We start from the raw sequence: 72,089 nt of genomic DNA, 5'->3' as shown, positions 1-72,089 counted from the left end.
CTATCAGGACAGGGGCAGAAACTTCTTCTAGAGTGTTTGAGCCAGAGAGAACTACTCTAGACTCTTCATATCAATACACGATCCAGCTACACGCCCTTAGAAACCAAAAGGGGACATTCATTCTAATATGGGCAAAAATGGCCACTTAGCAAAGGCTTCCAAACACCCAGGCATGATTAGAGGGAAAGGTGAGGAGGAGAACACTGACTTCCATAAGGAAAAAAAGATTTGACTTCCAACTGATTTATTTGGTTCAATCCAATCGCTCTTTACTATAAACAATTAGCTGGATTCAAAACAAGTCATGGTTCAAATTAAGTTTTATAGTTTTCAATTACTTTGTAGTTAAACGTACCACACACAAACACACAAACACACACACACACACACATATGCACAAGAACATTCTCCATATTTCATGTAAACCTCACTTAACTTTCAGGCTTAGTTTAGGTTTTACAGAATAAGACTTAAAAATTGCCTCTAATTTCACTGAATCCTTCTCCTAAGCAAAGTAATAAAACAAGGTTATCTTCATATAGGGAAAGAATCAGTCTTGATATTCCAAAAGTAGTTATCAGTCTTGAATTTGAGTGTTTCAGGGATTTTGTTGAGTTTTATTCCAGTATAAGTCACTAGATAAAGGAAAAATCAGAAAACCACCTAAGCATTTAAATAATGAAGCTATTGGACTGCATGGATGGATGGATGAACAGACAGATGGAGAGAATTCTAGTCCATTCTCCACCTCATCCACACCAAACTGACTTCCAAACTTAGAAAACCTGAATGTGCTTTTAACACATTTAAAGCTACAAGCTCATGATTTACCTTGTTAAGGATTTCCTTCTTTTATAATCCATGCAAAACAAGGCAAATGAGCACCAGCAGGCTCTTTATTTCCTAATAGATAATTCAATTCTGGGTGGAATTCCTGTGGTCCTCAAAGAGGAACCACATCAAAACCGCTAAAAGATGACAGACCACCACACAACATGAAGGGGACCAGAGGTTCACTGGGACAGTGACCTTCAATTGAACTCACAATAAAGGAAGTTTAAAAACTAAAAAAGAAGAGTTTACTCAATTTCATCATGGCTTAAAGGGAAAAGGGAATATGTTTTAATCAGTAAAGTTAAAAATACAGGTCATATCATTAACTAAAAGATGTGAAATATTAGAACTAGCAACAATTTTTGGCTTTCTTAAAGCCTTGCGGGAAAGGCCTACTAGATTTATTCCTATTTGCAGACACACACACACACACACACACACACACACACATGCGGTCTGTAATGATCCTCTTCTTCTCTTTGGGGAAAATAAAGTAAATATTTTTCTTAAAAAGACACTATTACCTATAAAGTAAGAAACACCAAAGGAATATAAGTGGAATGGAATTTTCATTGCTTTGTATGTCATCAGAATTAATTTTTAAATTAAGTCTCTAAAAACAACACAGGGGAAATTTTAATACTCAGATTTTTCAATCTGTTTCTCCTCTTCTACATTCAGAAGATGCAATGGTTAACTGCACAAGAGAAAAAAATTCTGCCACTTGTGGGAGAGTAGAAAGTGAAATTGGAGTTATCTTCATCTTTTAAAAAAAGGAAGGAGAAGGGGAGAAGAAAGTTTCACTGTGTAGGTATAGACCCAGCTGCACCTGGTCCTCTCACAAGCAGAATTCCTTTCTCTTTACAGAATAAAACTGTTTGCCTCTTTTGATAAGTTTCAAATAATTCAATATGATCAGTACTTTAGTTGACAGAAAACCCTTACTCACGTTAGCAATGCTCTTGCTGTAGCCAAACACAGGAAATATTTGGAAAGGCAGTTTTAGAATAATAAAATGTAGGTGAAGCTTTCCATCTCTTTAGGGATTAGATGGTACATGGTAATATAGAGAGTTAAATAAATGATAAAGTTAAATAAAATTGGTACTGGGGTGTTTGGCTTTGGAGGCAACAACTTAGAGAGAGAGAGAAGGACAGAGAAACCCAAACAGACAGAACAGGAGACCCCGACACTTCTTCCTTCCTCCAATGAACACTTCTGTTTTCAGGCTTTGTCAATTTCCATACGAAGCACTGAAAGGACTTTTGAAAGCATCATTTCTAGCACAAAGCAATATTTTCATTAAAATCACTTAAATTACTCTGACTTACATTAGTAACACTGGGTAAAAAATCTTCCTTGATCTGATATCTTAGATTTGCTTCCAAAAAAAAAAAAAAAATTGGACAGGAAGAAAAGGAGAAGTGCATAGATGAAGCAGAATGGCTGTGAGTTGATCATTACTGGGAATGAGTTTGGGTTCATGGGGGTGCATTATACTATTCTCTCTACTTTGGGGTATGTTTGAAATTTTCCGCAATAAAAAAAAATTAATCCCCCTCCTGTTAACGTTTTACAATGCATTCAACACCGTCTTCTACAATTGATGCTATTATATCACACAATCTAACTAGCAATTCACTTTAGCTTTTTCACAAAGAAGCCAGTTAACTCAAGGCAACAAATGATGAGATTTATAATGAGCTACTGGTCAGTCATATGTATGTGTTGTTTCTTTATCATTTGAAACCAGAAAATGTTTTGTTTTCCTTTTTTTCACCTGTCATTCTCTAAATTTTGACCTAAAACATAACTGCCAAAGGATATCCACCTCTTACACAATGACTTTTATGAAGATCTAATATTTATAACAATCATCAAGTCAATGGAATATTTGAGTACATTATTTTCCTGGTCTGCTTCCAAAATTTTTCCCTTTATTTCTATTCCACATATCATTCTCTTTTTTTTCCTACAATTTTTTTTTTAAAGCCAGCTTCACAGTTATTTGTTAATTCTTTTTTTTAAGATTATTTGTTAATCCTTTTCAAAACACACAAATTTAGAGTCAGGAGAGACCTCATAAAGCAATTAATTCCTTTGATTTAGATTAGGGACTTTTTTACGTAAAGCTAATGAGTTTGGAAGAAAACTTTTTCTAACTATTTTCTTAACACTCTGGGATTAAGGGTATCTTTTTTTAATCCACACCCAAGGATTCTCTGTGTGTGTGGCAAGCTCAATGTGTCCCTAATTTGCATACACCCTGTATTTTACAGCAATTCATTATTAGCCTACACTTTCCAAGTTAAAAACTTTCCAATACAGATAGGATTCCTGGGGCTATATTTTTTTAAAAGGAGGAGAGAAGATGAAGGATTCTACTTAGGAAGGAAAATACATTTCCTGTCCTTCCATTTCCTTCCTATCTCCCCAAGAAAAACCCAAATCAAGTTGTTTCTAACTTACAGTCAGGTGAGAATTAAACTGAATCAGAACTAAGCTTGAGCATTTTCAGTTGGGTAGCTTATTGTGTCTTTTCATTATGGAATAAGCAAAAACCTCAAACTAGTGATGCCTATACTCTGGTTTCTTCAAAGTAAACAAAGGAAATATTCCCATTAGACCAGGATGAGACCTAGTGTTCCCAGGAAGAGCTCATCATCTCTCCCTACCAGTTCCATGGGTGTTGATGACCCTGCAGAAATTGGATATGGCGGAAGGAACAGCCAATTACCTTCTGGGTTACCGCTTTATTTCCACCAACCAACAACAGCTATAAAAAAAGCAAGCATTTGTTGAGCACTTACTACGTGCCAGACACCACACCGAATAACTTACATATATCATTTTACTATTCTTACCAATCAAAAGCAGGCAGTATTGTCTCCATTTTATATACAGGCTCAGAAACATTAAGTAACTACCCCTTACTCTCACAGCTAAAAAGTGGTAGATCTGAGATTTAGTACATACAGTTGGTCTCACTCCAAATGATAAGATAAAACAATTCAGGGTATAGATACCCCCTGCTTGGGCAGAGGCTCCTAAAAAGCCACAGATTAGATTCACCTCTGATCCATCCTGGATCTGAGGAGCCTGCTGCTCCTTCAGCTGCTCATGTGGCTTAAGAAGCCAGCAGCATCAGGTTCCCATTCTGTCCCCAACAGCAGGTATGAAATCCTCACACCAGTGAACCTAGACTGCTGAGAAGATAATCTGTGGTACAACGGATGCAATTTAAGTTTTCAGAAAAATAATTCAAGATTTTCAGGGTCAGGAAGAACTGATTTTAATTAATCGTGCTTGCAGTTTTCAACCCAAGATTAGCTTCCACACTGTTTTCAACTCCCAGGCCCTCATACCCCTGAGGCGCCTAGTCACATTTGGTTGGGGACCACACCTCAACTGGAGCATGGTCAGTTAGCCCCAGGACCCAGCACGAGCCCAACACTGGCTTCTCTGGGGCAGCATCCCCAGCCACACAAAGGGAGCCTTCACTCCCTCCTGCTCCTCCCACCCACACCCAGCAGGGAAATGAGGCACTTGGGCTCCCTGCAAAGAAGACCCAGAAGAGGCTAGCAGGTGCCACACTTGAGACAATGAGCTTTACATTTCCAGAGCGAGCTCCGTTGGAGTCAAAACAATTCTGCAACCCAAAGGCAAGTGGTGACCCACTGAGGATAAATCTGGACAGGAGCCATCAAAGAGGACATAGGTAACTGGCAGATGGTAGATGCGAGGCTACCAAAGGGCAAGAAGCAGTGCCCTCTCCCCATCCTAATATCAAGTGGCCAGAAAGGGGCAGCCTCTCTGGGAGGCGTAGGTGTCAGATCACTCGATGTCCCCCTCCATCGTCTCCCTCCAGGAAGTAAACAGGGACTGAGAAGCCACTACCTGCTCCCCCCTCCCCCATCAGCTTTCCTCTCTCTGATTCTGTCTACCAACCCACTTGAAAAAGATAAAACTTTATTTAATTCAGCTAGGAACAACTGGTTGCTATTTGTTTAATAACCATTATATTCAACTGGACAATTCAGTTGTTTTCAGGCGGGGTTAGACACCTATCTGTCTGTATGACTTTGCTTTTATATCTTTATTTTCTACAGGGTTTAGGCTTGGGGTTTTTAATGTATCCTCTTATTTGGGGTACTCCATGACTCAGATGGAAGGCTAGAATTTCTAAAGATGAACACCCAACACAAGAGGCCCATCCTTTGGCTTTGGCATCCTCAGAGACAAAGAGAGAGCCTTCTGGGGCTTCTGTAAGAATGTGAGGAAAGTTACAAACAACAGCAAATGTCTAGGATGTGAAGGGTTTCATGTGGATTCTGCAAACCATGTTAGTTGTAGGGCTTTGGTCTACTACTGGAAAGGGAGTTCAGGTACAAAGTTCTGACTAACAAAAAATATTACAAGAAAGAATGAAGTACATGATGCTGTGTGTTCCATGTGGTCCTCCAACACACATTCTCTGTGGCTGGAACCAAAATGTCTATACCCAATTTCTTCTCTGGAAATTACAGAGATTTTCTGGTCTTTGCATTCCATTTACACACACACCTCCTCTGAATTCTCCATAGCTTCACAAACCCCTGAAAACTACCATCTCCTTGCATTCAAAGAAAATGGTGCCGTGGCTTCTCATGCCCCCTCACCTCACCCGTGTCACTGTGTGAGACCATCACTAAGTTGCACTGACCCACACAGAACCCTGACTCCTTACCTTTCCCCCTCAAACATATGGTCTGATACCAGTTTGGGGATGGGAACTCCTTGTCCCAGGAGAACCTGATTTTATATCTACTCCTGTGCCTCCTCACTGATGTATCAGTGCATTTTGCCAACAAGAGATGCCGTTCTTAAAATATATATCTTCTATTAGGGTTGAGAATGTGCTGGTGGAATTAGCCTTCACAAAACTAGAAAGAGATGAAATCACTGACGAGAGCAAAGCGAGAAGGACCCTCCCTAGTTGTTAAATCAAGCCCCCTGTGTGGAGACGTAATCAGGAAAACTCAGCAAGCACCTGCCATGTCCTTGGCCTGGGCTGTCCCTCTCTCCACGCCATGGTCTGACCATCTTCTCTCCAATTTCTGAACTCATTGCTGGGGTCTTCTGCTCTGGGAAATTCCTCCAGGCTGGTCGGGGACTTTCCTATGTGTGCGCACAGCCTGTGTACTTTTTCAGATGAGCACATACCACATTCTATTGACATGTTCAAGAACACTCAAAGCAGAGACTGCCTTCTCTTTGCCAATATTCCCAATGCCTACCAAGGTGCCTGGCACCCAGCAGGTGCTCAATAAACACTTATTGAATAAAAGATGGAATCATCACCTATAGTGACCCAAGGTCCTCAACATCTTACTTTTCTCTTGCCCTCCTCTTTCTCTGGTCTTCTTTATACATTAACTAAAGTTCTCAATCCTGGCTGCACTTAACAGTTACCCAGGAAGTTTTCAAAAAATACCTTTGTCTGGCCTGATGCCCAGAAATTCTGACTCAGTGGACCTGCAGTGGGAGCTGGACACAGGTGTTTCCAAAAAGGGATTCCATCACAAAGTCTGATTCCAGCTACCCTGGAATTCTCTTCTGTCCTTCTTAGGTATACCCTCAAAAATCCCTTTTTTTTTTTTTTTTTTGTCTTTTAGGGCCATACCTGTGGCACATGGATGGAGGTTCCCAGGCAAGGGGTTGAATTGGAGCTGTAGTAACCAGCCTACATCACAGACACAGCAATGCCAGATCCAAGCCACATCTGCAACCTACACCACAGCTCATAGCAACACCAGATCCTTAACCCACTAAGCAAGGCCAGGGATCGAACCTTCATCCTCATGGATGCTAGTCAGATTCGTTTCCCCTGAGCCACTACGGGAACTCTCCCCCTCAAAATCCTTTGTTTGCCTTTTAACTTATTTTCATGTTCAGTGACTCCCACAGACATTACTTGTCCTTCTGCATCAACTACTCAGGAAACATAAAGGGATAAACATTGTGTGGGTCTTTTCCCCAGTGGATTCCCATGCCTTCTTTATGCTCGTCTCTTGAACAGAATGAAGCAGCAGCAAGACCTGAGACTCCCCAGGTTCACTCAGAGTCAGGGAGATCTATAGAAAGCTGTCTTACCCAGCAGAATGAGCATGACACCAGCTAGCTGGGCCCTCCTGTACTTGGCCACGCCAGGCTCATGACCCATCCGGATGCAGGGGAGAACTGTCAGCAGCAGGAGAATGGCTGGCAGACCCAGGACAGAGGCAGCAATCATCAGGGCTCGGCAAGCCTGAACATAGCCTGGAAAGAAGAGAGCAGACAGGATGGGTTAGACCAGGGGTCCACTTGGCTCCTGAACCCTGCTTCACGGGAATTCAGCACCATCCACCTTCCTCTCCCTCCTGTCCTCCTGCAGGACTTATAATATGTAAATGTTCTCCAAGATCCCTTCACATGTTCAACTTTTAAAGTGACTCAGTGACGAAAAGGGGGGGGGCAGAAAGACTGAATGGGGATCCCTGGCTCACACCACTTGTCTGAGTTTCTGAGATGAAGAGGCCAAGAGTCCAATTATACAATCACATCACCTTGTGAAAGATTCAGATTAAAATTCAAATCTTCCAAGAAATCTTCTATGATGGTCTGTATTGATTCCAGCCTACTATTGATACGATCTACCTGTGTGACCTGGGGCAAATTACTGAACTGCTTTGTCTTGATACTTTCCTCATCTACTCAGTAAAAATCATAATAGTACCTACATCTTTCCAACAGAATGCAGCTAAGATTAAATCACTTAATTCATGCTGTGCTCAGAACAGTGCCTAGCACATATTAAGTACTCCAAAAAAGGTTAGCTATTATTACTGGTATTACTGGTATTATTTTCAAGGCAGTACTTTTATGTTCAGGTGTACTAGGTAGTTTTTGTCTCTTAACCGTGTGTTTTAATGCACATTGTGTATAGTGTGTGACCCTAACTAGACTAAGCTAAGCCTCAGGCTTCCTCTCTTGATAGCTCCCCAAAGGCTGCTTTGCTCATGAATCTTGCCCCCTATAGATGGTCAGGCTCCATCTCCTGGCTCCATGACAGTGCCCTGGGCATACTTCCACAATGTTCCATTATCCTTAAAAGAATCTCCCCAGCCCCAGGGATTCTCGGAGGAAGGACACCTGCCTTGGTCTTCACGGAGTTAACAGAGTTCCCACAACAGATGATGTAAACATATAATTATGAATGAAGGAATTAACAGGGAATTAAAATTACTAATGAAGAAATTAACAAGGAATTTAAAAAAAAGGAGAAGAGGAGTTGTATGTATTACTCTCCCTCTTTGCTCAGAGGAAAGTAGAGCTGGCGGCCTGGGGGAGGCGTAGTTAATGGCAAAGCCAAAGATGAGCCCCAGTTTCTGCCTCATGTGCCAGGACCCTCACACCCAACTGCAAGATTGTCTCTTAGCAAGATGTGTTTTGCCTGAATTCAGGCTCTACAGGAACACTCTCTCAACCATTGCCCAACTCTGAATTGTCAATAAAGTATCTGTTGGCTCGAAAACCCCCTGAAAGGAGCCACAGGATGTCTGATGCAAGACCTCTGGCCACCGCCCTATGCCCCTGTGGCTGGTCACAGAGCCACAGCTGGAACAAAGGAGTTAGCTAGTGACCCAGATTCTGAAACTCATGGTGCAAACTGTCTACACGATAGGTTCCAAGGCCACATCTGGGAATTTAAAGATGGTGATTGAGATTTGTCTGTCCCACCTAGAGTGTGAGGGAGGAGGGGACCGAAGGAAAGATTAAGCCTTCCCTAAAATGTACAACATCTGTGGGATGGCCTATGTTCTCTGTAAACAAACCAACCACTTGTCACTGAAGGCTAAGGAAACTAAATTTCAGGGTAAGGAAGCAGAGAGTAATTTTATGCTTCAGTCAGATTCCTATAAATACCATGCCCAGCTTTTAACAATTATAGCTACTATTGACTGGTCATCTACTACACCTAAGGAGGCTTACATTTCTCATCTCCTTTAATCCCCAAAACAGCTCTGAAAGACAGATGGTTGGTTTGATTTTAACTTTTAAAAGACAACTGGGGTTCATAGAGATTAGTAACTTATCCCAAATTACCCAGATGGTGAGCACTGGATTCCAGAGTGTGATCTGGGTCTACTAACAGCAGCTTTAGCTGAAGGTGAATCCAGGTCTGGGTTCCCCGACCTCTGTCATTCGGAAAGTCCAAAATAGAAGGCAGGACTGGCATGCATTGTCCTGCTGGGTGTCAAGGACAATGTGGGCAGAAGATCCAAAGAGGGTAGGATGTTACCTATATCTTTGAGGAACTTAAAATGCTGTAGGAGAACCTGACTCACAAAGAACAAAACAGTCGAAATGTGCTAATGGGGATGAATCAAATGCCAGGGCAGCAAGGACTTGGAAGGGGTGATAGATTCTGACTACAAGGACCTGGAAATAGGAAGCACTTGAGGGGAAGCTTAAAGAGAGGCGGAATTTCAGAGAGTGAAAAGGCTCACCCAAGAGGAGGCACAATGCCAAAAGTTCCCAGACTGGCAGCCTGGGGGCCTGAGGGTGGGGCGCAGAGCAGTTACTCCATTGTTGAGGAAATTGATGTAGGTTTTCAAAGGTGCACCATCCTCAAAGGCTAGGGACAGAAGGCAGTTTCACTTAGGCCAGTCCGAAATATACCAAAATTCTGAGCAGAAAACCAGAAGGGGCTCCCATGACCTTGCCAATCATCCAACCGGCTCGAGGTTTAAATCTGAGTTGAAATTTGCCCAGAATTTTTCAACGGGGCAGCAAGAGAGGATGCGGCTCCCGGCTGGCTTAACTCTTTCCTCTCCTCCCCACTCGGAGACACAGCAGGAGGGGAGGGGGCGACTCGCGGCGGGCAGGGCGCCTTGTCCCCGGGTGCCTGGGCCTTCCCAGAGGCGCCTACTCTTCCCTATCCGACCCCAGGGTGCGGAGACGTGGAGAGGAGTCACCGCAGCCCCCTCCCACCCCCACCCCAAAAAGTTGCGGTGGGGTCGGGGGAGCGGGTAAGGGATGGCAGAAATGAGGCTCTGGGGGCTGCTGAAACCAACCTGATGCAGCTGGGAGGACCCTAACTTGGCCAGGACTACTTGGCCTTCCCATAAGAACGGGGAAACTCAGCCTGAGCCTGTCCTGATTGCTGGAATGCTTTTGTCTCTCTCTTTCCTTCTCTTCCGTGCAGGTGGATTCTAACCAGAAAGGAGGGGGCCTTCGGGAGGAGGGCAGGGGCTGAAGTACTTCTAATCCACAGATGATGGGAAGTGGAAGTGGAGCGACTGTAATCAACAAGCACGGAGTTCCAATTGTCTATGTCTCAGTTCATTGCCTTCTCAGATGACTGGGCTGGTGGTCACCACTGCCATCCCAATTTCCAAATCAGAAAACTGAGGCTGAGAGATTAAGTTCAGGGCTGCCTAATTCCTCCACTCAAAGCGGGACTTAAAGTGTCAAAATGTGCCCAGAAGTCTTCAAGCCCCCCAATGGTCCTGTGAACCCACCTAACCAGCCCCCCTCACCCCCCGTCTGACCAGAATGTAAGGGTTTAGTGGCAGCAGCTTGCAAGGTAGGGTCCTTACCCGGCAGGATGAGGATGTCCACCAGGGGCTTGCAGTGGTACAGCCCAGTGGCCATGACACAGTCGGCCCACAGTCCCTTGGAGCCCAGCTCGTCCAGCTTGCGGCAGGTGGGAATAGTGTAGCCGCAGGTCACCACCCAGTCATTGGTGGACGTGGTAACGATGATGCCGATCCAGCCGACGAAGCTAGTGACGAAGCCCACTACCTGCAGGCATGTGGCCACCATCGTGGCCACCGTGGAGTCCTCACCGCGCCTCGCCCTTCACTAGCTGTGGCTGTGCCTGCTCCTGGGCTGAACGGCGCCTGCCCTGGTCCTCCCTCTCGCGCGCTCACGAGCAGCTGGCCGGCGATGGCAAGATGCTACGGCGCGATGCGGGACGCTGGAGGTAGCGGGAGGCCAGGAGAGGCTGCGAGAGCCCAGCTGCGACGGCGCGACGGGCGCACAACGGGGACAGAGATGGGCGCACGGCGGGGACAGCAAAGCGGCTGGGCAGCACGCCCCCGCCCCCCTCTTTAAACCCCACAGACCCGGCCGGCGAACGCCAATCCGCGACGTCCCGGGGTCCAGCCGGCCAATGGCCGGATGGGGTCCAGAGTGGGGTGTGGAAGGGAGCCGGGTTAGGGAGCAGAGCTATCCCCGCTGCCTCGCCAGCCAGCGTCGCACAGTTAGTGTTGGAAAGTAAAATGATTCAGTTCAGGTCCAAGTAATGGAGAGTTACAAGACAGCCCACGTCGGGCTCCAGTTCTATTTTGCTGCGAATTATTTTTCTTCTTGATGCGCCTCTCTCATCTCTGTCCCACTTAGACAGAGTCGCTCCACTTAGCTCCATCCCTCCTCAACCTATCTCTAGTCCTTCTTCCCAGCTGAGAGCTGGAAGCTTGGTACTCCCAAGGCACCCAGTACAGTTCCTCCTTGGCCCAGGACTGTAATTGATGAGCTGAGAATTGCCCTAAGGAATAGACGCAAAACATTCAGCATACAGTAACTGGTAGAAAGAAAACGATCCCTTTCCCATGGTCCAAAATCATCAGAGGTGGCCATGGCCATAGTAATGGTGACAGCAATAATAGCAACTCACTTTTATGTAGCTGGGTCATGTACTCTGTGCATGCATTTATATGTATGTATTACCTTATTTAATTCTCTTAACAGCCCTTTGCGGCCGAAGAATTGTTTACACATGGTACTCACGAAGAAACAGCATGAGAGAGTTTAAGTTGCCGAAGTTCACTTAGCAAGGAAGGGGTAGACTCCATGGGCACATCTCAGCTCTCCTCCCTAACCATTCTTGGGAACCGGTCCTGATTATCACTTTCTGAAAATTCCTAAAAGGCTCAAGTGTCCCATTTTTTACATTAAAGCTAGGCTGACAGCTCCTGCTCACTGTAAATAAGTTAGTATCTGTACTCCAGTGAGAACAGTAGACGCCTAGAGTGAGGGCTCTGAAAATGTAAGCTGTCATCATCATCATTGTTGTCGTCATCATCACCATCATCATCAACAACAATATCAAGCCCCCTTCTCTCCATGTATTCAAATTAGACCTATTATATGTACTTTTCTATCACAGAGAGAAGTCCTCCCTGGACTATATTTATCTTAAATAGTTTAACTCCCTTTGATGCATTTGGCTTATTACAGCCTTCTACCAACCATTATATTTTAAGATGAGAAGGATTTCAGCAAGCACAAAACTTCTTGATTAGTACTCTAAAATATGGATCTTAGATCATAGGTACTAAACTTTCCCATACCTATGCTGTGTGTCAGGGCAAATCACTAGGCCTTCTAGAAAAGACTGGGCTTCAAGAGAACCCAAAGAAATCGAGAGCACAGACAGAAAAGGCTCTGTAATAGATGACAGAGAGTCAAGTATAAGACCTGCAGTAATCACTCAGGAGAGCACAGTGGTTAAGAATGCAGGCCAGGCTGCCTGACCTCAAATCTTGTCTCTCCCATGTACTAGCTGTGGGTTCAAGTTACTTCACCTCTCTGGGCCTCAGCTTTCTCATTTGTAAAACTAGGGTTAAAATGGTGCTTAACTCATAAGTTTCTTGTTGATTATGTGAGTTAATATATATACAGAGCCTTAAACAATATCTGGTACAAAGTAAGGCCTCAGGAAATCTGAGCTGCTATTATATGTGGTATATATATAAAATGATTATATATTATATATTCAAAGTGCAGAGCACATGCCCAGCACAGATGAGCACTCATAAATGTTAGCTACTGTTAGTATTATTCACAGGCAATACGGATCAATTGGAAATATGAGTTGCCTTTGATAAAGACTGAAATCAAAATGATTAGGTTATTATTACCATTGTCTATTAATGGGAGAAAAAATCCTGAGATAAATGTCTAAATGGTCACAACACAAATGTACAAAAGGCCACTGAAGGGAAGCCAGCAGATTGTAAACTGAATGAATTAGCCATAAATAAAAAGGTAGCATGTTCTTTGGAAAGTCAGTTGGGCAGCCATGGAAGTGGGAGAGAGAACTGGGAGCCAAGAGGCAGAGAGAGGCTGTGAGACCCCTCTACTACACATAGGAGATGGAAATGGTATGGTAGCCACAGAATCAGAGGGTGTGGCCCCTTTGGCAAGCTCTCTATGAAGTGGGAGAATCCCTCAAGCTGTTAGCCAAGGACCTTTCCTAAAATCAGCCACACTCTTTGGTTGTGACTCTACTCCTCAAGCCCTTCTTGTGATTAGAACCTGACCTCCCATGTAGCCTAACTTAATAAGCTGACATTCCAGGTCTACACAGCTCTGGGTACCCTTTGAATTGTGAGAAGCAGTCTCCCAGAATCCAGTCACCCCAGATAAGTGAACAATAAGTGAACAATGCATCCCCAAACTTCCCAGAGGCTTTTCCAGTCAATTTTCTCTCAGAAAAACATGTCATACCCTTTCTTCACATTGCTATAGTATATAACATAAGGTATACTGGAAATCTGATTCAAGGCCTTCTAAGTCCAATATTATTTTCATTTTTACATTACAAAAACTATGAGAAGAGTCTTTCCTGTGGCTTGAGTATAATTTCCTCAACTTTATTCTTATTCAAAGATATTTAAAGGAGAGGATTAGAGAGATGATCAGTGCCCTAAACCCCAGAAGTGTAATGAACAAAGGAAATAGCCTGGTTAACTGTTCTACCATTTATACCTAAAAGTAGTTAATCAAACTAAGTGTAATTCAATTAGAGCACAAATGCTCATGATACTGGCAAATACCATGAGCATTTGCTTTTTCTGACAGGTGTCAAAAGCCCACTTTGAAAGCAAAGCTTGGGCCAAAGGAGTGGACTCGCAGTGCCAACTAGTGGTTGTCATTTATCACTGCATAGCTGATAAAAATATTTTCTGTGTAAAGGGGCCTATGACTTGTAGGAAAACAATTAGCTGCAAATTCCAAATGTGTGCTCATTACATCTAAAGAGAATGCACATTTATTTGTGAAAGCTTTCCTCATATATTAATATGCATCTCTTTAGGAAACCAAGCATGAAAACAGGACATACGTGAAATTACTTTTTAAAAGGAGAAATTTCTCTAGTAGATTTTGCTATTTGGTAGTGCAAAAATTTCACATACACAGATATTTTTAGAAATATTATAGTACAAATTCATAGTGTAAACTAATATATAAAACATAAGCTTTTAAAAAATGAAATGCCATTTACAACAGCTAAGATATGGAAACAACCTAAGTACCTATCAACAGATGAATGGATAAATATGTGGTATAAATGCTACAATGAACATTGGGGTATGTGGATCTTTTTTGAATTATGGTTTTCTCTGAGTAGATGCCCAGAAGTGGCACTGCTGGATCATATGGTAGTTCTCTTTTTAATTTTTTGAGCAACACTATTTACAAAAGACATGTTAGCAGCCTAAATGTCCATAAACAGAGGAATGGATAAAGAAGATGTAGTAAATAAATATAACGGAATATTACTCAACTATAAAAAAGAATGAAATAATGCCATTTGCAGCAACATGGATGGACCTAGAGATTATCACACTAAGTGAACTAAGTCGGACAAAGACAAATCATATATCACTTTTATGTGGAATCTTAAAAAAGGTACTAATGAAATTATTTGCAGAACAGAAACAGACTCATAGACTTTGAAAACAAACTTATAGTTAACCAAAGGGGACAGGTTGGGGGGGATGGACTGGGGGGCTTGGACTGGTGTATGTACACTGTGGTATATGGAATGATTGGCCAATGGGCACCTGCTGTATAGCACAGAGAACTCTACCCAATATTCTGTGGTGAACTACATGGGAAAAGAATCTAGAAAAAAATGTATAAGTATAACTGAATCACTTTGTTGTACAGCAAAAAATTATCACAATATTGTAAATCAATTATACTCCAATAAAACTTTGAATAAAATGAAATAAAGAGAATGACCTATATAATGTTTACCCCAAAAAATGTGTTATATATGCAATGGAATACTATTTAGCCATAAAAAAGATAAAATCTGATGATTTGTGACAACGTGAAAGGACTTTGAGGGTATCAGGTTTGGTGAAATTTCACACAGAGAAAGACTATATGATTTTACTCATATGTGGAATAAAACAAATGAACAAAGTAAAGGAACAAATGAACAAATAAACAAATGAACACTGAACTAAACAAAAACAAACATGTAGATATACAGAACAGGATAGTGATTATCAGAGGGGAAGGGGAACAGAGAGGGCAAAGTGGGAATGGGGGTCAACTATATGGTGATGGATAGAAACTAAATTTCTGGTGGGGAGCACACCGTAGGGTATACCGAAGTAGAAATATAATATCATATACATGAAACTTATATAATATTATAAAGCAATGGAAAATAAAATAAATATGACAAAAATAAATTTTAAAAAAATTTAAAATAAATCTTTGCCATAACTGCACTCAGGACCCAAAAGAAAAAGAAGAGGAAGAAGAAGAAGGAAGAAAGGGAGCACGAGAGGGGAGGAGGAGGAGGGAGAGGTGGAGGGGAGGGGAAGAGAGGAAGGGAAAGGAGGGGGAGGAGGAGAAGAAAAAGAAGGGCTTTGTAAGTTTGGGGGCTTTGTCTATTTGGTTAATCACAGAAATTTGAGTCTGGCACAGTGCCTGGCAAACACAATTGTACTCAATACATATCCATTGAATGGTACTGAGTTGCAAGCCTCCAAGTTTAACTAGAATGGTGTCCTACACAGTTTGGGCTACTATGGTAGAGTACCATAGACAACTGAAACTTATTTGCTCAGTTCTGGAGGCTGGAAATCTAAGATCAGGTCACCAGCTAGCAGAATCTGTGTCATGAGAGTCTTACTGCTCCACAGACAGCAGTCTTCTCACTGTGTCATCTCACGGTAGAGAGGACACTGGGGTTAGTTCTCTGGAGTTTCTTTTTACAAAGGCGTTAATCCCATTCATGAGGGTTCCACCTTTATGACTTAAGCACCATCCAAAACCCCCATCTTCAAACACCATCACATTGGAGATTAGGTTTTAACATGTGAATATTAAATAATAATAATAATAATTAAATAATAATAATATTAAATCATAAATTATCAATATTGTACTATTTCAATTTAAAAATGGCTAGAAGAGAAGCCTATGTCTCAACCATATAAATAAATATCCTATTTTATGAAATTATCCTGAATGGGAACATTCTTCAACACCAAGATCCAGGGGAGACATTTGAGCAAAGCAGTTAATGGCACTGAGTTGGAATCTTGGCTCCATCACTTACTAGTTGTACGGCCTTGGGAAATCTATTTAACCTTTCTATTAAATAACTCTGCTTATAACTAATACCCTATTTCCTGGCAGTAAAATGGCATTAAGTTAGTAATTATGGGAGTTCCCGTCATGGCGCAGTGGTTAACGAATCCGACTAAGAACCATGAGGTTGTGGGTTCGGTCCCTGCCCTTGCTCAGTGGGTTAATGATCCGGCGTTGCCCTGAGCTGTGGTGTAGGTTGCAGACGCGGCTCGGATCCCGCGTTGCTGCGGCTCTGGCATAGGCCAGCGGCTACAGCTCCGATTCGACCCCTAGCCTGGGAACCTCCACATGCGGCAGGAGCGGCCCAAGAAATATCAAAAAGACAAAAAAAAAATAGTAATTATGGAGTTCCCCTTGTGGCGCAGAGGAAACGAATCTAACTAGGAACCTCCAACTAGGAACCATGAGGTTATGAGTTCGATCCCTGGCCTGGCTCAGTGAGTTAAGGATCCTGCGTGGTGTAGGTTGCAGATGTGGCTCAGATCTGGCATTGCTGTGCCTGTGGCGTATGCCGGCAGCTGTAGTTCCGATTCAACCCCTAGCCTTGGAACGTCTGTATGCCAGGAGTGCAGCCCTAAAAAGCAAAAAAAAAAAAAAGGAATTATTTAATGTAAAATGCTTGGAGCAGTGCCTAAAACATAGTAAGTACTTGATAAATATTAGCTTTTATACCAAAAATAGTCAATCAATTGATTGTAAAACTGTTTGAAATCAACATAATCTTAATAGCAGTGAAATTTCATAGTTTGATAGCTGATGAACAAGAATTTGGGGGAAAAAAAGCAAATGGCATCTCTAACTACAGGATAGGGCCTTTTTAAGAGCCAACATTATTTCTATCCACTCCTCTCTTTTTGCCATTAAGATTTAACAACTAGATACAATTCCTTTTTAACCCACTGATAATACTTTTGCAGAAATTAGCTTGGCCACTGGAGGGCTCTCATGTCCTCTCATCAATGCTTTTTAAATCTGTTCAATAAAAATTACACAAAGAATGAATATCCCAGAATACCACAAACACAACCGATAAACCATCTTTCAAAAGTAATTCAGCAATATATAGCAAATAGAATAAAATATGTATGTTCATTTTTATTTTAATATTTTTTATTTTTTCCATTATAGTTTGTTTACAGTGTTCTGTCAATTTTTACTGTACAGCAAAATGACCTAGTTACACATACAAACATACATTCTTTTCTCACATTATCCTCCATCATAAGTGATTAGATAGGATGTTGCCATCGTGGTGCAGCAGAAACAAATCAAACTAAGAACCATGAGTTGTGAGTTTAATCCCTGGGCTGGATCAGCGGGTTAAGGATCCAGCATTGCCATGAGCTGTGGTGTAGGTTGCAGATGTGGCTCAGATCTGGCATTGCTGTGGCTGTGGAGTAGGCTGGCAGCAGTAGCTCCGATTTGACCCCTAGCCTGGGAACCTCCATATGCCATGGGTGTGGCCCTAAAAGGAAAAAAAAAAAAAGTGATTATAGTTCCCTGTGCTATACAGCAGGATCTCATTGCTTATCCACTCCAGATACAATAGTTTGCATCTATTAACCCCAAATTCCCAATCCATCCCACTCCCTCCCCCTTGGCAACCACAAGTCTGTTCTCCAAGACCATGAGTTTCTGTTCTGTGGAAAGGGTCATTTGTGCCACATATTAGATTCCAGATATAAGTGATATCATATGTTAGTTTTCTTTCTTTTTCTAACTTACTTCACTTAGTATGAGAGTCTCTAATTCCATCCATGTTGCTGCAAATGGCATTATCTTATTCTTTTATGGCTGAGTAATATTCCATTGTAGATGTGTACTACACCTTCTTAATCCATTCAAAATGGATTGACATTTGGGTTGTTTCCACGTCTTGGCTTATTGTGAATAGTGCTGCAATTAACATATGGGTGCATGTATCATTTTCAAGGAAAGATTTGTCTGGATATATGCCCAAGAGTGGGATTGCTGGGTCATACAGTGGTTCTATATTTAGTTTCCTGCAGTACCTCCATACTGTTTTCCATAGTGGTTGTCTCAATTTGCTTTCCCACCAATGGTACAGAAGGGTACCCTTTTCTCCTCACCCTCGCCAGCATTTGTTATTTGTGGACTTGTTAATGATGGCCATTCTGGCAGATGTGAGGTGGTACCTCACTGTAGCTTTTATTTGCATTTCTCTAATAATCAGTGATGTTGAGCATCTTTTTCATGTGCTTGTTGGCCATCTGTATATCTTCTTTGGAGAAATGTCTATTCAGGTCTTTTGCCCATTTTTCAATTGGATTGTTGGTTTTTCTGCTGTTGAGTTGTTTAAGTTTTTTGTATATTTTAGAAATTAAGCCTTGTCATTTGCATCATTTGAAACTATTTCTCCCATTCCATAGGCTGTCCTTTTGGTTTTTTTAATGGTTTCCTTTGCTGTGCAAAACCTCGTCAGTTTGATTAGGTCCTATTGGTTTATTTTTGCTTTTATTTCTGTTGCTTTGGGAGACTGACCTGAGAAAACGTTTGTACGGTTGATGTCAGAGAATGTTTTGGCTATGTTCTCTTGCAAGAGTTTGATGGCGTCTTTTCTTACATTTAAGTCTTTGAGCCATTTTGAGTTTATTTTTGTGCATGGTATGAAAGCATGTTCCAGTTTCATTGATTTACATGCAGCTGTCCAGCTTTCCCGGCACCACTTGGTGAAGACTGTCAAATATGTATATTCTTTGATCCAGCTTCTAAAAATTCATTATGAAAGTGTTCAATTAACTTTTGCAATTTACATTTCAATTAAATGTTCAACTAAGAAGTAAATGCTATGTCATAAAACATTCATTTCAAAATGCAAATTGCTAAATTTCATTTCAAAATGTCTCACAATTGGAGACTGGTTTTCAAATATATAAAAATACATTCGGAAGATATATCCCGAAATGTTATCAAACAGTTCCTTGGAGTGGTGAGACTGAGGGGCTTTTCTCTCTTTTGTTCTTCAGACATTTTCCAATGTTCTGTACTGAACATGTGTTGATTTTATAATACGAAAAAAAACATTTATTTTTTAACTGGAAACATTTTCAGTATTTTAACATATTAATTATCACAAGGGTCTATAAAGCCTACTCATGTTCATACTCACTATGTAACCATTCTGATGATGATGATTATTACCACCGCACTGGCAGGACTCCTTAGTCTCAGAATATACTCTTTACTTTTAGGATCTAGAATCACACAGGCCCTTTATGACACAGCCCTCTCAACAACCCCACCCCTCCACTGAGCAGCCCCCTGCCACATGCAATGTCCACACCAATTATAATGAACTCCTGCACAATTCCTCAAAGAGAATCGTCACACTTTCTCATCCCCTACACTTTACACATGCCCTTCATTCTGCAAGAAGTGACCTCTCCACTCAGCTTCCTTCCAGTCATGGCAAATTAGCCCAAGAGCCCCCTGTGACAGGGCTTTCCTACCTCTTCCTATGGAGTTCTGAGGGCTCCCACAGCACCTGGTGCATGCGTTTATCAAAACATAAATTACCCATGTTACGCTGTTTTAGTTTCTAATTTAACCCCGTGAATTATTTTCTCAGAAAATATAATATTTCATTCATTACTAGCTTCCAAACTATCCTCATGCAGATCCTTCTGCCTAGAATGCTTTCCCACACAGCCACACTCCCTCTCTCCTCAGCTCACATCCTTTAAAGTTCTGTCCAGGTGCCATTTGGAACGGGAACACTCTTTACCTTCCAGGTTGAGCAAAGTCAACTCTTCATGTTCCCCTAGCCCTCTGTATAGGACTTTGTCATGCTGTTTTAAAATTATTGTTCAGGGAGTTCTCTGATGGCCTAGTGGGTTGAGCCTCCTGCGTTCTCACTGCTGTGGCTCTTGTTGCTGTGGCTCTGGTTGCTGCTGTAAGGCGTTTGTTTGATCCCTGGTGCAGGAACTTCCACATACTGCCTGTGTCACAAAAAAAGAAAAAACAAAACAAAAACAAGAGAGAACCCAAAATAAACATTGCAACTATCATTTTTTTTAAATGAAATATAAAATAAAATTATTGTTCAGCTGTCTAGGAGTTCTTCAGACACAGAAGCTGTGCCTGACTCACTCCGCTAAGTCCAATATCTAGCCAAGTATCGACCAGGGCAAACAGTCAGTAATCATTGTTATCTGACCTAAACACTTCCTCTTAAAGCTTTCCAGTTCTCTTGTGGCTCAGCGTGTTAAAGATAGGTGTTGTTACTGCTGTGTCTCAGGTCACTGCTCTTGCACATGTTCAATCCCTGACCTGGAATCTTCTACATGCCACAGTGTGGCCAAAAAAGGGGGGAAAAAAAAGCTTTCCAAGCTAAAGTACTAGCTTTAATGTCTAAAATTTTGTGGTTTCAACCAAGATCACTGTTTTTTGGTTTTTTTTATTTTAGGGCCACACCCACGGCATATGGAAGTTCCCAAGCTAGGGGTCAAATCGGAGCTGTAGCCGCCAGCCTGAACCACAATAATGTGGGATCTGAGCAGCGTCTGTGGCCTATCCCACAGCTCACGGCAACACAGATCCTTAACCCATTGACCAAGGCCGGGGATTGAACCCACATCCTCGTGGATACTAGTTGGGCTCATTACCACTGAGCCACAAAGGAAACTTCCAACCAAGATCATTTTGGAGGAAATTTCCAATCCCATCTTTTGGTAAGCAACCACTAAGATGACTCTCGGTTATCTCCACCTCCTGGTATTCACAGTTTTGGGATGGGGGTGCTGCACCCACAGCATGCAGAAATTCTGGGGCCAGGGATGAAATCCACACCACAGCACTGACCCAAGCCACAGCACTGAAAATATCAGATCCTTAACTCACTATGCAGGAAGGATAGTGGGAAATCCTGGTATTCACACTCTTGTATACTTGCTCCAACATTGTTCCAGGGTAAGTCTGAATGAACAATACTATGTGACAGAGTGATGGTATATTATTTGCAAGACCGGGTTATAAAAGGACTGTAGCTAAATGAAAGTGTGGTAAGAAAAATGATTAACTAGGAAACTCCAAGCTCTCATTCTTCCACAAATATTCGAAAATAGAGAGAGAAAAAAATGTCAGGACCAACTTTGTTAGTGCTCTGGCAAACAGTCAAAGGTTTATAGCAGCCAAGCAAAAACTATCAATAAAAAGCCATATTCAAAATGATAGGAAGGTTTGGGAGCATTTTTATTCACTTTTCATCTCCCCACCCCGTTGCAACAGCAGTCTTGATCTTGAAGCAGCAAGAGCCCAGTTCCCAGTTCCCTTTCTTAAACAAGGGAACAAAGCAGACCTTACTTGAAAATCATCTGTTCTGGGGTTCCTGTTGTGGCAGAGCAGCAACGAATCTGACAAGGAACAATGAGTTTAAGGGTTCGATCCCTGACATCACTCAGTGGGTTAAGGATCCGGCATTGCACTAAGTTGCGGTGTAGGTCCCAGACGTGGCTCAGATCTCACATTGCTACGGCTGTGGTGTAGGCCGGCAGCTGTAGCTCCAATTAGACCCCTGGCCTGGGAACCTCCATATGCTGCGGGTGTGGCCCTAAAAAGAAAAAGAAAAAAATAGAAAATCATCTGTTCTGACCTCTCTAGGGAATACTTTAACTACTGACACAAGACGCTCATCTTCAATTCATCTAACTTGGATCTTAGATGGAAAAAGCATCTAAAAAATGTAAAGTTAAGCCACACACCTACAGTCAACTAGTCAATGACAAAGGAGGCAAGAATATACAATGGAGAAAAGACAGCTTGTTCAATAAGTGGTGCTGGGAAAACTGGACAGCCACATGCAAAAGAATGAAATTAGAACACTCCCTAACACCATACACAAAAATAAACTCCAAATGGATTAAAGACCTAGATACAAGACCAGACACTATCAAACTCTTAAAGGAAAACATAGCCCAAACACTCTCTGACATAAACAACAGCAACACCTTCTCAGATCCACCTCTTAGAGTACTGACAGTAAAAACAAAAATAAACAAATGGGACCTAATCAAACTTCAAAGTTTCTGCACAGCAAAGGAAACCCTAAACAAAACAAAAAGGCAACCCACAGAATGAGAGAAAATCTTTGCAAATGAATTGACTGACAAGGGATTAATCTCCAAAATTTATAAACACCTTCTGCAGCTCCATACCAAAAAAACAAACAACCCCATCAAAAAATGGGCAGAAGATCTAAACAGACAATTCTCCAAAGAAGACATATAGATGGCCAAAAAACACATGAAAAGATGTTCAGCATCACTCATTGTTAGAGAAATGCAAATCAAAACCACTCTGAGGTACCACCTTATGCCAGCCAGAATGGCCGTCATCAGAAAGTCTACAAACAATAAGGAGTTCTCTTCGTGGCACAGTGGTTAACGAATCCGATTAGGAACCATGAGGTTGCAGGTTCAATCCCTGGTCTTGTTCAGTGGGTTAAGGATCCGACGTGGCCGTGAGCTGTGGTGTAGGTTGCAGATGTGGCTTGGATCCCACGTGGCTGTGGCTCTGGCGTAGTTCGGGGGCTAGAGCTCCGATTCGACCCCTGGCCTGGGAACCTCCATGTGCAGCAGGAGCAGCCCTAGAAATGGCAAACAAACAAACAAAAATGTCTACAAACAATAAGTGCTAGAGAGGGTGTGAAGAAAAAGGAACCCTATGACACTGTTGGTGGGATTGTAAGTTGGTGCAACCACTGTGGAAAACAGTATGGAGATGCCTCAGAAAACTAAAAGTAGAGCTACCATTTGATCCAGCAATCCCACTCCTGGGCATCTATCCAGAAAAAACCATGACTCACAAAGACACATGTACTCCAGTGTTCACTGCAGCACTATATACAATAGCCAAGACATGGAAACAACCTAAATGTCCATCAACAGAGGAGTGGATCAAGAAGATGTGGTACATATACACAATGGAATATTACTCATCCATTAAAAGGAATGAAATTTCAGCATTTTTAGCAACATGGATGGACCTAGAAATTATCATGCTAAGTGAAGTTAGTCATACAATGACACACAGACTTTGAACAATGGTTTCCAAAGGAGATAGTTCAGGGGGTAGGGAGATATGCTGGGGTTGTGGGATGGAAATCCTATAAAATTGGATTGTGATGATCACCGTACAACTATAAATGTAATAAATTCATTGAGTAATAAAAAAAAGAATAAAAAAATTGTGATGTTAGAGTTCCCACTGTGGTACAATGGGTTAAGGATCTGGCATTGCTGCAGCTGTGGCATAGGCCGCAACCACAGCTCAGATTCAATTCCTGACCCAGGGAACTTCCAGTTGTGGTCAAAAAAGACTGGGGGGGAAAAGATGCGGATCCCTGGGACAAGAGATTACAGGTATAAACAAACAGTAGACTAAGAACTGAGGAAGTTAGGATGAGATTCTGACTAATTTTGGGAAATTAAGACATTCAAAAGCAGCTGTCTATAGGAGGAATTTAGAAAGATACACATGCCCAAGCAAGAGGCATACCCAGAAAAGACCTGAAAAAGCCTTAAGTTTTCACTTTGGGCTAATTCCTAGGATCAGAGCAAGCCTATCTAAGCATGGAAAGAGTGTTTTAACATAAAGCCAAGCTGCAAAGACTGGAAGAAGTAGTTGGATTTGGGGTTTGTTTGTTTTTCTCTTTTTAAAAAAATTTTGTGAATTTTTGTTGTAATTTTGTGGTTTAGCTCCTGGCATTCCAGAAAATCTGTCAAAACATTAGCTGAACACAAGGGAAAGGAACACATGACCACATAAAATAAGAAATAGGTTTTGCAAAATAGTGCATGAATTCTCAAAGCAAATAGACTACCACAGCCCTCAGCCATAATAATTAAAAACAAAACAAAACAGCAAAACATGGAGGAAAAAAAATCTGATTTCCAGAGTTACCACATTATAATTATCAAATGTATTTCAAATGTATAAATAAATAACAGCATATTAAAAGAATTATACACCATAAGCAAATGAGATTTATTCTTGGAATGCAAGATGGTTCAACTTATAAAAACCAAGCAATGTGATAATACATCATAGCAATAAAATTAAGGAGAAACTACATTATTACCTAACTTGATGCAGGAAAAGTCATTTGACAAAATTCAATGCTCTTTCATGATTAAAAAAAAATCAACTAGGTATAGAAGGGAACTTCTTCAACATGATAAATAGGCCATATATGAAAAAAACAGCTAAGATCATACTCAAAGTTAAGACAAAGCTTTCCCTCCAATATTAAAAACAAGTGACACCTGCTTACACCACTTCTATTCAGCATAGCATTGGAGGTTCTAACTAGAGCAATCAGACAAGAAAAAGAAATTGAAAGCATACAAATTGGAAAGGAAGAAGTAAAATTCTCTATTCACAAGTAATGTGATCTTATATATAGAAAACCCTAAAGATTACACACACAAACCGTTAAAGCTAGTAATTTTAGCGAAGTTCCAGGATACAAAATCAACACTCAAAAACCAATTGCATTTTCTATACAATGGCAATTAACAATTTGAAATGGAAGCTAAGAAAACAATTGCAGTAAGAGCTAACATAAAACTTTTAGAAGAAAATATAGGGGGAAAGCTTCGTGGCATTGTTTTTGGCAGTGACTTCTTATATATAACACCAAAAGTATAGACAACAAAAGAAAAAATAGATAAGCTGGACTTGTTCAAAATTTAAAATCTTTGTGCATCAAAGGACACTTTTAAGAGTGAAAAGACAACCCAAAGAATGGAAGGACATATTTGCAAATCATATATCTGATATTACTATCCAAAATATGTATTAGTCCTACACCTCAACAACAAAAAACAAACAACCCAATATAAAAATGGGTGAAGAAGCTGGATAGATGTTCCCTCAAATGTGATTGTGTATTATATATTATATAGTAGATATATTATTCAGCCATAAAAGGAAATGAAATTGATATATGCTACAGGATGGATGTACTTTGAAAATGTTATTCTAAGTGAAACACGATGCTAAGTCAGACACAAAAGGGCAAATATTTTTATTCCACTTACATGAGTTACCTAGAATAAGCAAATTCAGAGATCAAAAGCATAATAAAGAATAACAAGGGCTGGAATTATTATTATTTGTTGTTGTTGTTGTCTTTTTGTCATTTCTTGGGCCGCTCCTGCAGCATGTGGAGGTTCCCAGGCTAGGGGTCTAATTGGAGCTGTAGCTGCCAGCCTACGCCAGAGCCACAGCAATGCGGGATCCAAGCTGCGTCTGCAACCTACACCACAGCTCATGGCAACGCCAGATCCTTAACCCACTGAGCTAAGCCAGGGATCAAACCCGCAACCTCATGGTTCCTAGTCGGATTCGTTAACCACTGAGCCACGGCGGGAACTCCTGGAATTATTTTTTAATTGGCACAAGTTTCTGTTTGAGAAAGTGAAAATTTTCTGGAATAGTAATGATATTTTCAGAACATCATGAATGTACTTAATGCCACTGAATTATATACTTTAAAATGATTAAAATGCTTATACATTTTTACACACACACACAAATTTGGAGGGTATGGGAACCAGACTCTAAGATAGTGTCCAATGATCCCTGCCTCCTGGTATTCATACACTTGTATCTTTTCCAATTGAGTACAGGCTGGACTTAGTCACTTCCTACAAATAGGATAAAGCAAAAGCAGCAATCTATGACTTAAGAGTTTAGGCCATAAAAGAAGTTATAGCATCACTATTTCTCTCCTTTGGATCACTTATCCACCACACTGTGAAGAGCTCCATGGACACGTCCATACAGTGAGGAACTGAAAGCCTGTCAACTGTCAAGACTTCAGCCCCGGGTAACACCATCAATCATAAATGCACCCTTCTTAAATTCCTGAGCCATCACATCACATCACCTGCTCCTGGATTTCTTTTTTTTTTTTTAGGGCCATACTGAAGGCATATGGAGCTTCCCGGGCTAGGGGTCGAATCAGAGTCATAACTGCTGCCCTATGCCACAGCCACAGCAACATGGGATCAGAGCCAAGTCTGAGACCTGCACCACAACTCACGGCAATGCCTGATCCTTAACCCACTGAGCAAGGCCAGGGATCAAAACTGCATCCTCATGGATACTGGTCAGATTCATTTCCGCTAAGCCACAATGGGAAATCTGGCTTCTGGATTTCTTATGCTCAGATACTGTATGAAATATATTGTTTTTTTAAGTTGCTAAATTTTGGAATAATTTGTTATGTAGTAACTGATTACAAATACCAGAGGTGGGGCTGAGGAAAAGACATTAAAGCAAGAGTCGATGTATCATAAAAGAGAATAAATAATCACAAAATGCTAGTGTGTTCATCACCAAAAATATCACAAAATTTCACATTTTACAATTTTTAAAAAGTTTCTCAAGTGAGTCACTTGCTGTGTAGTGGAACAAGAGAAGGAAATGTCAATCTTAAGAGACAAGAAAACTGAGCTCACAAAGGATACCAAGATGGCTTGAATTGATTTCATTGGCATTAAAAGTTTTTATTTGGAATTTAATCCACAATCTATACAAGTTATTTACAAGGCATGAAAATGGAAAACAGCACAAAATACAATTGAGGTATAAGCTAAGAGCACAGTATGTCATGTTTCAATAAATATAATTCAAAATTTGTAAACTAAGTGACCAGATAGATGAGTCTTGTTTTATAGTAAAACCATATAAAATATTTATTTCATGTGAGGTAGAGGACAGTTTTGTGTGTCATGTAATGCAACCAACCACAGCAATTTTAACCATAAAACTGTACATCATTGGCAAAATTTAAATTGAATTATGGTCAATGTAGTCAACAATTTGTTTCAACAGTAGCACAACAGATCTTTCATTTACTGCCTTCACAGATGAGAAATTCAGAAATAATTTAAGACTACTGTGTTGGCTTAAAAATTATCAGGATAAATAAATACTTCTAACAGAATGGTTAAAAGCAAGTATATTTTATTTCTCCCAAACTATAATTCCCCCAAAGGTGTTCAAGATTTAGCAATTCTTTTAGTAGGTTTTTTTTTTTTTAACTAGAACTACTTTAAGTATGCTGTGCTTTATTTTCAAGTGAGGTATCTATATTGAAGAAAAAATCTTATAAATTTCTTTTACATTCAACTAACTTAATACACTATTTTGTTTTCTGGGCTTAATTTTTATATTTCAGTTTTTACATTTGTTGACTATAATTCAAAAACAGTAGCACTATATGAGACATTTAATTCTATCACTAAAGAAACAGGCTCCAAATTGCATTATGTAGTTTAGAAGCCATTTAAATGGGAAGATTTTACAAAAGGGGAAAAAAAAAAACTGTCCTTTAAACAAGATGCAATATAGAATACCCATACGAATTTCCTCCAATAATGGAAATGCTTAAGTGTCTTACACTAGAAAAAAAAAAATTTAAGCTGTTTAAATTATTCAATCTCACAAATGTATAATACAGCAGTAATGTGTCCCTTATTGCTGACAGCTTCAGTAAAAACTAATAACAAGTAGTTCCAAGCACAGAAATAGATGTACAGTATGAGCACAACTTTTCATTATATTAATTTTTAATGTCCTGTCGTGCAGATTAAATGCATAAGAGCAGATAAAAATGAGGATTCTTCCCTAAGCAATCAAAACATAAGACATTGAGAAAAAAATTTTAGAAACTGACCAAAAACCCTCAGCACCAGATTTACTATGACTTTTAGGGAAATACCTTGAGCATGTTCCATATTACTCAAATTTCCTTATCATTTTACTTTCCTTCAAATAGAAGCCATAGGTGTGCAAATATATTGGTTGTTGTGTCATGACTTCTAAAATATATGGATAACCGGCAAGTATCACTGTACTCAATCTATCACCTCTACTTATTAGAAATTGGTTGTTAATTCAGTATGTACAAATTATTTCATTTCTCAACTGGTAATATATTAAATGTTATAAAATTAGTTTAAGAAGCATAAAACATCTGAACTCTCCTGGACACAGAAATTTAAGCATAAGAATACGCTTTAAAAAACTAAAGCACAAGCCAAACTTACACTGTTGGTCAAATCCTTTCATAGTGTTACAAGTTGCATTTGTGAAATCAGGGTTGGTTAGAGTTTCCTCATTGACAGCAGGTTTTACGTTTACTATATTTGATTTAGTACCTTTTTCTCAAAACGTTTAGAGTATAGAAACTATAATCACCCAAACTAAACTCCACTCATCACTCAGTAAACTATTATTTCATCTTTTCTTCCTTTTAAGTGTGCTCTAGCACTTTTGATAGGCCGTTCCTTTAACGCAGCTTTTTAAAGTGAATATTTTTATATGTTTCTGAAAAAGAATAATGAAGTCTGAGGGAAAAATCTGTTTGCTTGATGAATTGTGGTACACAAAAACTAACAATGAAACAAACTTTAAGCTAGCAACCAACACACAAAATGAGCATGCAAAGGATAGAGAATAATTATATGGATAAGGTATTTTAAGCAGAGGACACTTGTAAAGAATTTCAAAGTCTCTCTATTTTCAAGCTATGTGGTACAGTTTAACTTAAAATTACTTTTAACTAGAATAGGCATAATATTTACAATTGACTAAAAAAAACTATTTTCAAAGAAGTTAGACAGAAACCTATGGCACACCAATGTATCTTCAGGAAAATGAAGACTATATAATATCATGTGGCAAGTTTCCCCTATGTGAAGGACTAGAAAAAATAGTTCTTTACTCAAGAGTTTATGATGACTTAAAGGTGATTAAGCATTGCTCAAAATTTTTTAATATTTCAAAGATTAAGCAATTTATTTTAGAATCTTTGAGTTGAAACTTAAGTAAACTTATCATTTAAACTAAGTAACATAGTAGATTTTGAGTAAATTTGAAAAATAAATGAAACTATATGGGCTTGAGTTTTATCTTCCAAAAAGCTTAGCTATGACACAACTAATTCACAACTAAAATGAAACTGTATCATAAAATGTCTTTGTGATTTTTCTTTCTCTAGATAGAGATAAATAAAAGGTATTAGGAGGGTATATTGTTTTTAATTTTTGTTTCTGTATGTCATTTTAACATGTCTTCCTCCTTGAGGAGATTCCAAGAATCAACAAATTAAATTTCAGGGTAAATACAGTAAAATTTAAATGGAAAATAGAAAATACACATTTAGACCATACTCTAGTAAAGAAACTATACTTTGGGAAGTACAAAAATTCTTTTAGGATATGTAAGTACCATTAAGCAAAATATGAAAATAACTGGTTAAATGATAACCTACTTATTTTTGAAGTTCTATACTAAGTATCTATCATCTATGATGGGAATAGTAAATAACCTTAATCCTAACTAATTTATTTAAAAATAAATTTAGCTCTCAAGTAATTTTATATAGTACCTTACACAAGAACAAAACATAAAATTCATGGGATAATAATGTCAATTAATGGTAGCTTCAGGAAACTTTCTTTAAAAAATGCATTCTAAGAATTTTACCTAGAATCTTTTAAGCCAAGAATTAACTAATATGAAATTTGCCCTTAAAGAATGACAGGCTTTTCTGTGCAAATTAAAAAAAAAGAAAAGTGCAGAAGTAGTTGCCCCTCCCCCCCAAACTATGGCATTCCTGTCTTCTAAAAATTATCTAAAAACCGTTTAGTAGCAGATAACTAAACTTCCCTATATTAACCTGTCATATACTACCAGCTGACTGTAAATTTCTGATTTTGATATTAAATAGTAACTGAAAATGGTCCATTCGTGCAAATTTTGGTTAAGACAACATTTAAACATACAAAAGTCCAAAATAACCTTCAAAGTGTTTAATATTTTACAATGAAAGGAAAACAAATCTGTCATATAAATTTCAGTAAGACCCACAGCTACATATAAAAACTGTACAGGAAGATTATGGATTGTATAGAAACTGATGTATATCGATGGTATCAGTTTTTATCAAGTACATTAATATTTTCATACCACTATTAACAACATAAACAAAGTCCAAAAGTATTACATTTTATTCCCTCTTCTGAATTTGCTGAATAAAAGTTTTTTCTAAATATAACCACATTTAAACAGAAAGTCTAATTTTAACTGCTTCTTGTATTTAGCAGCCGTATGTAAGAAAGCATGTTATCCTTTCCCACAGGGTGTGCTATAAACTCATCAGTGAAATTCCCCTACTGACAAGGTGTCTCTTAAGAGACACTCAATAGCAGAGAACTAGTGGAAATTCATTCCACAATATGAACAAAATAAAAGCAAATTTTGATTATAATAATGAGTATACTATAACAACTTAGAAAGGAGATTGTTAATGAAAAAATGGAGATTCTACTCCTTGAGTAGTTCTATATATGAAATATGAAGCCACCTTTGTATCTAAAATTCAGTCTGAAATATGGATAACAAAGTTGACCACAATTATTGTACATCACACGATGCAGCTTTTAAAAAGTATGCAACTGCTAAATTTGCGTTAGAAATATAGTCGGATAATCTGACAGTTGAAACTGTAGAGTATTGTTACCAAGCTGGTTGAAAAAAAGTATAAAGAAACACATTTTCAATCATTTGGAAAATGTAAAAATTTATGTACTAATATATAATCTCTTCACTTTCTCTGCTCTACAAATGGATAGAATGCTTAGTTATTTTCATGCAGATAAACTGTTCAGAATTCAATTACCAAAGCAAACAAACAAACAAAAATAAACCCTGTTGGGAACACACAGATGAATCTCTTTAAAGATTTCTATTCTTTAGCAGTCTTTGATGATTTCAAAATTTGCAGCTTTAGCTCTTTTATCATCATCTCTAACTTCTGTCTTGCCTCCCGTTCCTGTCTAAGTTCATCTTGGAGCTCTTGCCTGTCAGCCTCAGCGTGGTCCAACCTCTGTCTCAGTTCTGCCAGCTGTGTGATTTAAAAGACTGTGTCAGTTCTCATTCAGTTGTTTTTTTTTTTTTCCATCTATTCCTCATATCATGACAAAACCTACTTTCAAATTACTTTTTACAAAATGAACTATTTCATGCATGCTACAAACACATGAATATCTAATATTATTAATCTGACTTTGACATTACCTTAAAATGAGGGAAAAACAAAGAGTCAAGAGAACTGAACACCTAGAGCACTTTCATTATGCCCTACACTTGAGTACACCTCTCATCGCAGCCTACTCAGTCTAAGAGTTGTTTGTTCATCTTCTCCAAGTTGACAGCTACTATTCATTTTTGTTCCAGTGCTTATGAACACAGAGGACAACAGTTCATGTTCGTAAATTCATTGATTTGAAAGCCCATATACTACATTAAAATAACATTACATTTGATATTCAGACAGCTAGGGATTAGCAATTTGGACAACTAAACTACAGAAACCCAATAAAGTTTTATTTAAAGTAATAAAGCAATCAAGGTCAAAAAATCATCTTGAAAGGAATTCCTGTTGTGGCGAAGTGGAAATGAATCTGACTAGTATCCATGAGGACAAGAGTTCTATCTCTGGCCTTGCTCAGTGGGTTAGGATCCAGCGTTGCAGTGAGCTGTGGTATAGGTTACAGAGACAGCTCACATCCCACATTGCTGTGGCTGTGGCATAGGCCAGCAGCTGTAGCTCCCGCTGGACCCCTAGCCTGAGAAATTCCATATGCCGTAGGTGTGACCCTAAAAAGCCAAAAAAAAAGAAAAAAGAGACCTCCCAGAGATCCCTGGCCCCTTCCACAGATAAAAACATAGTGAGAAGACTTCATCTATAAACCAGAAAATGGGTTCTTCCCAAACATGAAACCTCCTGGTGCCCTGATCCTAGACTTCCAGTCTCCAGAACTGTGAGAAATAAATTTGTGTTAAAAAAATAAAAAATCTTGGATGATATGGCATAAAGTTATATTTAACAGAATTATCTATTTTGAAATCTAGCCTAATGAGCTTGACAAAAAGTAATTTCTTTAATGGAAAAAGTAACAGCTTCAATTTCCACATTGAAAGGGCAACACTACACAAACTGAGTAATTCTTACCTGTGCTGCATATTCAGCCTCTTTATCTTTTTCTAAATTTGAGTCACAGGTACATTTTTGCTTCATTACCTGCTCTAATTTTTTCTCTAAATCTTTCTGTTCAACGTAAAATTCTTCCATTCTTTGAGCATGTTCATTCTGCAAAGATTCAAGCTCTTTCTGTAAATTCTGCTGTTCTTCAGTGAGTTCCTTCATAGCTTTTGAACTACTCAACATTTCAACTTCCTGTAATTTAAAGAATCACAATACAATTTTTACTTTATTTCATCATGTTAAAGTTTTCAATTCAGGAAAAAAGAGGACAGAAAATATATAAAATTCAGTTATATCAGATTTCCCATTGTGGCGCAGTGGCTAACGAATCCGACTAGGAACCATGAGGTGGTGGGTTCGGTCCCTGCCCTTGCTCAGTGGGTTAAGGATCTGGCATTGCCGTGAACTGTGGTGTAGGTCGCAGACACGGCTCGGATCCCGCGTTGCTGTGGCTCTGGTGTAGGCCAGCGGCTACAGCTCTGATGCGACCCCTAGCCTGGGAACCTCCATATGCCACGGGAGCGGCCCAAGAAATAGCAAAAAAAGACAAAAAAAAAATCAGTTATATCAATTCTATATAAAAGTGATTATCCTGAAAAACTATTTTCTCTAAAAATTTAAAAGTATATTAATCTTTCTTATGAATGTAAAACAATAATCTTAAATGCATTTGCACCATCTCATCTTGACTTTTCCTAAAAATATGCAAAAGTATCTTTTCATAATGGACTATAATTTAGACAACATTTTTACCATCTGAAGTTGTTGCTTCTTCTGCAAAATTGAGTTCAGTTTTTCCTGTTGTTTTACATAAGTTCTCATTACTTCTTCCATGATTTTTCCCTTATCATCCTCACAAATGACATCTTTGACAAGAAGTGGAGATGAAGCTGCAGCATCACAGTCATTTCCAGCCTTGCTTGCGTCTCTGGCTAAACAGCAAGTAGTAGACTCAGGTTTCTTTTTACTTGTAGAATTATTTGAGACTGATGGATCTTGAGAAGCAAAAATGAAGTAACAAAGTATGAATATCACTCCATTAAAAAGACACTAGAACAATCCATAGATGAAATTAAGAAAATAATTTCATTTACAAATGAAATAAAAAAATACTTAGGAATAAATCTAACAAAAGTAGTACAAAACTTGTACAATGAAAACTACAAAACATCATTGAAAGAAATAAAAGACCTAAATAAATGGAAAAGCATCCTATGTTCATGGATTGGAAGGCTTAATATTTTTAGGATGGTATAGTGATCTGAATTTCAGTGACCTCCAAATTCATATGTTGAAATCCTAACCCCCAATGTGATGGTATTAGAAGGTGGCACCTTTGGGAAGTAATCAGGTCATAAGGATAGAGCTCCCATGATGGGATTTATGCCCTTATAAGAGAGACTCCAAAGAGTTCACCCACCATTTCCCATGTGAGGACACAGTGAGAAGACACAGCCTTCTATGAACCAGAAAACAGGTCCTTGCCAGACCAAATCTGCTAGGGCACTTATCACAGACTTCCCAACCTCTAGAACATGAAAAATAAATGCCTGTGGTGTAAGGCACCCAGCCTATGGTATTTTTGTTATAGTAAATAGACTACAATAACTGGTTATACTCCCCAAACTGATCTACTTTTTCAATATAACCCCTATCAAAATCCCAACTGGCTTTGTGGCAGAAACCGACAAGCTGATTCTAAAATTCCTATGGAAATAAAAGGAAACTAAAATAACCAAAACAATCTTAGAAAAGAATAAGAACATTGGAGGACTCGCAATCCCCAGTTTCAAAGCTCATTACAAAGCAACAGAAATCAAAACTGTGTATAGTACTAGCATAAGGATTAAGTCCAGAAATAAACCCATATTTTTTACAGGCAACTGGTTTTCAACAGGGTGCCCAAATAATTCAATCAGAAAAAAGTAGACAAGGTAGTCTTTTCAATAAATAGTGTTGGAACAACTGTATCCACATACAAAGAGTAAGGTTGAACTTCAAACTGTATGTAAAAATTAACTCAAAATGGATCACAGACTTAAATGTAAGAGCTAAAACTCAACTGTTAATCTCCACGAACTTCCATTAAGCAATGGTTTAAAAGATATGACACCTAAAGAAACCAAAGAAATTAGTTGGACTTCATCAGAATTTAAAACTTTTATGGGGTTCCCATCATGGCTCAGTGGTTAACGAATCTAACTAGTAACTATGAGGTTGCGGGTTCAATCCCTGGCCTTGCTCAGTAGGTTAAGGATCCTGCGTTGCCGTGAGCTGTGGTGTAGGTTGCAGACGCGGCTCGGATCCCATGTTGCTGTGGCTCTGGTGTAGGCCAGCAGCTACAGCTCTGATTCCACCCCTAGCCTGGGAACCTCCATGTGCCATGAGAGCAGCCCAAGAAATGGCAAAAAGACAAAAAAAAACAAAAAACTTTAGCGCTTCAAAGGACTCTGATGAGAAAGTGAAAAGACAACTGACAGAATGGCAAATGGCAAATCCTACAGCTGATAAAGGTCTAGTACTCAGAATGTATGAAGAACTCTTACAACTCAAAAGTAAAGAGATAAAAAACCCAATTTAAAAATAGATAAAGGATTTCAATAGATAACTCTCCAAAGGTGATTTCCAATGTCCCATAAAAACATGAAAAGATACTCAGTATTATGAGTCATTGAAGAAATCCAAATCAAAACTATGAGATATCACTTCACAACCACTAGGACAGTGATAATAAAAAGACAAACAATAACAAGTGTTGGCCAAGATGTGCAGAAACTGGAATTCTCCGAGGCTGCTAGTAGAAATGAAATGGGTATGGCAGCTTTGGAAAGCAGTTTGGCAATCCCTAAAGATATTAAACATAGAGTAACTATATGACCCAGCAATTCCACTCCTAAATATATACCTAAGAAAAATTAAAACTCTTGCATAAGTGTTCATAACAGCATTAGTTGCAACAGCCAAAAAGTAGGTACATTCAAATGTTCATCAACTGATGAATAAATGAACAAAATGTAGTATATTCGGGAGTTTCCTGGTGGCCGAGTGGTTAGGAACCGGCACTTTCACTGTTGTAGCCTGAGTTCAATTCCTGATCTGGAACTGAGATCCCATGTCAAGCCACTGCATACAGGGAGTTCCCATTGTGGCTCAGCGGAAACAAATCCCACTAGGAACCATGAGGTTGTGGCTTCAATCCCTGGCCTCACTCAGTGGGTTAAGGATCTGGCCTTTCTAAACAGACAGTTCTCCAAAGAAGACATACAGATGGCCGAGAAACACATGAAAAGATGTTTAACATCACTCATTATTAGAGAAATGCAAATCAAAACCACTATGAGGTACCCTCTTACACCAGCCAGAATGGCCAGCATCAAAAAGTCTACAAACAATAAGTGCTAGAGAGGGTGTGGAGAAAAAGGAACCCTATGACACTGTTGGTGGGATTGTAAATTGGTGTAACCACTGTGGAAAGCAGTATGGAGATTCCTCAGAAAACTAAAAATAGAAAATTTGCTAAAAATTTGATCCAGCAATCCCACTCCTGGGCATCTATCCAGAGAAAACCACGACTCACAAAAACACATGTACTCCAGTGTTCACTGCAACACTATTTTCAATAGCCAAGACATGGAAACAACCTAAATGTCCATCCACAGAGGAGTAGATCAAGAAGATGTGGTACATATACACAATGGAATATTACTCAGCCATCAAAAAGAACGAAATACCAGCATTCTTAGCAACATGGATGGACCTAGAAACTATCATGCTAAGTGAAGTCAGCCATACAATGAGACACCAACATCAAATGCTTTCACTGACATGTGGAATCTGAAAAAAGGACAGACTGAACTGCTTTGCAGAACAGATGCTGACTCACAGACATTGAAAAACTTATGGTCTCCGGAGGAGACAGTTTGGGGGGTGGGGTGATGTGCTTGGGCTGTGGGATGGAAATCCTGCAAAATCAGGTTGTTATGATCATTATACAACTACAGATGTGATAAATTCATTTGAGTAATTAAAAAAAATATAAAGTTAAAAAAAAAAAATCTGGTCTTGCCTTGAGCTGTGGTGTAGGCTGCAGATGTGTCTCGGATCCTACACTGCTGTGGCTGTGGTGTAGGTCAGCAGCTGTAGCTCCAACTGGACTCCTAGCCTGGGAACCCCCATGTGCCATGGGTGCCGCCCTAAAAAGCAAAAAAAAAAAAAAGGCCACTACATACAATGGCCAAAAGATAAATAAATAAAATATATCCATGCATACAACAGAAATGTTATTAATCCATAAAACGAGAAGAGGTACTAATATATGCTATAATATGGACTGAGAAACATTATGCTTAGTAGAAGAAGCCAGACAACAAAAGGCCACATGTTGTATGATACCATTTACATGAAATGTCCAGAACAGGCAGATCCGTAAAAATAGAAAACCGATTAGTGGTTGACAGAGGTTGGGGAAAGGGGAGAAAGGAGAGTAACTTCTACTGAACTACAGGGTTCTTTTTGAAGTGATGAAATGTTCTGAAATTAAATAGTTGTGATCACTGCCCAAGTATGTCAATTTACTAAAAACTACTGATTTCGGAGTTCTCATCGTGGCGCAGTGGTTAACGAATCTGACTAGGAACCATGAGGTTGCGGGTTCGATCCCTGCCCTTGCTCAGTGGGTTAACGATCCAGCGTTGCCATGAGCTGTGGTGTAGGTTGCAGACGCGGCTCAGATCTTGCGTTGCTGTGGCTCTGGCATAGGCCAGCGGCTACAGCTCTGATTCGACCCCTAGGCCTGGGAACCTCCATATGCCGCTGGAGCGGCCCAAGAAATGGCACAAAGACAAAAAAAAACAAAAAAAACAAAAAAAAAAACCTACTAAATTGTACACTTTAAAAGGGTAAATTTTATGCTAAATGAATTATATCAATAATTTTAAAAGTCACTAGAATTAAATAATTTGGGAAATATACTGCAAGCATGGTATGATACATTACTAATTATTGTTTGCCATGTTTAAGTCCAAGGAAAATTGAGTTCTAAAAATCTCAAAATTAAAGTACAGAAAACTCCCTCAAGAATCTCAATTATCTATGAAAACAGTTATATGACTAGAGAAGTCTTCAACTGCTCTGAGTAAGCTGAAAGAACTATCCTTGCCTAAGCTATAAGCAAAGTCTGCAACTATACAGGGGGTAATATAGGCAGCATGTGAGCAGACACGTCTTGTTTGGTCTACAGCATTTTAGAAGGCACTGTAACTATGCAGCTTTTTTCCTTAATGTCCAGCCAGCATTCTGTATTCATGCCATCTGCCTGGCTCCCACAGTTATGAGTTTTCAATTCTTACTTATTCCATGACTAACTTTCCCTGAGTCCTATACCTAACTACTTACATACACTTGTGGGTTGTTGTTTTTGTTTTTGAAGTACAGTTGATTAAATTAGTTTCAGGTGTGTAACACAGCAATTCAATATTTTTATAGATTATCATATACTTCCCATATTATTAAAGTTTCTCAGTTCACAGCAAATTACAAAGAAAAATAAGGACATTCTAAGAAACCTGACAGCAAAGAAAAGGCAGGAGGAAGAAAAAATAATCAGAAAAAAATCACTTGCAGTATGTAATCATCTAGCCTATATACGAATCTCATCAGCCTCTATGGCTATCACCATTCTAGAGAAGTAGAGCAATTGAGGTTCTGTGGAGACACTCAAGAGTTTTTAAAGGTTGTATTTTTTTTTTTTTAAGATAAAAGCTTCAATATCTATAGAAAATTCTCTTAAATAGAAATCCTCTTTGAAAACGCTGAATAAATGTGTTTATTAGATACTTGATTTTAAAAAGATTATTTCTGCATACTTACCTAAGCGACTATATAATTCTCTATTTGTTTTTAAATCCATTTTTTCCTGTTCCTCCAGTGAGACATCTGGATAAGACACTGTTTTTGGATGCTTCCCACTACTGTGAGGCTTCTCTGACTGTCTTGGTATGGATCTACTTGCTTCTGTCTTTGTGACCTCTTTAGGCTGGGATACAGCAGAAGTAAGCGAAACATTTGGGGCAACCACTTTATCACACATGTATAAGTAGTAGCTGAAAACAAGGAATGGCACAATGAGATACATACGACATTTAGGTAAGAAAACAAAATATATCACCATCTATTTCTATTTCTATGGTTAAACAATTTTTCTTTTTTACCAAAACAGAAGACTCAGAAAATAAGGATCATAGAAAGGAATTCTTGAAAAAGTTGAGGCAGAAAATGAAAAATGATGAGGTTATTTTTGTTATTTTGCAAAAAGTCATTTCTAAGCATTAAAGAGATACTCACTGGAAAAGAAAATCAGTCTCTTCTCCTTCCCCCTCAAAACTATCTGAGAACTAAAACCATAAAGCATTTTACAGAGCAGTTCAATAGCCCTGACTGACTAGGTAAGCTTTATGCCATAAAGAAAACAGACCATACACTACTTTGGAGAACTATTTCCTTTTCTGCCACCCCTCCAAAGCAAGAAATCCTTGCTCATCGCTGGGAATGAGACTGATTCAGTCCCACACTGCACGGCTATGGCCTGATTCACCCAGTGAGGACCTCCCAGGGCCCTTCCTATATATACAGCTCAGGGAGAGAACCAGCATTCTGCATGCTGCCCAGCTACTGGGCAGTCCTCCTTAGATCAAATCTCACAGAGCAATCTTCTGAAAATACTTTGGTATTTCCTACTTGATAAAAGTGCAATAATAAATCAAAGGAATAACTACAATTTTGCTCAAAGCTCACATAAAATTGCTCAGGGAGATTATCTGAGAGACTCATGGAACAAATTCGAGCTAGATATTTTATGATTAACTATAATCTGCTTAACCTTTAGCCAAAAGATTCAACCATTTTAACTAACCTAACACTTCATCCTCTGAACTCTATAATCTCCTCTTATTTCACATTTTCTTTGTATAAGATATCTATATTGATCCTCTTTGCCAATCACATGAATTCTGAGAATGAAAACTCAGTATTCTGCTAAGAAAACTGACAGGTTTAATACTGCCCCAAAACTTCAAACTACATTACTTCAAATGTAATAAAAATAGAAGGAACTACGCAAATGGAAGTAAGACTAAGATTCCTCATCACTGGGCTTGGGGAGATATAAATGTACAGCTAAATCTAGGATCAATAAAGAAAAAGTTTATAATCTAAGATGCATTTTTATTGAAAATAAGAAAATTGATTTCGAGGGGTGTGGTTATTATGAAAACTTCTAAGTTTCAAAAGTTTTTTTTAAAATATCAAAGAGCACACCATACTCTTGATTTACCTCTTGAAGGGAACTAAGGAAATTAAAAGAAAACTTTCATTTTTCCACTTTGGGATAAAAAGGAAATGAACTATTTCCAAGAAAAAAAAACAAAAACAAAAACACAGAAACATAGAGAAAAGGTTAATTCAAATATTCAACACAATTTACAATTCATTTCATTAACAAAAACACCTAAAACTATATAATGAATTCCCACGGCCTAGAATAGCACCTGACACATGGATGTTGAATGGATGAATGGACAAGTTAATACCCACTCACCTGGGATGTAAAAATGAATGTGTCTGAGAAACATGGTCACCTTCCTGCTTTATAACTGGATACCATGACTGTAATTCCATTCCTGGTGATGCATCTATCTGTAGAAAAATGTAGAAGGGGAAAAGTTTATTGAAGAAAGATGTAATGGTTAATTTTATGTGTGAACTTGATATAGCCATAGGCTGCCCCTGAGAACACTGACTAATAAAGAAGAATTACGTTACTTAAGAAACATTTTATTTTAAGGCAGTCTTTCCTTAAAGTAAAATGTCTAATCACTTCAAACTCAGAGACTGCTACATGAATTACCCCATAACAAGAACCGTATCTGCATGCATATTAACATGCATTACCAGAAATGATTTCACCAAATATCATACTTATGGAATCTATTTTTTAAATCCATTTTAAATAATAGTACTCTACAAATATACAGCATTGTAAGTTTTGATTCTTCTTCTTGCTGCTACAATAAGTTGGAATATACCCTATCCCTATAGTATTTCTTAGCACATTATTTTAGATGAACATTCTACAGCTGTAAGTACTTTGTCAAACTTTGAAACCATTTTGTCTGTTAACACTTATCACTAAACCGTATTTCCTTATGAATAGGAAAAGCTCTTTTAGCCCTGAAGGATGAACTGTACCTGAAAATAAAGGAAAAGGAAAAGGTAACTGGCTACTTAACAAACATCAACCTCCACGTTTATAGTATAAAGTTTATATTCTTCTTAATTCTAAAAAATACCTCATTACATATGTGTAATTATCTCCATTTTACAGATCAGAAAACTAGGTTCAGAAACTGAGAAAGAAAAGAATAACCTGTGATTACTAACTTCCTCATTTGGTTTGTTTTTATATTTTATCTCCCCTCACATACATATTGGTAGAAGATCAGCATTTTTGTTAAGAATTACTGGACAAGTAATTTGAAGACTAAAAAGACTACACGACTACAGGGAAGAGAATATATTTTGAAAGGATTTAAGAGTTGAGTATTCAGTGAGGGCCTCTAGACTCTAAATAAGGGCAGAATTTGTTTTAAAACCTTCCAATCCTGATCAAGTATTCTAAAGAAGTTCAAAATCTGGGGCAAAATCATCTGCTTATTTATAAAATAAATCAATCGTTTATTTACAGTTTCTCAGTCTATAACTTAGTTCCACTAAAAATTTGAAAGGGAACTGACTGCTGGCAAAAGAAACAGTGATAGATGCCAGGTGCCAGCTGACAGCCTAAGGAGAGAAGAGAATTAGACATAAACATGAAAACTGATTCAAAAATTGAGACAATCTGAGGGCTTTATCATAGGCCAGGGCAAATATATAATATATATAATATATCTCAATTGTTCCCTACCCTTATCACAACAGAGTAACTGATGTTTTCAAAGTCTTCAGTCAACATGACATAGTTAAATTATAGTCTATATTTATACCATGTATAAATAGTATACTATATACATATACATACCATACACATACCACTTAGAAAGATTGAAAAACCATTTAAGACATTTTAGAATTCATAAAAAAAAGTTTTTAAAAATACAGTTAGTACTGAATAATTTCATCTAGAAAACTCACTTAGAACATTTTTCACCCCAACATTGTGATAAAACAGGTGTTAATTAGCATGGATAAGCTCAAACAAATCAATGAAATATAAGATCAACTCAAATTGAATGAGAATTTCCTTTTTATTTTTTTTGTCTTTTTTTTTTTCATTTTTGCTATTTCTTGGGCCGCTCCCGCGGCATATGGAGGTTCCCAGGCTAGGGGTCCAATCGGAGCTGTAGCTGCCAGCCTACGCCAGGGCCACAGCAACACAGGATCCGAGCCGCGTCTGCAACCTACACCACAGCTCACGGCAACGCCGGATCGTTAACCCGCTGAGCAAGGGCAGGGACCGAACCCACAACCTCATGGTTCCTAGTCGGATTCGTTAACCACTGCGCCACGACGGGAACTCCTAAATTTCCTTTTTAAAAGTCATCAGTTAAACTCATTATTTAGAAAATAAAGAAAGTGACACTTTAAATCAGTTTTATACCTGAAAGAATCCTGGATATACTGTCCGAGAAATCTACTGTTTCTAATTTTTTAAATTAAAATTACTAAAGATTGATTTACATATTTAAAAGTTTTTCCTATTATGATATCTGTAATCTCAGACCTTCAGAAGAACAAATTCTAAACTTCTTCAGCCAAAGATCTTGCCTTAAACTGTGACTCAATTTTGATCAAGTTCATTTCAAAACTGTACAGCTTGCTATGTGTTTTACTTTTATTGAGGACCCACTCAGTATAGCTTTGCTTTTACAATGTCTTAAAACTTCAAGTGCCACCCTGAATAACCACTAGCACATTTGTTTCTCTTTAAACATCTATCCTTCTCTAATTTCTGTCCTTGTTGTTTCCTATTCACCAACCCACTAAGAGAGTCACAGAAGAGGGGTTCTAAAGAAGCCTTCTTTAAAGATCACCTAGCACATCCTCTAGTTCATGTCTGAATTTCGTATACAAAATCCCTGACAAGAGGCTACCTGGCCTCTGCTTGAACAGCAGCTTGAGGTCAAGGACTGTCTTCATCACTTTTGTATTTTCAGTACTTAGCACCATGCCTGGCAGGTAGTAGAGACTCAATAAATATTTGTTGAATGAATTCTGAATGACAGTATAGATCATTAATTCCCAGGGTGGCCTTTTTTAAGGTTACTCTACTACCCTGAAACTCACTAGTCAGTCTCTCTCACATTTAAAACTCTTCTGTTACAAAAAGTACCAAAGAATCCCAACAGTCTCTGGGACGTATTTTGGGAGATCAGATCTACAAATTAAATAATATAAATGATGAGGAAATGTACAACACTAACCATGATACAATGTTGGGAGTTAATTTTACCTAATACGCTGTAGTAAGCCGCAAACACATTTATAGTTAGGATAACAAATTATCCTGTGTGTTAAAAACAATTAAGAAAAGCACATATTATACAACAGAACATTCGCAAGCATGACAGATTTTCTCATCTATTCTGCATTTGTGGCAACATACAAATTAGGTCTTCCAAAAAGAACAATATAATGAAATGGCATGGCAGTAATGCGGCTACTGATCAGGAATAAAAATGAGACACCAAGATAGGAACATTACCTTTTCTCTACCTTTCAATAAGAGAATAATTTATTCCCTCATGTATTTAAACATTAAAATAGAATACATTACATTACTTGGCAAAGAAGAGAAGTAGATCACTCAGTAGCCTAAGTTAGAGCTTTAACATTTTAAAACACTTTTATCGCCCAACTTCCCCATCATTATCTACCAAAAAATGAAGAGATGGCATCCTCATCTGAAATACGTAAGAAAAATTTCAGACATATGATTTCATTCCAAAGGTTCTTTTTCTAAGTTGTAAAACAACAAATAACATCTATGAAAGCAATATTTAAACAATCCCAAAATGTATAGGAGTTAATTTTAAATAAGTAAAAATTAGGAAATGTTTTATGAAAGTTTCTCTAAATTTCAACTTAACTGTTATATATGCATGACCCTTTAATAACCAGACTTCCTAAAAAAGAATCATTGCATTTTGATAGATGCTTATAATCTCACACACAATGACAAATAATTTATAAAATTCAATTTCATTTACAAAAATATCAATAAGCATTTTTGTAACTTCCTAGTTACAAAAGCAACCACACCCATCAGCACTATCCATATACAAACATTCCAATCTGCACTTAAAAAAAAAAAAACCTAAAACAAAATTCAAAACCCTTTAAAATTTCGACTTAGTCTCAATAATAAACTGTGCTTTTTGTTTGTTTTTGCTTTTTTAGGGCTGCACCTGCACCATAGCATAAGGAAGTTCCCAGACTAGGGGTCGAATCGTCTAATCAGAGCTGCAGCTGCTGGCCTACACCACAGCCACAGCAATGCCAGATTCTTAACCCACTAAGTGAGGCCAGGGATCAAACCCACATCTTCATGGATACTAGCTGGATTTGTTTCCCTGGTGCCACAAGGGGAACTCCCATAAACTTTGCTTTTAGATGGATACCTAGTTTTTAATTACACTCTCAGACTAATATTATGATCTTTAAGTCCTAATGACAAACATTGATGAGCTAAAGAAATCAAGGCAATGCCTCAAAGTATGGTAGGATTTTAAAAATCCTTGACTCCCCAAAAGTCAGAAGTAAACCTTTTTTTAAAAAATGTGGAAAAAGGAGTCCCATTGTGGCTCAGTAGTACAAACCCAACTAGTATCCATACAGATATGGGTTCAATCCCTGGCCTTGCTTGGTGAGTTAAGGATCCGACATTGCCATGAACTGTGGTGTAGGTCGCAGACGCTGCTCAGATCCCAAGTTGCTGTGACTGGGGCATAAGTTGGCAGCTACAACTCCAATTTGACCCCTAGCCTGGAACTTCCATATGGTACAAGTATGGCCCTTAAAAAAAGAGGAAAAAAAATGGGGAGTTCCCGTCGTGGCACAGTGGTTAACGAATCCGACTAAGAACCATGAGATTGCGGTTTCGATTCCTGGCTTTGCTCAGTGGGTTAAGGATCCGGCGTTGCCATGAGCTGTGGTGTAGGTTGCATACGCGGCTCAGATCCCGTGTTGCTGTGACTCTGAAATAGGCCGGTGGCTACAGCTCCGATTCGACCCCTGGCCTGGGAACTTCCACATGCCGCGGGAGCACCCCAAGAAATGGCAAAAAAGACAAAAACAAAAAAAGAGAGAGAGAGAGAAAAAGTGGAAAAAATCATTTTTAAAAATAGAATTTATAAAGACAATTTTTACATTTTGGCACTTATAACACAATAAGCATACAAAGGGCTAGTAGATTGGTAAATTTCAGCCTATCCTCCTACAATAGTGTTTATACAAGAAATAAAATATAATGCATATTAAATACACATTACTTTGTACAAGTCAAATCATTTTCAACAAATCGTTAGCAACCTTACAAAAATATGACTGAATACATAGTGAAGCAACAAATCCTTAGGTATAAAGAAGTATATATATTATGCAAATATACCTTCCAGGTTCCTCTTACTGCGTATAATACTAAGACATTCAAGTGGTCATAAATGATTTCAGAAGGACACAAAAGACACCCTACCACACAGCTGCCAACAACTACTGAAAGAAACTGAATCTCTCAAAATAGGATCAGGTTTCCTCAATACCTCCAACATGCTGTGAATGAGTGTTTCAACAACTGAAACAGGAGTAGTGTTACAAGGCAGCAAATAGCTACTTAAGAGATTTTAAGGCTTAGTTTCGTGCCTTATTTCATTGTAATTATTAGAATTAATGAACCTAACGCAAAACTAGAGCAAATATGATCTAAACACCTCCACTAACTTATCAAAGATGGATCTGCAGGAATCAGAGCAAGTCTGCTGCTCCTCCACACTGCAAGATCATACCACCTACCTCACAAAGCCAATTTTAGATTTAAAGTGCTTAAAATGCACGTAGGAAAAGCAAAGGCTCGTGTTCTTTCTTATAAAGTACAACTCTCATTTTAAATCCTTCATGGAAACAAAGCCATGTAAAGTCAGTAGTATGGTATCATTCCCTTTAAAACTTAAAGGCAACAGGACAAACTGATAAATTCCTGTTAATTCCTGGGACTTTAAAACTTTTTTTTCTTTACATTGGAATTCTATGGTGTTCAATCACTTAATATTGCAATTACTTGGAAATTTCCATGTCATATACATCTTTTCACTAAAATACTTGCCAAAAGTTTTAATTTATATAAATCTAAGGTTTTGAGTATCACATTTCAACATATATGCTTTTAAAAAATTATGACCTCAGATTATTTTGGCCTTCAGCTAATATAAATTGACAATATCAAAAGGTAAATTAACCTAATTTTCTGTGTGCAATATACTGCATTTTTAAATTTTACTCTATTTCATGTATTTTTAAAAAGCTGGTGACCCACTAAATTGACTTCTTTGATGTTATCCTTCCCACCCTTCTCAACTCAGGTCCTCAAGAGAATTAAGCCCAAATGCTGCAAAGCTTCCATGACATACACTAAATTAACATCTCTCCAAAGCATTTAGAATGGTACTATAAACCATCCTCTCTATAGGGCTAAAATCTCCTCCCTTAGAACCCCAAATGAGAAAGGCTACATGGGTGACAAACTGCAATTTGATAAACATTGCTCTTAAGTGCAATGTCCTAAAATTTGTCCCAAAGTATTATTTCAACCGTTAGTCCTAAATTAATAACGTGTGCTCTGCAGATGCTTTTGCACAAATTTACAAAGCATTATGTATGGAAAGGAATAAATTCCAATGGTAGTTATCACTCTGTGGTGAAATTATGAGGAAACTGTTTTCTTCTTTGTACTTTCTTAGGAGTTACTATAATGAGCCTATATTGTTTTCATAATCATACCAAAAGAACTTTTTCAAAATGGAATAAAAGCCCAAGTATTATACACCGAAATGGTCTTTAGTTTAACTTTTGTATTCTTTGTCCCCATAAGATAAACAAAATATGCACCTTCAAGGCTATTTGAAATTTCAAAATTCAATACCACATATAAAAACAAAATACTCTATTGCTTTAAAACTAAAGCTGTTTTCTTCCTTAAAAAGTCACTGGTAGCTTTCTAGGGCTACTAAGACTTTTTATTCAGTTTATCCAAATCTTCATTAAGCATCTACCATATTCTACATTCAGAAACTAGAAGATGGGAGTTCCCGTCGTGGCGCAGTGGTTAACGAATCCGACTAGGAACCGTTAGGAACTAGGAGGTTGCGGGTTCGATCCCTGCCCTTGCTCAGTGGGTTAAGGATCCCGCGTTGCCGTTAGCTGTTGTGTAGGTTGCAGACGCGGCTCGGATTCCAAGTTGCAGTGGCTCTGGCATAGGCTGGTGGCTACAGCTCCGATTTGACCCCTAGCCTGGGAATCTCCATATGCCATGGGAGCGGCCCAAGAAATAGCAAAAAGACAAAAAAAAAAAAAAGAAAGAAAGAAACTAGAAGATGAATTCCTGCTTTAGAGAGCCTTCATCTAGTATTTACACACATATTTCTGTGACCCATTTCTAAGTCTAAACATCAAAATGAGTTTTAAATTAACATTCTTTCATTCCTCTTTCTGCCTAACACAGTTCTATACTTTAGGGACAGAGGCAAACCATACCTTAAAATAAGGATTATGGTTTAATTATATATTTCTTTATGCTTTTTGTAATCAAATAAAATCCTTACATTATTTTAATATACATGTGTAATGTATATGCAACATATATGAAGCCTCAACAGATGAAAATTCTACATATGGACAAACAGAAGTGTAAGCCATTACTAGTTCTACACCTTTATTTGAACAAACTGAGTTCTGGCTCCACATTTTCTACTCTCAGAATTCTAAAGGGATTGAAATCAACCCAGCTCTTGATTTCTTCCTTGTTCTCCCAGTGGCATAACAGATGCATAGCTCTGACAACACTATTGGCTGATGACACACTGATTCAGGCCTATCCTTTTTCTTTTCTTCCTTGAAGTTTCTGAATTTTCTTCTATTTCTCAGACCAAAAGGATAAAGTTTTTTTTATCAGAGGGCCTTCTTAAAATGCTAATATTTTTCAATGTTTTACTATTTTTTAATGGAAAAAATATAGACTATATTTCATAAACCATAAGGGGGCACTATTCCCAAAGCCATTCTAAAGATTTCACTGAAATGCCCTTATATTTTATAACAAAACTGTTTCGTACTTTGCTTTTGCATGCTTCATTTTGGTAAGTAAAGGAATATCCAATTAGTATAATTATTGTATACAAACAACTAAAAGTGAGATACATCTGACTTATAAATCAAGAAAATACTTGAGGAAAAGGAAAAATCCCCAAATACGTATTAATAAATATTTCCATAATAGTGAGAAATATCTTACTATTTTTCTAGACTCTTAACTTCCAAAATACTTTTAAAACCTCTCATTTGATCAGTTGTCTTATTCAACACTTTATTTGCAAATTACATATGTTTATTAAAGGTGAAAGCATCATTAAAAAAAAAAAATCCCAAATATTCTAAAATGTAATACAGCATTCTCTTCCAAAAATTTATTCAATTAAAAAAAAATTTCGGGAGTTCTTGTTGTGGTGCAGCGGAAACAAATATGACTAGGAATCATAGGTTTGATCCCTGGCCTCACTCAATGGGTTAAGAATCCAGTGTTGCAGTGAGCTGTGGTGTAGGTGGCAGACGTGGCTCGGATCTGGTGTTACTGTGGCTGTGGTGTAGGCCATCAGCTATAGCTCCAACTGGACCCCTAGCCTGGGAACCTCAATATGCCAGCGGTGCAACCCTAAAACGATCAAAAAAAAAAAAAACTTTATTTTTCCTGACTAACTCTGACATGCCAGGTACTAAATTATATTCTGGGAAAAAAAAGAAAAGAACCTCTAAATTCATTAAGACAGTTATTAATTTTATAAAGTTAGACATAATTACTCATACTGGTCCCTTACATGAGCACAAATACTTTGTTTCTGACCTTATTGCCACTTGATCAAAATGTATGCTAATCAAAAAATGCAAACATGCCTTTAATGTAACAAATCACTATCAAATCTACCACAATTATTACTGGTAGACATTTTGTCCCAACAATTCGTTGTAGTTATCCATCCTCTCTAGTATATTTCTTTACCTCATTTAGGTTTGTACTAAGAAACACATTCCTAGACAAAAGTAATAGCTTACAAGAGGGGAGAAATTTTTTGTATTATTATCACTATTCCAATGACCTGCAGAAATGATGAACTGTAGGGATAATACAAAACTAGAAAAAGTGAAATGTTTCATACATTTTAAGAGCAAAACTTTTAAGTTGATACATTTAAATTATCTATTTACATCATAGATAATCCATAGGATTTTTTTCCTAAACAGAATAAAAACTATATTATTTTACTTACCTAAGAGTAGTCATGTCTAAATGCTAGGAATCTTAAATTCTAACTTCTAAAAAGATGTAAGGGCACAAACCATCTTTACTTAGAGAAGTGGAGATTGTCAGCCACATGCTGTAACAGTAAAGAATCACCTATAATGGTATTATCAATTGACTACAAATGGGCTTTTCTACTATACTTGAAAATAATCTTAGGTAAACGTGACCCTTCAAATTTTATTTACAAATGATCAGTTTTTTTGGCAACCTTTTTTCCACAGAAAGAAATTATTCAAAAAAATCAGAATTTGGTCAAATAAATAATATCTACTGAAGATCTGAAAAAGAATCAAGAACATGATATTCTTGCATATATTTATGTACTGTAAAATATAATAACCAGTTTTAATAAAAATATAAAAACTCAAATGATATGAAGAGATAGTTTGATTAACACCATTTCTCAAAGCAACCGAAGCAGATCTAAAATCAGGTATTATTTCTTGCGGCAACCCCAGTAAAGAAAAGTTCAAAATACTATACCTCTGGTGTCTACCAAGAATAAAGTCAGTTCTTCACTTAGAACACTGATCTTAATACCACTTATTTCTCCCATCTAAACATAGCTCCTAACTATGCAAAGTAAATGTAGTTTTTAGCTATGCAAATAGTTTGGTAATCATTACTAATATAATTTCCATCCTTAGAAATAATGTAACAGTTGCTACATTTCAAACAACTACCTAATGAGTTTGAAGGGTTTTTTTAAAATAAAAATACTCTGACTACATTAACTAAATATATCAAATTACGTTAGTATTCACACTAAACATACAGTCCTTTAGATTGGAGGTTAATATATTTGGCATATTCCATAATTTTTTTAAAAAAATCTGTTTTGACTTCTTAAAATGAGCTTCCTCTGGATCTATTTGGTTTGTTTGGCAACCAAATCCGTGATTCACAGAAGATAATGAAAAATGTTCCCCACTCAAGGACTTTCTCCTTGCCCACTTCCCAGTCAAATATTTTAGTCTATATAAAGTTAATCGAGAGGTTAAGTACTATTACACTAAGGTAAGTTGAAAAGAAGAGTGAATGTTTCTCAAAATTCAGTTTTTGCTACTGAGTTTGCTTTAGGGAAAAGCAGTGAAAATTACTAGACTTGAAGTCATAAGACATGCATTCAACTCCCGACTCTACCACCTCCAATTACACAACCAGGAGGACGGAGCCCATCTGGAACTGGCTTCTCATCTGAAAAACCTTGCTCACAGACCTTCAAAAAAGAACCACTTTACAAAGTTCTGAGGAGTAAATTTCCAAAATGTGAACTGATAAGCATGTATATACTACACATGAACCCTCAAAAAACTTTCTTAAAGGTTTGATTACTGGAAATTTCCTTAAATTGCCTAAAATTCCATGAAATTGAAGAAAATACCAAAACACCAGTAACACTGTAGCAAATACTGCAAAAAACTTCACTTTCCTCATATAAAAACCAAATTCAAATGAATAAATTCTGAGACAAATAAGACTACATCCAGATGAAGGATGGTTTCAATTTTAACCAAACCCTAGCACATTCAGTTTCTGTGAAGTAAATTCACCTTTTTTTTAACCTTTATCATAGTTCTCAGACATTTTTTTCTCAAAAATATAGAGCAGTAATACTACATAAAGTAATTTATCCCAAAAATGCTTATGTCAGAGCAATCAACATTGGATCAAGAACATCTGGCAAATAATGTGGCCACCTGTGGACATGTAAAAGTAGAGCTCCTGATTAGGTTATGGCAAGGTATCATAAATATCAAAGAGGGGAGTTTCCACTGTGGCTCAGCAGTGAAATCCACAGGGATGTGGATTCGGATTCCTGGCCTCGCTCAGTAGGTCGAGGGTCTGGTGTTGCCATGAGCTGAGGTGTAGATTGCAGACTCGGTGTAGGCCAGCAGCTGCAGTTCTGACTGGATCCCTAGCCTGGGAACTTCCATATGCCACAGGTTCAGCCTTAAAAAGACATGTATGTTTGTATGTATGTATCAAAGAGGACATTTTGAGAATATAGATAATTCTAAGCACAACCTTCAGCATGAGATCAGGCCAGCTGGAAGCAGGTTCAGCAATGTGAGAACTGGATTGAAGTCAATCCTGCTTTAAAATCAGTTAATAACTGCACCTGAACAATATAAACTTATCTAGTAGCCACAGGCAAGGAATTTCAAACAAGAACTGACCCTTTAGAATCAGCAAATAGCAAACTACCCTGAATTCGAATCTGAAATTTTCTTCACTGGGCTTCAAAAGCAAATCACTGTCTTAAAACTATACAATGACTAAATTTCCCTTAAACTCTGAACAGCACCCTATGAAAGCACAGGACACCAAACCTTAGGTTTTTACCCAAGTTCTAATCTTGATAAATAACCTTAAGTCATTCAGTACACTTCATTTCTTCTGTGAAGTTGAAAGGACAGAGATTACTTCAAGAAATAAAAGGTAACAGTGAAAAAATCAGATTCTTAAGATGAAACAGCCAGCCTTCTGTAGTACCAGTCAAATAAAATTCTATATGCAAAACTGCTTAAGAACATTGCTTGCTGCATTTTAAACACTTAGTGTTAGCTATTATACTTATTTCAATCAACTAGGAAAATATTTAAAAACCTGATCAACAAACTGAATATTTAATAGCCTAAATCTTGTCTATTAGCCAGGCGTTCAAACTCTTATAATGAAGATACTAGTTTATTTATTTATTTTTGTTTTTTTAGGGCCACACCCTAGGTATATGGAGGTTCCCAGGCTGCATCTGCAACCTACACCACAGCTCACAGCAACACCAGATCCTTAACCCACTGAGTGAGGCCAGGGTTCGACCTGCGGCCTCATGATACTAGTCAGATTTGTTTCCGCTGAGCCACAACGGGAACTCCAAAGATACTAGTTTCGCTTACTAGTTTCCCACTTTAGACAACAAAGTGGGAAAATAATGTTTAAAATTTCTTTGCTGATAGGGTTTTATATTAATATTTATTTAATCTAAAATAATATTTTCTTTTTCTAGCTGTCATAATTTTTTTGGCCACGCCGGCAGTATGTGGAAATTCCCAGGCTAGGGACTGAACCTGTACAACAGCACTGACCCAAGCCGATGCAGTAACAATGCCAGATCCCTAACCTACTGCACCACAAGAGAACTCCTGTCATAATTTTTAAAGTTATTCCATTCTTTCAAAAAAAAAAACTTGGTGACTAGAATCACAAAGTCCTCAAATAAATCTGTCTTTTGCATTTGTTTCCAATATTGATGAAGTCTGAATATTCAATTATAGAAACAATGTCAGAAATCCTAAATGTATCTTTGGAAACTGCTGTTTGGAGCCCACCACCAGAATTGTTTTGGCTAGCTATTATAACATTTGCAAATAGAGATAACACCAAAGTGTAAATTATCTTGAGTCCTAGGAAAACAACAGATTTAGTCATCAAAAAGCAGGATGTGTGAAAAAGAAAGAGGATGTGGCTTGAGAAAAAAGCCCAAAATCCTCCACTCCCTGGCTATATAATCTTGGGAAAGACAATTGATCTTTCTGAGCCTCATTCTCTTTATCTGTGAAATGGGAATAACCCCACTTCTCTCAGGAGGTTGTTTGGACGAACAAATGACAACACACAAAGGAAAGCACTTTATAGCCTAAAATGTGTAACATAAACATATTACATAGATCAGTATTTTTTGCTGTTGTTGCATAAGCAGTAATGGTTTCTTAACATACAGCTTAAGTTATATTCTAAATAGAGACTTTTGATTTCAAAGTAACCATTACCATTATTCAAAATTGCTTTAAAAAAAAAAAAAAACTTGCCTTGGATTGAGTTCTCTTCCCATTCCTCATGCTAAATTTCTCCTTCATTTCTTCTAAAATTATCTTCAGTTTCTTTTCTTCAGGCGTCCCCAAGTATTTTTGGTTCACATGAAGATAGCAATGCCATTTGGCTGATTCAAAGCCCCAGTGGCAAGTCCTTTTGTCGGGTGATCTGTGAGAATGCATCACAAACGTCTGGGGTGCAAACATTCCACAGCACTCCAGACACTGAATACATGGAGCATCAGGCTGAACATAAAATTGGGGTGCAAATAAACCCTGACATTTGCCCAGGCATTCATGTTCCACTTCAAAGGCACTGCCAGTTTCCTTTAACTGGGCCAATGAGTTTTTAGCAGGAAGTATACTACCATTTTGAGGGAAAGTGCGTGGCCTCAATAAAGCGTTACATAGTCTTTGGGCATCAGTTAATGTGATCAGCCCACAAGATGGGGCATTGAATGGAAGTATTCCCAGAACTTTTAAGATATGAAGTTGGTCTGATGTACACCTCGAACAATAGATGTACAATTCATCACACACTGTATTTATTTGCTGGAGTGAAAATTCTCGAAGAACTGAATTTAAAACTTGGGGCAAACAAAGTCTCTTTTCTCCTCCAACCTGAAAACAAGAAATAGACTCCCCTTCCAACACAGTCTGGGTGAGTTCTGTGGAGCTATCAGAAGGGATAAGTAGTGGACCAGGAAGAACCTGAGGAGATGGAAGAGGCAGAAATACAGTAGGTGACATGCTTTCTTGGGAATACCGAGCAGAAAACGCTGCTGGTCCACCCAGAGAGCTCTGACTACTTAAATGGAATTGTGCCAAGGTATGTTTCAAACTGGGATTTAAATGTAAAGGTTCAGGCACAGAGGCACAGGTTCGCTTGACATGCTCTTCATCAGTTTCCATTGGTGCTTCATAGTCATCCAAGTGTTCCTTCTTTACTGCTGGCATCTTGTTTATTATCATTTTTCCATTTGCATGAATGTCTGTCATCATTTTTTTCACTGGAGGACTGCCATCATCTCCCATCCCATTCAGTTTTTTATTTGAGCCCTGAACCAAGGAAAAACTTGTCTGTAGGTTTTCCATTGCTAAAAACTTCTGTGCTAAATAATTAGGTCTGAGATTTGCATTGTTATTTAGTTGCTTATTTGAAGAGAGAAAAGCAAGGTATACCAGTACTTTCGGTAACTTACTCCCACAGTAAATTCAAATTTTCAAAGAGAGATGTCCTTATAAACTACTCAAGAGATTTTGCAACTTTGTTTTGGTTCTGCTTATACTCTAGTATAATTTCACTGCAAGTGCTATAAAATTTCTTATTTTATGTCTAGTAATAAAGAAAATAATTTTCAGAAGCACACCCTCGAGGAAGTCTTTTTTTTTTTAATTCTTTAGGTATACGTACTGAAATAAAATGATCAATTCTCTCAATTCAAGATGTCCCAATGGTTTCATTTGGTTTGAAGCACAACACGTAAAAAGTTTATGCAATTACTTGTGTTAAAATAATGCACCCAAATTTAATTTTTGGCACCAAGGACACCAGAAAAGGGGGGAGGAGCGTAGTTATCTTCTCTAAAAATTATGATCTCTTGGTCTGTGTGAACAAAATGAAGGCTTGTGCAATTCCTCACACCAGTAAGAAGAACCTCTGACTCCACTTGAATTTCTACAATTAAAAATGAAACTTAAAGAAAAATTGCCCAGTTATCTTCAAGGATTACTGTTCATTCTTCTTTTAATTAATCTGGAAGAGAAGGGGGTGGAGGAGTTACATTTGAATTTGCTCCAGAGGCCAAAGGGTCAGTTTGAAACTAGTTTCTTAATCTTAAACTGAGTTCACTTTACCAAAGGTGACACTTGAGTGATTTCTTTAAATCTAACACGAGTTAACTAGAAGAACCTTCTTTTAAATAGGAAAGCAATTTGGAGAATGGGTGAAGGGAGAAATAATGTCCTTCAAAAGAGGGAGGGCTACTCCAACTCAGAACAGGAAGAACCTTAAACAGATCATCTTAGTCAAAACTCAGTACTACAGACTTTCTCGATTATGCCATTTTAACTAAAATAATCTATTACTTCTCTTATTTTAAAAGTCAGATTCATCCCAAAAATCAGATACTAGTTAACATATCCACCATATATAACTAAGTTACAACTTTAAGTGAATAACTCATCTAGTCAGTGTATGCTATTTTTCTGGAATGACTGTAGGAAAAAAATTAACTTTCCCTTTAAAAGGTTAGCGAATTTGCTTAATGGAAGCCAAAAGCTATAGACACCACTCCTGGGAATCTCCATCCTTGAACAAGACTAATCCGGGACAAAAAGCACAAGGCAGACAGACCTCACAAAGAATGCAAATGGAGGAAGAAGGAAAAAGAAAAGATTCTTCTTCCACTTCCTTCTTGAGAAAAAAATCCAAAAGAAATCCAATAAAGAGAAATTTCTGCCTCCCAAACTCCGAGCAATTTACCTTACAACAGACCCAAAGGGTTAAGGACCAAGGCCACTAGCCAACGTACTGACTTTCACCCACCCACCACAAGAACACCCCTGCCCACGCAAGCGAAGGAAGAGGGCAGGAGGCATGACCTAGAATGGGGGAGCCCCCAAGCCCTGAAATCCTCCGCCCACGCAAAGCCACCCACCCATCTCAAATCCTAGGGGGAGGCAGGGAGCAGAGAGCAAAGGACCTGGGACGCCCTGGAGCGTGCAAGGGGGTGGTGGGAAGTGGAGGAAGAGGAGTCTCCCAACCCCCACTCGCGGTCTGGGAACACCCCAGTGCCCTCCCAACACCGCCCCGCTGGGAGGACTGTGGAAACCCCCCCCCGCACCCTCTCCCCGGGAAGTTCTCGGGTGTTACCCTAGCAGCCCTAACGCTGCATCTACCCCCGCCCCGCGCCCAGGGCCAGAAGGGAGAGGGGTCAGCGGGCTAGTGGGGCGCGAATCGGGATCCCCGCGCCTGAGGGCGCCGACGCAGCGGGTCGAGCCCGAGGCATCCCCGCGGAGCGCAGACTGGCAGCTGGAGGGGGGGTGGCGGTGACGGGCGTCCCGGTCTCCGGGGTCCCGACGGCTCCGGTCAAGTGCAGCGCCCTGCCCTTGCCCTAGTCCAGGAACAGCGAAGTATGACCAGCCGGGGGACACCCGACCAGCGCCCCCACCCCGTGGCCCCAACCCCACCCGGGACCCGCGCATCCGGACCCCCGACTCCGGCCTCCAAGCCCTGGGAAGCCCGACGAGCTTTGTTAACTCCCCACTACCCCCGGCGCCACCGTCGGGCGGCCCTTGGGGCCACGCGCCCTTGCCTCCTGCCGCGTCCCCACCGCGAGCCCGGGCCGCACCTGTGCCCGCCGCCGCCGCCGCCGCCGCTCGCCCGCTCCCCTCGGCAGTGCCGGCGCCGCTCCGAACCCCACACACATCGCTACACACAGCCCTCTGACGTCACCGAGCCCTCGGCCCGCCCACGTCACTGCGGAGACACACTGCTTCCCGCAGACGCCGCCGCCGTCTCCGGCCGCCCGGGGGAGAGCGAGGGCGGCGGGGCGGAGGGGGGGAGGGAGGGAGAGGAACAGAGCCAGCAGCGGCACCGCGCGCGCGGGCCCGCCGCCGCCGCCGCCGCCGCCTCGCGGCTCCTAGCCCCGCGGGGACGCGCGCACCGTCTGGCCTATTGTGGTTCCAAAGGGCTCTCCTGGCCCGTCGTCTGGCGCGCGCGCCCCTCCCCCCAGGCGCGCGCCCCCCCAGGCGCGCGCCCGGCGCTCCTCGCCCCCCGCGCCGTCTGGGCGGCTGGCGCGCGACGCTGTCTGCGGTGCACTCGGCGCAGACAGGATGTTCCCTCCCCGCCCCACCCCCACCGCCGCCCTCCCTCCTTCCTTCCTCGAGTCGCCCAGCCGGCTGTCTGGCCGCCACCGCCCCGCCCCCGCCCCACCCGCTGCTCGGTGGTGACGGGCCAGACCCGGGGGCGCCCTGGTCGCTCGGTCGCCGCGCTGCAAGGCAAGTGGGGGCAGGGCGGTCGCGAGGTGCACTGTGCGCGACCCCAGTCTGCCGGGCGGAGACAGGGCCGCCCTGGCCGAGGCCACCGCCCGAGGTCAGGCACGGGCGACCCTCCCCCCTGCGGGGGCCGCAGCTGGGCCGCCCCGCCCCGGAGGCAGCCGGGTGGCGGCCGCCCAGCCGCGCCCCCCTTGAGGGCCCTGCGCGCGGGGGCTGCTCCCCCGCCTCCCCGGGGCCTCCCGCCCGAGGGCCGCCCAGCCAGCTGCCCGCGCTGCGCTCCGCCCCACCCCGGCGGCCCCCGCCTTGCCTGGGCCGCCTCCGCCCAGACGCCTTCCCGGGGCTGACCTCCGCCATCGGGCCGGGCCCGAGGGCTGGCCGAAGTTCCGGCAAAACCGAGAAAGAACATTTTTGTCTCTACTTCTCAGCTACCCTCCCCCCACCCCCTCACCAGACTGCTCTCTTGGCTCCAAAATGGAGCTAGAAATTACATGTTTCTCAGTATTTACTGAAGGGTTTGGGGTTTTGTTTTGGAGAACATGAGAAAGCTCCTACTGAAGAGCTTTCGGCTGTAACCCTCAGGGCCGAAAAGAGTGGTCTCCTTGGTCAGTGTTTCGCGGCAGCCAGTTAGCGCATTAAACTCTGCGGAGCTGCTCCGTCCTATTTCGAAACACCAAGAAAAACCCCTTTTTTTCACCCCACCGCAAAATCAGGAACTGAAATAGTCCCCCAGGTCTCTGTGCACCGAATTCAGAAGACTCGAGCTTTGTCCCCCACCTTTTTAAATTTCTTTTTGTCCATTCTTATCCAATTTTTCCTGGCTTTGCTGCTTCGAGGTCACTCATGGGATCTACATTTGGAGCCAGCTGACTAGGAATATTGCTGCGCGCACAGATTATTTTTTCCCCCTCTTTTCTCTCCAACCGGCCTACCAAAGGCTCACAAGCCTCTCGCTTCCTCCACTCCCAAGTTCTGTCCCTCACAGCCCCATCCCCCCCTGCTCCTGGGTCGTGCCCCTTCTTCTACCCCCCACCCTTCCCCTCCTCCTTGACTGCCTCCTTTCCAGAACATGAATAATTCCGCAGCACTTCCCATCTGTTATTGCCATAGAGACAGAAGCTCAGCAAAGATAATGATGTTCTGTGCAGAGCCAGTGGGGGGAGAACAGCATCTGCGAGTCTGGGGGATAGATTTTTCTAACCTCGAGAACAGTCAGAAGGCCCTGCCGAAGGTCTGATGTAGAAGACTGGATAGACCTGAGACTTGGCATCTGGACAGCTCTGGGCATTTGGCTGGTGTCTAGCGAGAATAAACAGTTTTTAGAAGCCAAAATGACAAATTTTTTAAGAAGTGATTTCAGACTGCAATTAGTGATAAATGTTCAGTACTCGTTTACAAGCCATAAAAATAATTACTTGCTATCAACTCCAAAGACCTAAGGACCAAAATCAATTGGACAGTAAATAGACTTTTGAGAAATCAAACATTATCCTCTCCCCTGTTCTTTTGATTTGCTTCCCCAGGAATCTGTTTTTTGAGCGAAAGCTCTTTTGTGCTTGTGATTTTCTGTACAGTGGTTTGAGAAATAGTGACAGGCAAATATGACTAAAGCCAATCAAGCTTTGAGAGTATTTTTTTTTTCATTATTTATCGAAGTACAAAATGTACCAAATTAAAATTCATTTTGCCCTTGAATTCCCAAGGTCTTGGCCTCAAAGGTACAGGTTTGAACTCAAGTGAATCTGAACAGGGTACACGTACACAGATCTTGATGCAGAGGGGTAGGTGCCCACTAACCCACATTTTTGCAGGTTTTTAAGGATTTGGGGAAATTGTCAGTAAAATTGATTGTATAACATGAAACAGAAAAACACTGAAGCAAATGATAATAGTTCTTTATCTCAGAAATAGAATTGAATGGACACAGAGAATACGGGCCTTAGAAAAAATAATCATGATAAGGTCACGAATATTATAATCCCTACAGACTTATGTTGTTCATCAGTGCTGAAAATTCAACGTAGGTATTGGCTAGTTTTTGTTAGATTGGTTAGATTTGGTGAGTATTGGTTAGATTGGTTTTACATGACCTCTGACCTCACCGTCTTGAGCAGGAGCTGAGTAAGATCACAGTGAGAGTGAGTGCATGTGTGCATGTAAAAATTCCGAATGACTGAGGACAACTCCTTGTCTCAACTTCCACTAAGTAGCACAGACAGAAGATGCAAACTAACTAGTACTAGGTGGTCTAGAATTTCTTCTTCAGTAGTTGTGGACGTCTGTGATAACAGAAACCAAGAATTTAGAGGTTATAAATTTGAAGACCATTTCTGCCATGACGTGATAAATGGTTTGAGGCAAATGTTTTCCTTCCTCTGCCCTCTATTTACTGATCTATTGATAATGACGTTCTAATATTAATTATAAAGAACACAGAAGCAAAAAGGAAAGGGTGAAGTGCAAACATTCAATGTAAGTTCATTTTATTTTTATGAAGGGGGAAGAAAAATCAAATAAATGTTAACCAAGCTTACCAACAGGCTTGTGTTTTTGTTTGCACCTTCTGCTCTTCCAAGAAAGAAAAACTAGTTGTAGCTTGATGGTTCCAGTGCCTCCCCTCCCCCTTTCCTTGATCCTTAACAACAAGAAAAAAAACTTGTTTGAAATATTTTTGAGCAGCAAGTCAGATGCTACAAGTTCTTTCAGTTTCACAAAAGAATCTCAACAATTTCCTTTTCCATCTTTTTTTTTTTCTGTAGCTTTTCATTTACTTCTCCTTGTTGGAATGATGGTGATGGTGGTGGTGGTGCTCTTAACTTTCTGAGGGCACTTTTATCTTTTTCCCACCAATCCTCTTCCCCGTGCACTTTACTCCCCATATTAGTTTAATGCTCCTGTCCTGTCCTTGCCAGTGCAAAGTTCCTTCCCATCATTGACTTGACTTCCTCCTCTGGGCTCCATTCTTAGCTGCCAAATCAATATTGGATCTACATGATTCCAATTCCCATTTTCATTTCAATTCATGGGAATAAGCTTTAACTAAGATGAGAATAAGGGAGTTCCCATTGTGGCTCAGCAGTAATGAACCCAACTAGTACCCATGCAGACACGTGTTTGATCCCTGGCCTCGCTTAGTGGCTTAAGGATCGGCTGTTGCCCTAAGCTATGGTATAGGTCCTAGGTGCAGCTCAGATCCGGTGTTGCTGTAGCTGTAGGCTGGCAGCTACAGCTCTAATTCAACCCCTAGCCTGGGAACTTCCATATGCTGCGGGGGCAGCCCTAAAAAGACAAAATAAATAAATAAGATGAAGGGGGTTTCGGTTCCTGGCTCAGTGGAAATGAATCCAGCTAGTATCCATGAGGATGCGGGTTCCATCCCTGGCCCCACTCAGTGGGTCTGGGATCCGGTGTTGCCATGAGCCGTGGTGTAGGTCGAAGACTTGGCTTGGATCCCATGTTGCTGTGGCTGTGGCATATCCTGACAGCTGTAGCTCCAATTCACCCCTAGCATGGGAACTTCCATGTTGTCATGGGTGTGGCCCTAAAAAGCAATAAAAAAATAAATGAGAACAAGATGATCAAAAACCATTAACCTCCTCTTCCTGAATAGTGTCATATTGTACTTCTTTTCTTCATATTTTAACTCGGGCTATATGGAAATAAGAGAAAGAAAGCAGAATGGAATAGCCAGAATGGGTAAAATAGAGAAAGATAATTTTAGAAATGTTTGAATTTTCAGGCTTAAATTTCAATAAACCCTAAACTCAATATAGAAGTTCTCTTCTTTCGCAGCTGGTTAAGGATTGCACATTGTCACTGCTGTGGCTTGGGTTTGATCCCTGGCCTGGGAACTTCCACATGCCTCGGGCATGGCCAAGAAGGTTTTTTTTAATTAAAAAAAAAAAAAAACTAAATGTAACAAACATATTAAGTGTATTTTGTTGTCAATTCTAGGAATTTCATGAGTATTTAGAGAGTTTGGCAAAGTTTGATTAATTGCAAATCAAGAACCTTTCTGTGTGCCGTTTGTGCGCGCGCATGCGCGCGCGTTTTCCTGGAAAAAAAAAGGGAGGAGTCATAATTAGCTCTGTGATGTTACCAAGTTATAATTCAAAACCTGCCAGTTGAGAGGTGTTTTTTCATTAATATGTAGAGGACTATAAAAAGATCACAATGGGAGTTCCCGTCGGTGGCTCAGTGGTTAACAAATCCGACTAGGAACCATGAGGTTGCGGGTTCTATCCCTGGCCTTGCTCAGTGGGTTGAGGATCTGGCGTTGCCGTGAGCTGTGGTGTAGATTGCAGACACTTGGATCTTTCGTTGCTATGGCTCTGGCATAAGCCGGTGGCTACAGCTCCGATTTGACCCCTAGCCTGGGAACCTCCATATGCCGTGGAAGCGGCCCAAGAAATGGCAAAAAGACAAAAAAAAAAAAAAAAACCTCACAATGCTTCACACTTTCCCCTTTTTGATAGAAGAGAAGCTGAGGCAGAGTATAGATCATGTGCCAAACCACTTTGTTGATCACTGGTAGAACAGGGCTTAAAGCCAGATGCATCTGACCCCCAATCAGTGGAGTCTCCATTCTTCATTTCCTCACTCTTTTTGGTATTCATTCAAGCAAGCTTTCAGAACTGATTCACATTAGCCAAAAAAGAGCAAATATTGAAACATACAGAGTAGGTAGCATTGTACCAAGTAATATGGCATATTTATCACAACCCACAATAATACTTACCACACTATGTGCCGTGCTCTCTAGTACTTTATTCTGCTCTGGTCTGTTTCTTTGTATTTCAATTGGCTACTAATGCATTACAACCTATAGTTTAAGAAACAATGCGTTAAAAAATAAATATTAATATTTATATAGTGCTTAATATTGCTAAGCTCTTCTATTATACGTAACATAATAATTCATTTAATCCTCACAACCCTATGAGGTAGTGGCTATTATTACCCCATTTTAGATGTGAAAAAACTGGCACAAAGAATTGTGATCCAGATCACACAGCTAGGTCAATCCTTCCCCTAAGATTATGAAAAAGATTATAACTGATTTTCAAATCTGAGTTCTATGTAAGATTGATCTGAATGTTAAAAAATTATGATTGCAGGATCATAATGTTAAAATTAATTTGATTGTTAAAATATAATGTTAAAATTATATGATCACAGGATCACTAAAATTTCTATCCCCCCTACTGCCTTTCTGACAGAGTTTGAAACTCCCCTAAGATTTTTTTTCTATTAATATTCAGGTTAAACTGAATATGTTTTACTTAGAAGGGAATAGGATTATCATTATCATTGTTAATTGCTAAACCTCAAAATAATACCTCAAGTTAGACAATATTATCCCCATTTATCAAATGAGAAAACTGATATTCTGGATTTATCTGAAATCTTTGCTATAGTTTGCTGTCTGTATCACAATAATTTGCCATCTAGCAGAATCCTACTATCATGGTACACAAAATAAACTTTTCTTAGAGGAAGATGCAGAAGTTAAGTATATTCATGGTATAGTTCAGGGAGGAAAAGCTCAGATACATGACTACATAGGGGAGTCCCGGATCACCAAATGACAGAGTGAGAACTGTAGTGGCCTCCCATGGGGTTGGCTGCCAAGCTCTGTGTCTTTTCCTGGCTCCTGCCCCACACTCTGAACCACATGGCCATAGCAGCAGGGCCTCATGCAACTATGGTTGACCTTGCCCCTAATCATAGCCAATTGAGCCAGGAATAGACACCTGAGCCAAACTAGGCCAATGAACACCTTCCCAGAGATGACTGGAACGAGCACTGAATGAACCTAGCCTCAGGCTGCTTGGCATATTGAATGGAGGCAATATAATCTCAGGAGCTATTGGTGGTCATACTTGCTATATCATGGAGTGGAAAAGCAGTATAAACTGGTCTGCAGAGAGAATCCAAAATGGGGGAGGTGCAAAGAGAGGAACAGATAGAGCGCTGATAAGAACTGAGTCTTAGGTTCCAGTTTGGTTCCAAGCTGTGCTGTACTCTTGTCCTTGGATGATCCTGCAACTTTGAACTGAATCCCCTTTTCCACTTGAGCTAGTCAGAGTGGGTTTCTATTACTTTCAACCAAGAGAGTCTGAGGAAGAAGTGAAAGGATGAGGTAGTGGCCGAACAATCCACACACCTCAATTTTATGTATCACTGGACTTAGTTATAGCTGCCAAATCTCTTTAGCAATAGAGTCCTTAACAACAACAACAACAAAAAAAGCCAAAGCCAAACCACTAAAATATCCCATACCATATTTTTTTTTTTGCTTTTTTTTTGTTGTTGTTTTCAGGGCCACACCCGAGGCATATGGAGGTTCCCAGGCTACGGGTTGAATCAGACCTGTAGCCACCCACCTATACCAGAGCCACAGCAAGGCCAGATCTGACCTGTGTCTGCAACCTACACCACAGCTCATGGCAACAGTGGGTTAAGGATCCAGGGATCAAACCCACATCTTCGTGGATACTAGTCCAGCTCTTAACCACAGAGCCAGAACAGGAACTCCAAGAAATTAAAAATTTTAAAATGTGTCTAAATAGCCATAATACGTGGCTATTGGCTACCACTATATTGGATAGTGCAGCATTCTAATATTGAAAATAGGGTGCTTCTGTAACAAGATACAAATAGTAAAGTGTCAAGATGAGAATCAGAAGAAAACTGGGAGTAGTGCAGAAACACCAGGGAATAACAATTAAGTGCCTGACCCAGTGATTGTAAACTGCATTCCTATCTTCTATCCCATGCAACAACTTAGAAAAAGGACATTAAGATGGATAAAGGATAATAAGAATTACCTGTAAAATAAATAAAAAGAAAGGAACAAAGGAAGGAAGGCGGGAAGCAGAGAGAGGCAATCTCTAAAGATTAAAAATAGTCCTCTGGTCAGAGAAAAATTTAACTAATCGCATTAACAAATCTACAACATGTATCCTCCAGCAGGCTTTTTGGTCAACAAGATTAGCAAGGCTGTCTCAGTTGTAGCGATATCAGCGTCAAGATATTCAGGAAACAAATTATGTATTGAACCTCCCTTATTCTGATTTCTTACCCAAGAAGCAAGCTTCTGCTTATAACTGGACTTCTCAAAGCACTTGAATGTGGGGAGTTCCTTGCAATGCAAATTTCCCCGGTCCTTTCTAACTGCAGACAAATGTGTGACAGCCTGGTCTTATGCACCAGGTGCTATGAATTTGGTTAAAGTGAACCTGCTCAGAGTCAAGATCCAGTCCTGTTTGTTGACAAAATCAGATATCTGAACCTTCAAGGCAAAGAGCCAGGTTCTAATTAACCCAGATAACATCAGCCTGGTCCTTTCCTGGCAGACAGCCAGATGACCTCCTCACATACTCCCTGACCTGTCCCAGGAACATGTCTTCAAAATATTAATTCCTAAAGTAGGACTAGGAGAAACTGTAGAGCCCCTCATTGAATTCTGGCACAGCCCAGAAAGAACAGGAGAACCAGAGGGGTTAGGAATGAAAGACTATGAGACAGATGAGTCAATTAAGAAGAATGTAGGAGCTCCATGGTAGCCTAGCAGTTAAGGATCCAGCATTGCCACAGCTCATATACCTGGTCTGGTAACTTTCATATGTTGTGGGCACAGCCAAAAAAAAAAAAAAAGAATGGACAGTAGGAAAAAGCATAGGCCACCAGCATTCTTGTATGAGAAATACTGGGGAGACAGAGTTCAATATCCTCTGTAAGAAGGTTGTTTGATGAGACCCAGAACTGATTCACTAAAACAAAGAGTACCATAATCAATTTTTTTTAAAGAACAATTTTTTTAAATAGAAAACTTTTAATTTTCATTTCCTCCCACCCATAAAATACCCATTAAGTCCCTGAAGCAGTTTTTCTCAAAGTGTGGTTTATCAAGCACCTGTGCCAGAGTTAATCTGAGGAACTTGTTAATCATAGAGAGCTTTGGGCCCCAGAACCACCAAGTTAGAATCTCAGGAGTTAGAGCTCAGGAATCTTCACTTTGCATAAATAAACTCCCAGGAGCTTCTCTGCTCTCTCAAGTTTGAGAAACTCTACATCAACGGAAGTATAAAGGAAAGTACGGGGAAAAATTCTCCCCCCTGAAGTGTGACTAGAAACAACCATAGGAGCAGGATCACTCAGACAAGCCATTTAGGCAGGCAGGACACAGTACGAATTCAGATTTCCCTAAAAGAACACCTAGGTCCGACTTTCCAAACTTTGTCAGCTGCTCTCCCACCCTGAGAGCAGTTTGGTGTATTTTTTTTTAATTTTTTACAAAATTTGCAAAATTAAGTGAAAAAGAGCACCTGGAATTTTATCTTTCTTTCTTAGATTGTAGCCTCCCTAGCAGCAGTCAAGCCGCCTTAACCTTTTCTTGAGGTAAAAAACATTCTAGAGATAGGAATATTTCCCAAAATAACATTAAAATTCTTTCATCAGCTGTTTCATGGGAAAAAGAAAGAGAACAAAGTTCTAAGGCTCAACCATGTTTGTTAGCTGATTACAGAAATGAAACTTATTTTTTACATGTTTATGTGCATAGAAAGAGGGAGTGTTATATTCTTGGTAATGAGTAAGTGAAATATTAAGAAACCAAGAAAAATATGATGGTAAAGATAGGTAGCAAAATTAAAGACTTTTATACCCTTTGACTAAGCAGTTACTCTTCTGGAAATTTATCCTAACAAATTAGTGGACAAATGGAAAAAGATGTATAACAAGGATGTATCCAAGTGTTTACAATGCAAAAAGACTGGAAAGTTCTAATATGAAATACTTTAATCATGATGCATGCAAGTCCTCCACCCTTTTATAACAGACCTATCCTGCTCACAGTCCCTTGCTATGGCCTTAGACTTTTTCTTGAACAAAGAGTGATCACTGAATGGATCAGGAGTGGAGATCTGACCTGAGGCTGGCCAACAACCTAGACTTAGCCTGATGCTAAAAGCCCAAGCCAGAGGAGTTGATATTAATTAATAAGACCAACCTGATTTTCTTGTTGCACAATTTAACAGGAAAACATAGAATTAGCCAGTAGGAATTGATATATAATTTTTCCTTATAAATAAATTATAAAGTTATATATTAAAACCTCAGGCAGTAAAATGATTATTTGTAAATATGACTAATATAAGTATAAAAGTTATTTTCCTAAGAAAAATATTAACAACTGCTGTTTTATCCATTAATATCTCAGTCATTTACCAGTTAAATTAGTTACAATAGGTGGCCAACATATTCTCTCAATTGGCATCATGGGAAATGTGTTGATAATAAAATCTTATATTCATAAAGTTAAATATCTTGAATTTTAAAGCTCACTAGAATTGGCCTCTGTGGGATATGAATATTGGCTCTATTACCAAAATCAGGGACTGGATTTCTAATGAATAGGTTTTCTTTACACAGGTAATATAGATTTTAAAGAAACCTCATGGGCTCATTAAAGGTTAATATAAATGTTAAATTACTACCCTAAAGTTCCATTAGCCACTTTGTTGATTTCTAAATAAATTAGCTCGTCAAAAATCTCTATATATTTTCCTCGTGTGCTTTAGTCACTTTCTCCTAAATGGGCAAGTGCCAGGCATTCAGTATGTTTTACACATTTAAAGATAGATAAAAATAAACATTGCATTAGCGTAATTTTAAGAAAATGGAGAATAACTTTCCAATGAGTGTTCTCAACTATTTTAGTTGTAAACAATCATCCACACTGATGTAGACTCCTAAGGCCCTCCGTAAAGTGTACGACACAGAGATCGCAGGTTGGCTAAAATAAATAGGAAGTGGGTTCAGTCTCCCACAGGCCTCTGTGACCCCAGCAGCAGCCCCACACCTGCTCAGACATCCAGTTGAGATCTCTACCTACTCTGGAGGATCTTATGGTGTCTCTTCTCCGGATTTGTCCCTTTGTCCAACTCTTAATACCTGCTTCGTTGATTGTAGACCCCATTGGCCTCCCCAAACCACACTCCTTGAACAGACTAAGCTTCTATGCCACACTATGCCTGTCTCTCCATCTATCTCCAGTAAGAGAGCAAAAATGTCACCACGTGCCCACAGTCATGTGGCCCCCAGCAGTCTTCCTCAGGGAAACAGCCTTCCTTCACCAGCAGCCTGGGCTGGTTAGGCTTTAGCCAAATCATCTGTGCAGGGACTAGAGGCTGGGTTACCCCCACATACGTTTGATGTGATTGCCTACATATCAAAATATCAGAAATAGTCATCTGTTATCAATTGTATCCAATTTCTACCCTTCAGACTACAACCCCTCTCAGCCCTTTAATTGTTATCAAAACACAGTTGTGAGGAATTCCCTGGTGGCTCAGCAGGTTAAGGACCTGGTGTTTTCATTGCAGTGGCTCAGGTTGCTGCTGTGCTGCAGGTTCGATCCCTGGCCTAGGAACTTCTGCATGCCATGGGTGCAGCAAAAAGATAAATAAAATAAATACATAAATAAACAGAGGAGTGCTATTTATCAAAAATTGACTAGAGGAGTGGAAACCCATTCACTGTTCTTAGGGGTGTTATGTATTCACTCCCTCAGAATTTTTTTTTCTTGAATCAAATCAGCATCTGAAATGCTCATCCTTAAAATGAGAATTCCCCTCTGCAGCAGGATTTTTCTTAAAGCCTGGCCTTGTTGGTTGAGGATGGGTGTTCCCTTTATAAGACCCATGAGAGGAATTTCTGTTGGGCCCCAACGGTTTTGCTTCTGTCTCACAAATACTAAAAAGATGTCATTAACCATGCCTCTCCCCAGCTCCTTAGAAGCTCAGGAGCAAATTTGTACGCTACATCCAGCTACAGTTGTGTATTGACTCTACACTTGGATTTGACTTTATTTTCTACATTTAATTTCTCATTGCTTTCATTTTATCCATGAGACAAGAAATGAAAGAGGATAGGAAAGAAGTTGGAGGTAAAACAAAGAGAAACTGGAGGTTCTGGCTACCTTAGGCTGTTTGTTGAATCCTCTCACATACAAATGTAAAGGCAGTATCTACCTTATAAGTGCTAAGAGGATTTTCAAGGCATTTGTACCAAGAAAGTCTCAGAGTTAAAAATAAAAAAAAAAAATTAAAGAAACTATTTCCATTGAGCTTGTCCATAGAATTGAATCAGTTAATTTGGTTAAGGAAGGGTTATCCATTCCATTTATTTAATGTCACTTAGAGGTGGAGTATTATAAGGAGACCTGTTATTGGAACCAGAAAATCCTTGGGCTCCTGTGTAGCCTGGTACCACCTTCTTTCTTTCATAACTTTTATCTACACATGGCATTCTTTCACTTTAACTTTTTCTTGTTTCTACATTTTTTTGTCTTTTTTTTTTAGGGCCGAGGGGTATGGAGGTTCCTAAGCTAGAGGTCCAGTCAGAGCTGTAGCCACTGGCCTATGACAGAGCCACATCAACGCCAGATCTGAGCCACATTTGCAACCTACACCACAGCTCAAGGCAATGCCAGATCCTTAACCCACTGGGTGAGGCCAGGGATCAAACCTGTGTCCTCATGGATGCCAGTCGGGTTCATTAATCCCTGAGCCATGACAGGAACTCCTGTTCCTACATTTGAATTACCAAGAAGATTCTCATGGGCTCAGAATGTCTTTCTAAGCCAGGCTGTACTATTCGGGCTGACCCTGGGGGTGACAATCCTGGGTCAGGTAACCACCTTTTGCCAGAATAGGGGGTCATGGGCATTAAAACATGACTGCTAGAAGAGCCTTTTGGCAAGGCAGCTTCTTTGGAAGGAATGCAGCACTGCAGGCCCTGGCAACATCTAGTAGACCATGACAGAATTAGATGGGAGTAAGGCACTCTTTCCCTTTAATATCTACTGAAATTCAGGTCACCCTTCAAAGCTAGACTCAATTCCCAGATTTTATTTTTTTCCATCCCTGTGACAGGGCAGGCAGAAGTTCCCAGGCCAGGGATCAAACCTGTGCCACAGCAGTGATCTGAGATACTGCAGTGACAACACTGGATCCTTAACCTGCTGCACTGCAAGGGAACTCTTCAGAATTTTTATTTATTTATTTATTTATTTTTGCTTTGTAGGGCCACACGTGTTGCATATGGAAGTTCTCAGGCTAGGGATCGAATTGGAGCTATAGCTGCTGGTCACAGCCACAGCCACAACACCACCAGATCTGAGCCAAGTCTGCAAACTACACCACAGCTCATGGCAACGCTGGATCCTTAACCCACTGAGCAAGGCCAGGGATCGAACCCCATTCTCATGGATACCAGTAGGGCTAGTTACTGCTAAGCCACAATGGGAACTTCCCAGAATTATTTTTAAATTGAATAAAAATCAATAGATCACAGGGAGGAAAGGAGAAGCAGGTTTCCTGTTTTTCTTAGGCCCTTGATCCCCTCCCCTTTACTCTCTTTTAGTACCCAAGATAAAGTCTCCAGTGACTGCAAAGTCTAGATATGCCCTTTGCCTGTGTGTATAATGCTGCCCTTTGGAGCCAATCAATGTGACCACAACCTGTCAGTCCAACTGGGGCCCTTCCTACTCTCCACCAGGATAGATTTCCTGTCTGGCTGACACCTTGGTGTACAGATTCTTATCATTAAGTCAACACAGACAGGCTCCCCAAGTGACTGCCTTTTTCCTGGTAGTGTACTTCCTACCAATTCTTCCTTTGTCAGTTTGATAAGCACAATATTCTCTGATCCACTCTGACTAGGTGCTAGAATTCTCCACTGACTGTCAAAGAGATGAATGTGGCCAAAAGTTGTACTTCCAAAATAAGTCTAGATTCAGCTCAAGTACAGGTTTAGGTTTGCTGCAGGGGCCATGAATTTGTCTAAAGGATATAGCCTAGACCTATGCTCTTTGGTCTCCGGTGTTGGTTCATTCTGTCTCTCTGTCTGTCTCTGTCTCTCTCCCTCACTATCATTGAATTTGATCACCTTCAGGTAGAGAATTGCAGTCCAATTTACCATGGCTCTGCCACCCCCATCACTGGCCCCAGCACATATTTTCACACTCAGCAATTATACCACTCACAGCAGCCGTCTACCCTGGATCTTCCCTGGTTTTAAAGACCTAGACTGGCTCCAAGAGCCCACACAAAGCAGGCTCTGTAACAAGCCAGAGGGGTCCTGGACATCTACACTAGCTCTCTGAATGTTGTAAAGAGATCCAATCCTATGGGATAAGAGTTTGTGGGACAAGGCAGGCAGGCAATAGGAGACTCTTTTTACTTTGGTAGTTATCTCTAAACAAGAAGTCCTTTTAAAACAATCACAATACTAGAGTCATATCTTAAACAATTAACAATAATCCCTTAATGTCATCAAATATCTAGTCAGTGTTCACATGTCCCTGGTTGTCTCAAAACATTTTGTTTGTTTGATTGTTTTTATAGTTGGTACATTTGAATCAGGCGCCATATACTATACTTGGGTATGTTTCTTGAGTCTTAATCTCTAGGTACGTACTCTGCTTTCCTTGCAGTTTATTTGTGGAAGAAACCATGTCATTTGTCCTATAGAGGTTTCCTATGTTCTGATTTTTGATCGTTTTTTTATTGCGTCCCTATAATGTCAATTTATCATCTTCCCATTCCCTCTGTTTTCTGTTACAGTAGTAGTAAAATCTAAAGACTTAATCGGGTTGTATGCAATTTGTCAGCAAAAATATTTTATTGGCAGTGTTGTGTACTTCCTGTTTATTTCACATGAGGCACACAGTGTCTGCTTATCTTTCTCTTTTTTTGTAATAAAATTGATTAGGGAGTTCCCTGGTGGTGCAGTTGGTTAAGGATCCGGCATTGTCCTTGCTGTAGCTTGGGTGGCAGCTGTGGCATGGGTTTGATCCCTGGCCCTAGAGCTTCCACATGTCATGGGTACAGCTAAAAAAAAAAAGATTGATCAGTATTTTCAGATGTTGTCAGCCTGATCCATCTGTTATAAAGTTCCCCATCAGTTTTCCACAAATGGTTTCAGTAACCATTGATGATCATTGCCTGGATCCATTATTTCATTAGAGATTGCACTTATTTATTCCTTCCTTACTTAGTAGCTGGAATAATTTTATTTATTTATTTATTTATTTATTTATTTATTTATTTATTTATCTTTTTAGTGCCACACCCATGGCATATGGAAATTCCCAAGCTAGGGATCTAATCAGAGCTGCAGCTGCCCACCTATGCCACAGCCACAGCAATGCTGGATCCAAGTCACATCTGTGACCTACACAATCAGCTCATGACAACGCTGGATCCACTAATCCAGGCCAGGAGTGGAACCGGTGTCCTTATGGATACTAGTTGGTTTCGTTACTGCTGAGCCACAACAGGAACTCTTGGAATAATTTTTTAAAAGAACTCTCCCTTGTCATCTATTGGCTAGTCTGAGGTACTTTTTTTTTTTTTTTTTTCAAGGAGGGCAGAATATTTGATTCCTTCCTTTTATTTACCAGGTTTCAGAATAACAAGCATCCTCCAAAGATGACTAAGGGGGTTTTAATTTTAATTTTAATTTTGGAGTCCTGCTGAACTCATGGATTTTAGAGCATTTTATATATGTCAATTCATTACAGTTTGGTTTTGCTCAAAGTACCCCACTTTTGGCCATAGGACTGCTTGGTTCTTAGAGATGAATGGCCCACAGTCATGTAAGTGTTTACTTTCCCTTATGACTAAGAACTACTTTCCAGAACTTACAAAATGATTTGTTATGAGTTATAGAATGTATTTATAGGCCCCCCCCATGAGTGTGTTACTAGGGTATGAGAGGACTACATTCGACTCTGAAGTCCAACTGTCCTGCAGATGCTTGGAGTCAACTTCAGTTGGGAGAAGGATGTGCTCTGCAGTGTGTCATTGGTGTTGCACTTGTCGTGGTTTTCAGAGGCTGCTATTCCTGTGAGGCTGCCATGACTTTTACTCTACAAGACTGAAGTTGGGAAATTTCACATTCCTGCTACCTGATAAGCGGCAATGCCTGAAAAAAAAAAAAAAAAAAAAAAAACTCCATCTTCCTAAACCCTCATTAAAAGTGAAGTCAATGAAGAATGTAAGCATAAACCCACAAAAACAAAAACATTCACGAAATGAGGGCAAAGGGAAAGGTGAGATTGGTGGTGAAAAGAAGCTCCAGGATGACAAGCATGTTCCAGTCCAGGTTAGTACAAGAAGGTGGGAAATGACAGGAAAATAACACACTTCCTAGTGTTTGAACACACTGAGAGACTTATTGTGCAGTGAGAAAGCTGGAGGATGAATGGGTGATAAAATAGGTAAAGAGAAAACTAAGCAAAAATTTTTAA

At 39.6% G+C, this 72,089-nt stretch overlaps 3 protein-coding genes across 5 annotated transcripts in view; 1 reads left to right on the top strand and 2 right to left on the bottom strand.

Moving 5' to 3' along the window:
* The window catches only part of CLDN11 (claudin 11), a 14,816-nt gene extending 3,814 nt beyond the window's left edge, over positions 1 to 11,002 (bottom strand). The window contains exons 1-2 of the mRNA XM_047755210.1: positions 10,455 to 11,002; positions 6,967 to 7,131 (exon numbers count right to left, since the gene is read on the bottom strand). Of these exons, the coding sequence (XP_047611166.1) occupies positions 6,967 to 7,131; positions 10,455 to 10,680 (391 nt within the window). The 5' untranslated portion in view covers positions 10,681 to 11,002. The remainder of the gene's footprint in view (positions 1 to 6,966; positions 7,132 to 10,454) is intronic.
* Positions 11,003 to 26,764: 15,762 nt separating this feature from the next.
* Positions 26,765 to 56,320, bottom strand: SKIL (SKI like proto-oncogene). Of its 3 annotated transcripts, none has more exons than XM_047786388.1 (7): positions 56,128 to 56,320; positions 52,772 to 54,530; positions 39,933 to 40,030; positions 38,207 to 38,439; positions 33,092 to 33,333; positions 32,375 to 32,530; positions 26,765 to 31,195 (listed from the first exon to the last, which is right to left on the bottom strand). In XM_047786388.1, the coding sequence occupies exons 2-7, from the start codon at positions 53,867 to 53,869 to the stop codon at positions 31,037 to 31,039; spliced, it is 1,986 nt and encodes a 661-aa protein (XP_047642344.1). In that variant the 5' UTR covers positions 53,870 to 54,530; positions 56,128 to 56,320; the 3' UTR covers positions 26,765 to 31,036. The 3 variants fall into 3 exon arrangements, with proteins under 3 accessions (XP_047642344.1, XP_047642325.1, XP_047642334.1); XM_047786369.1 differs by having other exon boundaries at positions 32,306 to 32,530; positions 56,128 to 56,318; XM_047786378.1 differs by lacking the exon at positions 56,128 to 56,320 and having other exon boundaries at positions 32,306 to 32,530; positions 52,772 to 55,514.
* Positions 55,912 to 57,117, top strand: LOC125110894 (basic proline-rich protein-like). The gene is made up of 2 exons (XM_047752565.1): positions 55,912 to 56,584; positions 56,666 to 57,117. The coding sequence occupies exons 1-2, from the start codon at positions 55,912 to 55,914 to the stop codon at positions 57,115 to 57,117; spliced, it is 1,125 nt and encodes a 374-aa protein (XP_047608521.1).
* Positions 57,118 to 72,089: the final 14,972 nt, after the last annotated feature.

Source organism: Phacochoerus africanus, chromosome 1 (genome assembly GCF_016906955.1).
Source record: "Phacochoerus africanus isolate WHEZ1 chromosome 1, ROS_Pafr_v1, whole genome shotgun sequence".
In the NCBI taxonomy this organism is placed as follows: Eukaryota; Metazoa; Chordata; class Mammalia; order Artiodactyla; family Suidae; genus Phacochoerus; species Phacochoerus africanus.
The sequence above is the reverse complement of the archived record's forward strand: the minus strand, read 5'-3'. Positions and strand labels throughout refer to the sequence as shown.

Excerpts from the sequence above, each read along its gene's own strand:
- SKIL (XM_047786369.1), bottom strand. The coding sequence starts at position 53,869 with ATGGAAAACCTACAGACAAGTTTTTCCTTGGTTCAGGGCTCAAATAAA. Across the intron at positions 40,031-52,771 it reads GGAAGAGAACTCAATCCAAG|ATAGATGCATCACCAGGAAT; the intron begins GCAAGTTTTTTT and ends ATTTTTCTACAG. Across the intron at positions 38,440-39,932 it reads CATTCATTTTTACATCCCAG|CTACTACTTATACATGTGTG; the intron begins GTGAGTGGGTAT and ends CCTTGTTTTCAG.
- LOC125110894 (XM_047752565.1), top strand. The coding sequence starts at position 55,912 with ATGACCAGCCGGGGGACACCCGACCAGCGCCCCCACCCCGTGGCCCCA. Across the intron at positions 56,585-56,665 it reads GGCGGCTGGCGCGCGACGCT|TCGCCCAGCCGGCTGTCTGG; the intron begins GTCTGCGGTGCA and ends TCCTTCCTCGAG.